This window comes from Microtus oregoni, unplaced genomic scaffold, assembly GCF_018167655.1.
Source record: "Microtus oregoni isolate MIOR12 unplaced genomic scaffold, Mior012 000006F_ref0000085, whole genome shotgun sequence".
NCBI lineage: Eukaryota > Metazoa > Chordata > Mammalia > Rodentia > Cricetidae > Microtus > Microtus oregoni.
The window spans coordinates 49,459,824-49,531,912 of NW_024543065.1; the positions used below are offsets into that span (position 1 = coordinate 49,459,824).

General features: G+C 41.1%; 1 protein-coding gene across 1 annotated transcript; it reads left to right on the plus strand.

Moving 5' to 3' along the window:
* Positions 1–14,317: 14,317 nt before the first annotated feature.
* On the plus strand, positions 14,318–39,748 carry LOC121449921 (pregnancy-specific glycoprotein 22-like). Its single transcript, XM_041654583.1, has 5 exons — positions 14,318–14,378; positions 33,302–33,655; positions 36,506–36,865; positions 38,071–38,430; positions 39,465–39,748. Exons 1-5 carry the CDS (start codon positions 14,318–14,320, stop codon positions 39,746–39,748), a joined length of 1,419 nt encoding a protein of 472 aa, XP_041510517.1.
* The last annotated feature ends 32,341 nt before the right edge of the window (positions 39,749–72,089 follow it).

The following is a 72,089-nucleotide window of genomic DNA, read 5'->3' on the forward strand; positions in this document are numbered from 1 at the left end:
GTACATTTGTCAATTATTTTCATAATTCCTAGCAAATAGAGTCCTGTTCAGAAAGTTCATTTTATACTTGAATCATATAGGATCCTGCCTACTTTTACTTCTAGTACTTTCAGTGTTTCATATTTCACATTGTGGAACATACCCTGGTGCAGAATATTTGATCGCTCTGTGAAGACATCTGTTTTACCTTACATGCCTGAGGCACCTTATGAATGGTTTAATAAAGAGCTGAGTGGCCAATAGCTAGGCAGAAATGTTATGTTTGCCTTCCTAGGACAGAAAGAAACTCAGGTAAAGAATAAGAAAGGTTGGGATTCACCAATTAGATTAGAGGAAGTAGGACATACAGTATGGAGGTGACATAATGAGTCATGTAGCAGAAGGTAGATAAATATGAATGGGTTAATTTAAATTTTACTGGCTAGACTAATATTTTATAATGAATAATTAGTCTCTCTGTAATTATTTGAAAGCAGTCTGCCCAAAGATAATCTGACTGCATTTGGTGCCCAAAACAGTACACATATATCCAAGCATAGGACTTGCGAGCTGTTGATGTGTTGTTCAGTGGGAGAATAGGTAGAGATGACAGTCTCTGAGTGGGCGGAGTAACTTCACAGAGATGGTCACGTAGGCTTGAGTCACTGATGGTGTCCACGTACCCAGGAGTCAACTTTCAAAGACCCAAGTTGAGTAGAGTAAGTTTCCAGCATCATGTGTGTATCAAAGCCAAAGAGGGAGTCTGCAGATGCAGAGAAGGGTTTTGCAGAGTTTTTTTTTTTTTGCAAAATTTTCCTGGAACCAGGGCATTCAGAAAGCCAGGACTAGACTGAGAAAACCTCTGAAATGATACAGTATGCTTGAACATGGCAGAATATAGATTAATATAAATTGGTTCATTTAAGTTTTAAGAGATTGTAGGGAACAGACCTAAGCTAAGAACAACTTTGATGATTTAAAAGACATAAGAAGTCTCTGTGACATTACTTGGTAGCTAAAAGTCCAAAGAAAATTGACTGTAATGATCTACTTGGAGTCAATTTTTATGCAGGGTGATAGTTATTAGTCTAATTTCATTCTTCTACATGTGGACAATGCATTTTCCATTTGTGGAATATGTCTCTTCTCCAATGCATGTTTTTGGCATCTTTGTCAAATATCATATGGATGTTATTTTGTGCACTCATATCTGTCATTTTCCATTGTTTCTCATTACTCTATATGTCTGTTTTTGCCACTATCATATGGTTCTTATGTTTCAAGGAGCCCCTTGTTCGTCCCGGCTGCCCAATTCAGAAACAACCACAAAGAAACTGTATTAACTAAATCACTGCATAGCCTGTTAGCTCTAGCTTCTTATTGACTAACTCTTATATATTAATTTAACCCATGTCTATTAATCTGTGTATCACCACGAGGTTGTGACCTACCAGCAAAGTTTCAGCACATCTATATCTGGCGGCAACTTCATGGTGTCTCTCGCCCCCCTCTCCCCGCCTTCCTTCTCCCAGCATTCAGTCCAGATTTCCCCACCCACCAAAGTTCTGCCCAATCAACAGACCAAGGCCGTTTCCTTATTCATTAACCAATAAAAGCAACACAGACAGAAGGACCTCCCACACCATTCTTATTACTATAGATCTGGAATATTTTGAAATCTGCAAATCTAATCCATCCAGCATTGTTATTTTTGCTCAGGATAGCTCTGGCTACCTAGGATATTTTGCATTCCACATGGATTTTATGACCATTTGCATTTTTGTGAATAATGTTTTGGGTTTTTTTTTTTTTTTTGGGATTTCATTGAGTCTGCAGATTACCTTGTTAGAATGGTCATTTTTACAATAATAATTATACCAATCCTTTAGCAGGAGATGCCTTTCCATTTTTTGTGTCTTTCTCAATCTTTCTTCAGAGATTTAAACTCTTCAATATAGAGGTCTTACACCTCCATGCTTATCTTTATTCTTATATTTTTTGAGGCCTCTGTGGATAGAAGTTTGACTATGATTTTTTTTCTAGATATCAGTGGGGGAAAGAAACCACTCATTTTTGTAATTTGGTTTTATATCCTGACAAGTTACTGAAATTGTTGATTGCTTCTCAAAGTTTACTAGTGGAATTTTACATTTGTTTCTGTATAACATAATACCATCTGCAAATCGTTTAATTTATTTTTCCTATTTGAATTACTTTAATTTCCTTCCTTTGTATTATTTTCCCAGCCAGTACTTTCAGACAAATATTGAAAAGAAGTGAAGATAGTGGAAAGACCTGTGCTATTCCTGATTTTAAGGAGATTTTCCCAAGTGTTCTCAGCTTTCAGATGATGTTGCATGTGGCTTTATCATATGTAGCCCCTATTATATTGATGTTTAATCCCTCCAAGTTTATTGAATCCAGGACGTTTTCCATAAAGACAGATTAGATTTTGTCAAAGTATTTCTGTACATCTATTGGGATGATAATGTGGTTACATTTAAATGTGATTCATAAACCCTGTGGAACTATTCAACTACAAGAAAAATGGAAACATAAAATTTGTATGCAAATGAGTGAAACCAGAAAATTCTGAATGAGGCAGCTGACACCAAGAAATATATCCATATGTATTTTTTTGTTTATTTTTTTTAGTTGTTGAAAAAAATTATGCCTCCTCCCTGTTTCCCATTCCCATCCCCCCACTCCCCTCAACCCCTCTCCACTCCTCTCCCCCTCCGCCCACTCCATTCCCCCTCTCTTTCGAGAATGAAGAGCAGTCCAGATTCCCTGCCCTGCAGGAAGTCCAAGGTCCTCCCACTTATATCCAGGTCCAGGAGGGTGAGCATCCAAACAGGCTAGTCTCCCACAAAGCCAGTTCATGTATTAGGATCGAAAGTTAGTGCCATTGTGCTTGGCTTCTCATCAGCCTTCATTGTCCGCCATGTTCAGAAAGTTTGGTTTCATCCCAGGCTTATTCAGTCCCAGTCCCGCTGGCCTTGGTGAGCTCCCAATAGGTCAGTTCCACTGTCACAGTGGGTGGGTGCACCCCTCGTGGTCCTGACTTCCTTGCTCATCTTCTCCCTCCTACTGCTCCTCATTTGGATCTTAAGAGCTCAGTCTGGTGCTCCTATTTGAGTCGTGTCTCTATCTTGATCCATCGACAGATGAAGGTTCTATGGTGATATAGAAGATATTCATCAGTATGGCTTTAGGATAGGGTCATTTCAGGCTCCCTCTCCTCAGTTGCTCAAGTATCTATCTGGGGACATCTCCCTGGACACCTGAGAGACCCTCTAGAGTCAAGTCTCTTGCCAACCCTAAGGTGGCTCCCTTAATTAGGATATATATTTCTCTGCTCCCGTGTCCACCCTTTATCCCAACCATCCCATTCCCCCAAGCTCCCCCAATCCTCCTCTTCTCACGTTTCTCACCCCAATTCCCCTTAGCCCCATGCCACTTCACCCCCAGGTTCCCAGTTTTTGCCCGGCAATCTTGTCTACTTCCCAATCCAGGCGGATGACTATATGTTTTTCTTTGAGTTCACCTTCTTATTTAGCTTCTTTAGGATCACAAATTATATGCTCAATGTCCTTTATTTATGGTTAAAAACCAATTATGAGTGAGTACATCCCATGTTAATCTTTTTGGGCCTGGGATACCACACTCAGGATAGTGTTTTCTATTTCCATCCATTTGCATGCAAAATTAGAGAAGTCATTGTTTTTTACAACTGAGTAGTACTCTAATATATATATATATATATATATATATATATATATATATATATTCCATACTTTCTTCATCCATTCTTCCATTGAAGGGCATCTAGGTTGTTTCCAGGTTCTGGCTATTACAAATAATGCTGCTATGAACTTAGTTGAACAAATGCTTTTGTCGTATGATACGGCATCTCTTGGGTATATTCCCAAGAGTGGTATTACTGGATCTTGGGGTAGGTTGATCCCGAATTTCCTGACAAATTGCCACACTGATTTCCAAAGTGGTTGCACAAGTTTGCATTCCCACCAGCAATGGATTAGTGTGCCCCTTACTCCACATTCTCTCCAGCAAAGGCTATCATTGGTGTTTTTGATTTTAGCGATTCTGACAGGTGTAAGATGGTATCTCAGGTTGTTTTAATTTGCATTTCCCTGATCACCAAGGAGGTTCAGCATGATCTTAAGTGTCGTTTGGCCATTTGAATTTCTTCTGTTGAGAATTCTCTGTTCAGTTCAGTGCCCCATTTTTTAATTGGGTTAAGTAGCATTTTAAAGTCTAGTTTCCTGAGTTCTTTATATATTTTGGAGATCAGACCTTTGTCTGTTGCGGGGTTGGTGAAGATCTTCTCCCAGTCAGTGGGTTGCCTTTTTGTCTTAGTAACAGTGTCCTTTGATTTACAGAAGCTTCTCAGTTTCAGTAGGTCCCATTTATTCAATGTTGCCCTTAATGTCTGTGCTGCTGGGGATATATATAGGAAGGGGTATCATGGGCCCATATGTTGTAGAGTACTTCCCACTTTCTCTTCAATCAGGTTCAGTGTGTTCAGCCTGATATTGAGGTCTTTAATCCACTTGGACTTGAGTTTTGTGCATGGTGATAGATATGGATCTATTTTCATTCTTCTACAGGTTGACAACCAGTTCTGCAAGCACCATTTGTTGAAGATGCTTTCTTTCTTCCATTGAATACTTTTAGCTCCTTTATCAAAAATCAGGTGTTCATAGGATTGTGGGTTAAAATCCGGGTCTTCTACTCTATTCCATTGATCAACTTCTATGTTTTTATGCAATACCAAGCTGTTTTCAATACTGTAGCTCTGTAATAGAGTTTGAAGTCAGGGATGGTAATGCCTCCAGAAGTTCCTTTATTGTATAAGATTGTTTTGGCTATCCTGGGTTTTTTGTTTTTCCATATAAAATTGATTAATGCCCTCTCAAGCTCTGTGAAGAATTTCGATGAGATTTTAATGGGAATTGCATCGAATCTATAAATTGCTCTTGGTAGAATTGCCATTTTTACTATGTTGATCCTCCCAATCCAAGAGCAAGGGAGATCCTTCCATTTTCTGGTATCCTTCTCAATTTCTTTCTCCAAAGATTAAAGTTCTTGTCAAATAGATCCTTCACTTCCTTGGTTAGAGTACCCCAAGATATTTTATGCTGTTTGTGGCTATCGTGAAAGGTGATGCTTCTCTGATTTCTCTCTCTGCTTCTTTATCCTTTGTGTATAGGAGGGCAACTGATTTTTTGGAATTGATCTTGTATCCTGCCACACTACTAAAGGTGTTTTTCAGCTTTAGGAGTTCTTTGGTCGGGTTTTTGGGGTCGTTTATGTAGACTATCATATCATCTGCAAATAATGAAAGTTTAACTTTTCCTTACCACTTCGAATCCCCTTGATCCCCTTATGTTGTCTTATTGCTATTGCTAGAACTTCAAGCACTATATTGAAGAGGTATGGAGAGAGTGGACATCCTTGTTGCGTTCCTGAGTTCAGTGGGATGGTTTTGAGTTTCTCTCTGTTTAATTTGATGTTAGCTGTCAGCTTGCTATAAATAGCTTTTATTATAGTTAGGGATGACCCTTTTATCCCTAATCTCTCTAAGACCTTTATGATAAAGAGATGTTAAATTTGTCAAATGCTTTTTCAGCATCTAATGAAATGATCATATGTTTTTTTTTCTTTCAGTTTATTTATATGATGGATTACATTGATAGATTTTCGTATGTTGAACCAGCCCTGCATCCCTGGGATGAAGCCTACTTGATCATAATGGATAATTTTTGGATGTGTTCTTGGATTCGGTTTGCCAGTATTTTATTGAGGATTTTCACATCGATGTTCATGAGTGAGATTGGCCTGTAATTCTCTTTCTTGGTTGGGTCTTTGTGTGGTTTTGGTATCAGAGTAACTGTAGCTTCATAAAAGGAATTTGGCAATGACTCTTCTGTTTCTATATTGTGAAATATATTAAGGAGTATAGGTATTAGGACTTCTTGGAAGTTCTGGTAGAATTCTGCATTGAAACCGTCTGGACCTGGGCTTTTTTGTAGGGAGGTTTTTGATCACAGATGGCAATTCTTCGCGACTAACAGGTCTGTTTAGATTGTTCACCTGGTCCTGGTCTAACTTTGGTATATGGTACTTATCTAAAAAAGTGTCCATTTTTTTTCACATTTTCCAATTTTGTGTCATACAGGCTTTTGTAGTAAGATCTAATGATTTTCTGAATTTCCTCTGTGTCTCTGGCTATGTCTCCCTTTTCATTTCTGATCTTGTTAATTTGTGTATTCTCTCTCCGCCGTTTGATTAGTTTGGATAGGGGTTTATCAATCTTGTTGATTTTCTCCAAGAATCAGCTTTTTGTTTCATTAAGTCTTTGGATTGTTTTCTGTGTTTCTATTTTTCTGATTTCCGCCCTTAGTTTGATTATTTCCAGTCTTCTACTTCTCCTAGGTGAGTCTGCTTCTTTTTTTTTCTAGAGTTTTCAGGTGAGCTGTTAGGTCTCCAATATGTGCGTTCTCTGTTTTCTTTAAGTAGGCACTTAGTGCTATGAACTTTCCTCTTAGCACTGCTTTCATAGTGTCCCATAGGTTTGATTATGTTGTCTCTTTGTTTTCCTTATATCAGGAAGACTTTAATTTCTTTCTTAATTTCTTCCTTGATCCAGGTGTGGTTCAGTAGTTGACTGTCCAGTTTCCATGAGTTCGTAGGCTTTCTGGGGGTAGCATTTTTGTTGAATTCTAACTTTAATCCATGGTGATCTGATAAGATACAGGTGGTTACTAATATTTTTTTGTAACTGTGCAAGTTAGCTTTGTTACCGAGTATGTGGTCAATTTTCGACAAGGTTCCATGATCTGCAGAGAAGAAGGTATATTCTTTCCTCTTTGGGTGGAATGATCTATAGATGTCTGTTAAGTCCATTTGATTCATTACCTCCCTTAATCCTCTTATTTCTCTGTTAGATTTCTGTCTGATTGACCTGTCCATTGGTGAGAGAGGAGTGTTGAAATCTCCTACTATTAGTGTGTGTGGTTTGATGACTGTCTTGAGTTTTAGTAATGTTTCTTTTACGTAAGTCGGAGCTTTTATATTAAGGGCATAGATATTCAGGATTGAGACTTTGTCCTGATGAATTGTTCCTGTTATGTGTAAAAAATGTCCATCTCCATCTCTTCTGATTGATTTTAGTTTGAAGTCAACTTTGTTAGAGATTAGTATGGCCACACCTGCTTGTTTCTTAGGTCCATTTGCTTGATAAACCTTTTCCTAGCCCTTTAGTCTGAGTAGATGTCTGTCTTTGTGGTTGAGGTGTGTTTCTTGTAAGCAGCAGAATGATGGATCCTGGTTTCCTATCCAATCTCTTAGCCTGTGCCTCTTTATAGGTGACTTGAGACCATTGATATTAAGTGATATTAATGACCAGTGGTTGTTAACTCCGGTCATTTTTTATTTTTAATTTTTTTTTGGTATTAGTGTTTGTGTGTTTCCCTTCTTAGAGTTGTGCTGGTGAAGGGGCTCTAGATGCTTGAGTTATTGTGGTCATTGTTGGACTTATTGGTTTGTGATTTTCCTTCTATTACTTTCTGTAAGGCTGGATTTGTGGCTATGTATTGTTTAAATTTGTTTTTATCCTGGAAAATTTCATTTTCTCTATTTATAGTGAATGAAAGCTTGGCTGGGTATAGTAGTCTGGGCTTGCATCCATGGTCTCTTAGTTTCTGAAGTACGTGTATCCAGGTCCTTCTGGCTTTCATGGTTTCCATAGAGATGTCAGGTGTAAGTCTGATTGGTTTACTTTTATAAGTAACTTGACATTTTTCCTTTGCAGCTCTTAATATTCTTTCTTTATCCTGTATGTTTGTGTTTTGTTTATTATATGGTTAGGGGATTTTTTTTTTGATCCAGCCTATTCGGTGTTCTGTATGCTTCTTGAACCTTCATAGGTATATCTTTCTTTAGGTTGGGAAAGTTTTCTTCTATAATTTTATTAAATATATTTTCTGAACCTTTGAGCTGTACTTCTCCTTCTTCTAACCCAATTATTCTTAGGTTTGGTCTTTTTATTATGTTCCAGATTTCCTGAATGTTTTGTGATGAGACTTCGTTGGTTTTTGCTGTTTTCTTTGATCAGTGTGTTTATTTTTTCTATGGTATCTTCAGTGTCTTTCTCCTATCGCTTGTAATCTGTTGGTAGTACTTGTCTATGTAGTTCCTGTTCGTTTACCCAGATTTTCCATCTCCAACCTTCCCTCGGTTTGTATTTTCTTCATTACTTCCATTTCATTCTTCAAGTCTTGAACCGCTTCCCTTACCTGTTTGATTGCTTTTTCTTCTTTCTCTTGGTTTTCTTGGGTATCTTTGAGCGATTTATTCATTTCCTCTACCTTTTTGTTTGTAATCTCTAATTGTTTATGGCAATTTTTCACCTCCTGTTTAAGGTCCTCTATTAATTTCATATAATTCACTTTTGAGTTGATTTCTTCTAATTCTTCTGGAGTAGCATGTACAATTCTTCTTATTTCAGGATCCCTGGATTCTGGTGATGTCATGTTGTCTTTCAGGTTGTTAGAGGAATTCTCGCATTGGTGCCTTCCCATCTCTTCCTTCAAATGGAGCCAGGAGAGGCCTGGTGTCTTGGTCTAGTCTTTGCTGTGACTGACTCTCTGGGTGTATCTCTCAGTGTAGAAGCAGGAATTGTTCCCGTGCAGATGGAACTCCTCAGCACCGAAACATGGACACCTGGTATTCCAATGTCCCGCGGACTAAAGGGCAAACCTGGGGGGCAGGACGGGGTCGAGTAGAGCACAGGAGACCCTGTAGCACAAGCCGAAGGTGCCTGGGCTCCCTTACGGGGGTCCTAGAGGCCTGCCCGATAGGCAGGCACTCACTGCTCTGGGTGGGTAGCCTTAGTGTAGGAAACTGTTCCTGAGCCAAGGACCTTGCAAACAGTGCAGGCTTGGGGGCAGGTTCGTGTGTAAGAAAGACAGCTCTGCAGAAGGAGCTGGGGGAGATGGGTTTGTGCTCTCTTTTGGGACAATCCGCCCCTGGATAGCACACACTCACCCGTCCAGATGGAACTCCTCAGCACCTAAACCGGGATGCCTGGTAACCCAGTGAGCCAGGGACAAAAGTTATCCATATGTATTTTAAGGTGTTGTTCCCAGCTCTGAAACTTCAAATGGCTAACCAGGAAAGTTAAAGGAGTTCATGGACATATGTGGAGTGGGGTACCGATGTTATGAAGGGGAAATGGGCAAAGGTGTGGTCTTAATTGGGGATGGGGAATTAGAGCAATATAGAGGGAAAAGAAAGAGAGTTAAATAACATAAGGATGTTGGAAAAGTCATAGGGACTGTTTTATGTTTACCTAAAATTGCATAGTATAAAAGTATACAAATATAATATGTATTTTAATGAAGTTGTACTACTTGGGGTGAGAATGCTCCCCACCAAGAGTTATAGAGTTACAGAACTCACTACCAGGGATGAAAAACCTCCATACAGTTTGGTGGTAGACCAAGAGGTTCCCCACAAAATATAGGCTATTTCTGTTGACCTAGAACTTGAGCAAAAGTCTTTATTGTTGAAGATATCCTGAATATATAGAACACAAGGTTTTGAGGAGTCCAGCTAGATTTGACCCAGAAGACTCCATACTGTGAACCTGGCCTTGTGGAACTTGATGTTTCTATGTAAGCTAAAATCGAAGGGAAACAATCAGTAATCCTACTCAGTTGACCACAGAAATGACCAGCATGGTATGAGATCCCCAAAGATCCTAAAGTTGCATTTATATCTTGGATGTCACCAGTAGCTGTCTAATTAAAGTTGAGGTCTGCTTGACAGAAAGAAAATTATTTCCAGTATTAGACCCTAGACAAATCCATTTGGAGAGTAAGTTTATACTTCTTAGAGAAGAATATACTATGGCCACTTTCTTAAACCAGTGTATTTTCTAGGTAAATTTTAAACCCACATACTTATACCTACAGCTAAGTGTACTTCCCATAGTCATCCAGAAACCTCTATTTGCACAGATGGAGACTAGCAAAGAAATCCAAAACTTGTCCAAATACATAAAAGAACAGACACCACAAGATGTCCAGTCACAATTTATTTATCTGTATTAAAACCCCATCATTTGCAGCTGATGGAACATCTGAGTAGAGGACTTGGATAGATCAAAAGAATCAGAGGAAACAGAATGTTTATTGTGAGTTTGTGTGTTCTATATTTGACAAGGAATTGCATCAAAGAATTCTCAACTATACAGCTGCTCAAACAGGACCTAAACACTTACAATACCATCTTATATGCCAGTGTGGATGAGGAACTCTCGCAGGACTCCACCCAGAATTAATGAACTATAGTATTTAATGAGTGCAGAGGGAAGATAAGTATTCTACAGAGATGATCCTATAATAGGTAATCTATTCCCAAATGGTCAGTCATAAGCATATACACATGAGCAATACTAAGTAGCCCAGCATATTGTATTTATATATTTATAAATTTTAAGAACACTTTTAAAACCTGTAAAAATGAATGAAAATAAGAAAGGGCTAGAGAGAGTCCAAAGAACAAGAAATAGCTGCAATGGTAGTGATCATGAAGGGAGTCCTACAGAGCATCTTTTGAAAACAGTTTCCATTTCTGGGCAGCATCATTAAGCAGTCTTCTCCAAATTTCTGTCACCAGAGAAAGAATTGATCTATAATTTTATAGGGCTAAATGGCATTTTTATATATACAATTAGTTCAGTGTATAGTAAGGGACAAGGAGCATGCCAGAGCTAGTAATAGAAAACTGGGAGTAGTCAGGTCACAGAACAGACAACTCCAACAATCTATCCCATGCTTTAGGAGATGTGGTCTGATAAAGGCAGTGGAAACCTGGCCTAAACCACAGACCTTTGACTGGTTAGGACAAAGTTTCAGAGACTGTGTTTTCACAGTAGACAGTAGGTGGGAAAATTGGAGTATCACTGAACTCCTCTAAGATAGGAACTTGAGAGCCTACAATCCAAAAGGAGAGGACATAGTGGAACAGAGGTTTATTAGAAGGAAGTCCTTGGTGAACTGGAAAGACTAAGGGATGAAGGAACCATATTGTTTTCTTCTTAGAGTTTATTATTATTGGTCATTATTTACTGAAAATTGATGTTCCCAACTATTACAGGCTGTCCCTCTAAGTGAAAATCAATGCAGGATGGGCTATCAAGATGGTTCTATGGGTAAAGACACTTGCTGCCAAGGCTAACATGCTGACTTCAATTCCTAGTTTCAACTTCATGGAATTAGAGAACAAATTCCCTCAATTTTCTTTTCTTTCAATAATTCTTTTGTTACTTAAAAAAATACCAATCCAAATTCCCACTCCCTTCCCTCATCCAAGTCCCCCCCTCCCTCCACAGACCCTCCTCACTATCCCTTCAACCCTAACCATGCACCCCACCCTGTGGAAAGTACAAGGCCCTTCCTACTACATCTAGGTTGAGCAAGGTTTACATCCAAAGAGAATTGGATCCCATGAAGCCAGTATATGCAAGTAAGGACACATCCCAGTGTCACTATCAGTGGCCCCCTCAGTCTGCCACAGCTGTCAACCCCCTTCAGAGGGGCTTGGTTCTTCCCATGCTTATTCAAACTCAGTCCAGTTGGAGTTGGTGAGCTTTCATTAGCTCAAGCAAACTGTCTCAGTGGATGACCCCCTCATGGTCTTGAATTCCTTGCTCATACTCTCACTTCCTCCACTCTTCAATTGGAATGAGACAAAAATTTTGGAGCAAGGGGACAGGCAGTAGAGGTGGGGAAAAGGGGTGTTGAAGAGAATTTGAAGGAATGGGATGGTCAAGATGGAGAAAGGACAGATATAACAGCAAAAAAAGAGATATCTTGATTGAGGGAGCCATTATGGATTTAGTAAGAAATCTGGCTCTAGAAAAATTCCCAAGAACCTACAGGGATGAACCCAGCTGGGACCCTAAGCAATAGAGGAGAGGGTGTTTGAACTGACCTTACCCTGTAGTCAGACTGAGGATTATCTTTTTTATTACTCTTTTTTTTATTGAGAAAAGGAAAAAAAAAGTTTCCCCCTCTTCCCACCCTTCTCCCACTCCCCCCACTCCCCTCCCCCTTCCTCTCCAGTCCAAAGAGCAGTCTGGGTTCCCTGCCCTGTGGAAAGTCCAAGGTCCTCCCCACTCCGTCCATGTCTAGGAAGGTGAACATCCAAACTGGTTAGGCTCCCACAAAGCAAGAACATGAAGTAGGATCAAAACCCCGTGCCATTGTCCTTGGCTTCTCATCAGCCCTCATTGTTCACCATGTTCAGAGAGTCCGGTTTTATCCCATGCTTTTTCAGTCATAATCCAGCTGGCCTTGGTGAGCTCCCAATAGATCAGCCCCACTGTCTCAGTGGGTGGGTGAATCCCTCGTGGTCCTGACTTCCTTGCTCATCTTCTCCCTCCTTCCGCTCCTCATTGGGACCTTGGGAGCTCAGTCCAGTACTCCAGTGTGGGTCTCTGTCTCTATCTCCATCCATCACCAGATGAAGGTTCTATGGTGATATGCAAGATATTCGTCAGTATTGCTCTAGGATAGGGTCGTTTCAGGTTCCCTATCCTCAGCTGCCCACGGAACTAACTGGGGACATCGCCTTGGGCTTCTGGGAGCCACTCTAGGGCCAAGTCTCTTGCCAGCCCTAAGGCGGCTCCCTTAACTAAGAATTGTGCTTCCGTGCTCCCCTATCCAGCCTTCCTTTATTCCAATCATCCTGTTTCCCCAAGTTCCCCCCATTCTCCCCTTCTCACTTTTCTCTCCCCATCTTCCCTTACCCCCAACCCACCCCACCCCCAAGATCCCACTTTTCTCCCTGGCAATTTTGTCTACTTCCCATAGGCAAGAGGATAACTATATGTTTTTCCTTGGGTTCACCTTCTTGTTTAGCTTTTTTAGGTTCACCAATTGTAGACTCCGTGACCCTTATTTATGGCTAGAAACCAATTATGAGTGAGTACATCCCATATTCATCTTTTTGGGTCTGGGTTACCTCACTCAGAATAGTGTTTTCTATTTCCAACCATTTGCATGCAAAATTCGAGAAGTCATTGCTTTTTACCGCAGCGTAGTACTCTAATGTGTATATATTCCACACTTTCTTCATCCATTCTTCCATTGAAGGACATCTAGGTTGTTTCCAGGATCTGGCTATGGTCATGCTCAACCTCCTTAGCAATCATGGAAATGCAAATCAAAACAACTTTGAGATATCATCTTACACCTGTCAGAATGGCTAAAATCAAAAACACCAATGATAGCCTTTGCTGGAGAGAATGTGGAGGAAGGGGTACACTCATCCATTACTGGTGGGAATGCAATCTTGTGCGACCACTTTGGAAATCAGTGTTTCGGTTTCTCAGGAAATTTGGGATCAACCTACCCCTGGACCCAGCCATACCACTCTTGGGAATATACCCAAGAGATGCCCTATCATATGACAAAAGCATTTGTTCAACTATGTTCATAGCAGTATTATTTGTAATAGCCAGATCCTGATGATTATCTTAAATATTACCATAGAACCTTCGTCCAATAACAGACGGGAACAGAGGTTATAACCCACATCAGAGTACTGGACTGAACTCCCTCAAATTTTCTAACCTCCATATATACACAGAATAATTTTATTACCCATACATTGATGTATGCATGAGTAAACACACACATATTCTTTCTGTCTCTCTCTTCACCTCTTCCCACATATATAAAATGCATAAGTAACTGTAGATTAAAAGTCAAACTATTGAATTAGCCCATTTTGTTATCTACTAACATGAGATTCCTGTAATTAGTGCCATAATATCTTCATTTATTCATACACAGACGTTTGAGCCTTTTACAGGTGCTAAAACATTCCAAAACAGTGGGGGCAATTCTGTCCTCCCAAAGCCCTACTTGCAATGGACCAGATGGCAGACAGTCATCTAAAAAATGAATTAAGAGGTTGACTCAAACCAAAAAGGGAACATGGAAGAAAATGAGAAATGAGAGTTGGAGAAATGTCCCAATGTTTAATAGTGCATGCTTTTCTTCCAGAGTACTCGAGTTCAGTTCCTAGCACCTATATGAAGAGAATTCAAAACCTCATCTAATACCAGCTTTGGGTGATTCTCTACAGTTCGTGGGCATCCACTAATCACCAGGGCATCTCCTTCTGAAACTCTACATGGAGAACCCTGGTGCAACGTGGCACAGGCTGTTAACCAACTGTTCTGATGGGCTTATGAGGTATCACAGGACAGTCATGATCCCTAAGGGGAGGGACAGAGACCATGGGTTCTCCTGATGACTCTATGTCCTCAAGTATTAAGTCTAGCAAATTCTCTCCTGCAGGTAAGTAGTAACAGACGGTGTTGATCTAGACAGATGTCCTGTCTCAGTGTCAGGGCCTTATTCATACTTGAAGCTACCTTATCACCATGGTAACATTCATTAACAATGTGTGTTATCACTGGAAAGGAGACAAGAAAACAAAGTGTATACACCTGTCCCACAGGCCATGGGTGATGACAGACAATCTGTCTGTGTACAAGCACGTATCCAATGTCTTTACCCTGGAGGCCTTCTCAGATGTATGTGGAGCATGAGTGGCTGTTTTGCAGAGAAGTCAATCTTAGCCTTGGCAATTGGCACCTTGAGGAGATGTCTGTTCTATGAAGTGAAAGCAAATGGAGAGTTCGATTTTACTGTAGATCTAAACTACTCACCTCTGGATAATATTTGCCAAATCTCAGGACTTCAAAGCCCACCTATTGTACAAAGAATTATGTGTTTTCTGGTATGCTGCCATTATTTCTTCAGAAAGGCAAAGGACAGGCACTGATTTGTTCCTTCCTAAAGATCCCTCATCAAACACAGGGCCCTCTCTATTTAGGGAGTCACTGATTTCAAGCAACGTTGCTCAGGCTGTTAACCAACTGTTCTGATGGGCTTATGAGGTATCACAGGACAGTCTTTAAGAGCTTGCTTCCTGGTCCATATTGGTGGCATGAATGGCTCTGGCTCTTTAAGGAGGTCCTGTTACAGAGCACTTAAATGGGGTTTGTGAGCAAAGTGCTACAAGTTGCTTAGTCGTGACATAGACCCACTGTATCCCTGGAGCTGGGAAGAAGAGCATGGCTCACAGAACTGGTGGTACTTCTGCCATGTTGGACTGGGAGGAGCCCAAAGGCAAAGCTGCAGTGTTAGTCCAAGCTATGCTGCTTAGCACTTTAAAAAGCACTTCTGATCAAAAAAGCATTATAGACAGATTCAGATGAAAAAAGATTTCTAAATGGGTCACAGTGTTGAATAAAAGTACATGGCCTTAGGAAAGAGAGAGAAGAAAGAGTACAGACAGTCATAGATAAAAGGAATAAAAACAATAAAATTAATATTAAAAAGTAATAGAGTAAAAAAGCCATGGATTATGTACATTATTGTGAGTTTTTTTGAAATTTTTGACTGTGAATGAGCTAAGTATAGAGAGACATTTCATAGTTTGTTATGATTCTTTGCTCAGGCTTGATGTGGAAGGAGGGGTTTGGTCTTGCCTCAACTAAATATGCCAGACCTTGATGACTTCCCATGGGAAGCCTTACCCTTTCTGAAGAGTGGATGGGGTTGGTTGGGGAAATAGGGAAACTAGGTGAAGGGAAAGAGGGGGATTGTTTTTAGTATGCGAAATGAATATAAAAGAAAATGGTGTAAATACAATAAGCATGTAGAAAATTCGGAAAAAAAAAACTTAAGAGCTTTTAAAAGGAGTGAAAATAAGAGAGAGATAGAGAGTGAGAGAACAAGAAATAGTTGCCATGAGACTGATCATGGAGGGAAACCAAGAAGCTTCTTTTGAGAGAGCACTCCCCATTTCTGGGTGTCAACATTTAACAGTCGTCTCCAGATTTCTGGCACAAGGGAAGGTTCATATCATCTATAACCTTATAGGGCAGAGGTAAGTTTCATACCACATGTTTAATTCAGTGGAGTGTATGTGAGAAGGATCATGGAGGACTCGGGTGCTGTAATCTAAGAGTAGTCAGGTCACACACAGACAGCTCCTACATTCTCTGTCCTACAATGAGCTGCGGGACATGTGACCTGCCTAAGGCTCTGTGAACCTGGGCTGAAGCTGCAAACCTGTATCCTAACACAAAGTTGCAGAGACAATGACTAGACAGTGGTTGTGAACTTGGAGTATGGCTAGAATCTTCTAAGACAGAAGTTGGAGAGGGAACTAGGTGTTTGCTCTTATAACCAAAAGGGAGATGGAAGAGAGGACAGAATTTCAGCAGCAGGAAACCCTTGGTGAACTGGAAATAGCAAGAGGAGGAAGTTCCAGATTGTTTTCTTCTTAAAGTTTTTTTATCATTGGCATTTTTTTTCTGAAGACTGATATTCTCAACTATGGCAAGGTCACCCTCTAAATGATAATCAGAGAAGGGTAGACTACTAAAATAGCTCATTGGGTAAACACACTTTCTGCCAAGGCTGTCATGCTGGTTTAAATCCACAGACACAATTTGGTAGAAGTAGAGAACCAGCTCTCTCATGTCATCTAAGCTCCATATATGTCCAATAGCATTTTCTCACAATACACTGATGTATGTGTGAGGAAACACACATATTCTTTCTCATGCAGATACCTAAAATTCATAAGAACCTGTAATTAATAGTCAAACTGTGGCATTTGCCTATTTTCTCATCTACCAACATGAGATTCCTTCAAATCCATGCAATTGTATCATCATTCAAACACCAATTCATTCATTTATCCACATGTGTGTGAGCCTTTCCCAGGCACTGGAGCATCCTACAACAACAGGAGCATTCTGTCTTCCCAATGCCCTAGTTGCAATGCATTTAGGTATGTAGAATGTGAATTCAGGGGTTGACTAGAACTTCAAAAGGAAAAAGGAAGAGAATGAGAAAGGGATGGCTGGAGAGATGGTCCAGTGTTTAATGCCACAAACTGCTCTTCCAAAGACCTGACTTCAGTTCCCAGCACCTAAGTGAAGAGATTTGGCAAGATTACCTAACTCTAGCTGCAGGGTACTCTATCCAGTCCCTAGGCTTCCACTAATTAACTTGGCATCTTTTTTCCCCTGAGTATCAGCATGGAAAACCCAGCTGCTCCAGTATTCAGGTCCTTAGGAAATTGTTCTGATGGGCTTATGAGACTTTACAGGGAAGTCAGGCAGCCCTAAGGGAGGGACATATGATATAGGTCCTCCTGATGGCTCCGTGTCCTCAGAGATTAAGTCTAGCAAATTCTTCTCTGTAGGCAAGTAGTAACAGATGTTGCTGATCTGAAGATCTGTTCTGTCCCAGTGTCAGAGTCATGTTTATATGTGAGACAATGTTAGCATCATGGTAACATTTATTAACAAAGAGACAAAGAAGCAATGTATACAGACAAGCTCTCTGTGTACAAACTCATATCCAGTGTCTTTACTCTCAAGGCCTTCTCAAGTATATGTGCAGCAGGAGAAGGTGTTTTTCAGAGGTACTTGGCCCTTGGCAGCTTGAGATGTCTGCTCTGTGAAGTTAAACAAGTGGAGAGTTAATATTGACTCTAGAACTAAACTACCCATCTCTGGACAATTTCTGCCAAGTTTCAGGATTCCATAGCCCAGTTACAGGACAGCAAATCGTATGTTTTCTGACATTCTGCTATCACTATTCTATAAAGGCAAAGGAAAGTGCCTCCAAAAGATCCTTCAACTAACACACAGATCTCTCTGCTCAGGGAATCACTGATTTCAAGCAACTTTCGGATCTGCTTGTCATTATACCTCATTATACCACTCTTTAGAGAAGCAATAATTTGGGGGATTGGGCTTAGATCTTGTGTGTTAAGAACAATGGACACATATGGAGAACATTAGAGTCCTAAATTTCAAATCCAGATCTGAACAACAGCTGTCCTGTCCAGCCATAGTTACAGCAAGTTCTTCCTCACTACATTCTACCAGTCAGATCTGCCTCTGAAAACATTTTTTTGTCAGTTCTTTAGAGATGACTCAGTAGTTAATAAGTCTTCTAGCAGACCAAATTTCTGGTTTCAGTACTGATGATATCTCATAACCAATCTGTAATTCCAATTTCAGGGTATCCAATGCCCTATTCTGGCTGATGTGGACCAGGTATACCTGTGGTTCACAGATATACATGCAGTAAAAATAACCATATACATGAAAAGAAAAAAAGAAGGAAGAAAGAAAAAAGAAAGGAAGGAATCAAAGAAAGAAGGAAGGAAGGAAGGAAGGAAGAACACAGTAACTTGCATTTCAGAAAATTCCTTGATATGGGTCATAACACTGCAAAGCAAAGTATCACAAGCCAAGATAAGTGTTCTCTTTCCAACTCACCTTTAACCCATAATCTTCCCTCTCCTAAATAATTCTGTGACTCATCATTTGAATTTGAGGATCCATACTTCATTTTAATCACCACCGAACACTTTGTTAAGATTGGTCCATGTTCTGATCCATTCATGCCATTTGTGTCTCATGTGTGAGATTTCTTTACACACAAATCCTGAGAACTCTTTGTGGGTTCTTCACAATGAATTTAAGTAGGGAGCCTTATTCTCTCCTATTTGTAGGACATCCTTGAGCATCATTGCCTTGGAGGGCACTGGTCCAGGCCCAGCAGTGGCTATAAGTACACCAGGAGGGACACAGCAGTCTTTGTTGCAAGTCAGGCAGTGGTTTAGTGAGGTCCAGTAGAGAAAATGGACATATTAATCCAGATCCTAAGTCTGTATCATGAAACTCTATAGCTCAGCTCACACATGGCAAAGGCAGTTTCTCCCACATAGCAAAGTAGGCCTATTATCTCTGAGTACTGGGGTCATTCACCAAATGACTCTGAGTCATTTTCTGCTTAGTTGTCTAAGTCCCAGGATTGGAGGTGGTTGTTAGAAAGACCAATACTTATAGAAAGAGGTTCTTACAAGTGTCAGAGCTCTCACAGAGGGCCATCTTCTATCTATTGTCTACATAGCACTGATACTCAAGCCACCATCACAATCAAAATTTCTAACCCCATGGAGGTTGAGGTTGGTAGCCTTAGAGCATGTACACGAATGTCAGAATAAATGACCCAAGTCTCTCGGAAGGCTGAAACTGTGAGAGGGCAATTGGATTGTCACTTATTCTGTGTCACAAATGATAAAGGACCCTTTGAGGGTGTAGTCTGGAAATGAGTGACTGCATCCAAAGTTGACCTATTTAGCCTGAAGGTTCCTCATCACTGTAATTGCCAACATACAGAGAACTAGAGCTGGGACACTCAGCAACTATTGGGTTTTGACACAGGCCCAATGCAGAAATACCTTGGTTGACAAGGGAATAGTGTTTTAGCCAGAGCACATGCACCTAGGCACAGATCTGAGAAATAAATGGCACAGGAGGACTTCTCTTTTCTAGATAGGCTTAGAGTGATGATGACATGGGCATCTCAGACTCAGGCTCAGTGTACATATGAGAGTCCAGTGAGGATTTTGATGTGTTGTGCTAGTGATGAATCAATGACTTGTGTATGCAACATGAGTACTCTTCTACAAATTCAACCCAGCTCTGATTAGGACCTTCTCAATGAAGGTAATAAAACAGATACTAGAGCCTGCTATACTCATGGATTTTCCTATTTCTTTGCAAGTACCACAAGTGGCTTTCTTTAGTTTGCTCCATGTTGTTCAGATAATCTGATCATAGCCCTCTCAGATAATCATTCATATCCAGCATCAAACCTCAACCTTTTCTGCAATATTGTCTCTCACAAGCATAGTGTTCTTGGTTTATCAATGGAGAAGCACAGATATCCTGCCAAGAGCTCTTTATCCTCAACATCATTAATAACACGTGAGAATCCCTTGTTAAGAATTCAGCATTGGTGTCCATTGGACCAAAGTGAAAACACTGCAGGTCATGGGAAGTGGATTCCTGAAATGACAGCATTGAGCTATGAGTGAAGACTTGGTTTTATGGACAGACACAGAAACTAACACAGATTCTGTCATGGTCATAAACAAATGCAGTTATGATTTATATTCCAGTTATAAGATTCCAGTTATGATTCTTTCTCCTTCCCTTGCATCTCTGATTTCTCTTACCTTACCTTAGACTGATATTGTCACACATTACAACTGGTGGGTTCCTCAAGGAGGGGGAAACTTTCCAGGTAGAGAGGATTTATTTAAGGTCAAATATATTTTTCTTTTGTCATTAACTCATGCATTCTCCTCCCCCATTTACTATCATAATCTCAGTGATCCAGAAGGAACACCCAGAACTTTGAGCCATGTTTCTGTTCCTTTACCCCAGGTGCTTCTAGATCCTGTCTTGTCTCAGCTGATTCCTATGGAGCCAGAAGAGTCAGGTGATGAATGTGCCTGGGAGGCCTGTCCTGTGTCAGGATGAAACTTATGGTTTACTGCTCTTTCATTAACTCTTCACAATGTCTGTGGTGGAGATAACAGTGTCCCCGAAATCAGTATCTGGGAAGCTGAAAAAGAGACACTCAATGTAGATGTTTGTAGTTGTACCCTGGCTCTGGTATGACACCAGCACACGTGATGACCATGGCAAGCAAAGAGGAACACACACTTGGAAAATGGGGAACTTTCTATGAAATCTTCCTATTGAGGATGATGACTTAAGACTTTGAGTTTCCTAGTTAGCATTAACTGTCACCCTGAGAGTGCCCAAAATCACCTTAGAGGGAAAAAGAGACACAGGGCACACTATTCAAAAAAACACATGCGTGATCTGCCTGCCCTTGGAAATGCAACATTCCCTAGAGTCTGGTCCCAAAGACCCATCCCACACAGTAAGCTGTACTATTTTATCAACACTCCCTAGAGTCTGGTCCCAAAGACCGATCCCACACAGTAAGCTGTACCATTTCATCAACACTCCCTAGCGTCTGTTCCCAAAGACCTATCCCACACAGTAAGCTGTACCATTTCATCAACTGCACTACTGTTAGGCCCTGTTCCTATTTCTTGCTGACTTCCATTTCTGAGACACAGGGCACATTAATCAAAAGAAGATTTTCAGGCTACACCATTAAGAAGAACAAAGACCTTCTGCTGCACCAAAGGTAAAGCTAACTTTCTGAGGATGAGCATCCAACCTCAACAGAGACTCACTACTAGATCTGAGAAAATAGTTGGAAAAAGATTTTCCAATCAAACCACCTAAGAAGCAAGCTAGTGTAGCTATCCTAATATGTAACAAAATAGACTTCAAATAAAAATTAATCAAAAAATGGAAAAGGACATTTCATATTCATTAAAGAACAAACCCACCAAGGCAGTATCTCAATTCTGAACCTCCTTACCCCAAACGGAAGATAATCCACATTTGTAAAAGTAAAATTACTAAAGCATATATATTACACATTGAACCCCATACACTAATTGTGGTAGACATAAATACCCCACTCTCACCAATGAACATGTTGTCCAGACATAAAATAAATAGAAATAAAGAAACTAACAGATAGTATGACCAAAATTATAATTACATATTTACGGAACATTTTACCCAAACACAAAAGAATATACCCCTTTCTCAGCATCTTAACACAAAAGAATATATTTTTTTCTCAGCATCACATGGATTATTATCCAAAATTGGCCAAACTTTGTCACCAAAGCAAATCTCAATAGACACAAGAAAATTGATATAATCCCCTGTATCTTATCAGACCATCATGGATTAAAACAGCGTTTCAACAATAACAGGAACAATAGAAAGCTTATAAACTAATGGAAGCTGACGAACTCTCCATGGAATTACAACTGAGTCAAGGAAAAAAATAAAGAAAGAAATTAAAGATTTCCTAAAATTCAATAAAAATGAATGCAGAATACATCCAAAGTTATGGAATACAAGGAATGTGGTGCTAGGGTGAAAGTTTATAGCACTAAGTGTCTTCAAGAATAAATTAGAGAGTTTTTATACTAGCAGCAGAACAGCACACCTGAAATGAAGATCAGATGAACAAGTTAAATAGATCTATACCCTACAATGAAATAGAAGCCATCATTAAGTCTTGCAACCACAGAAGCCCACTTATAGTGATTTTAGCATAGAATTATGCCAAGTTTTCAAAAAAGAGTTATTACCAATATTCCCCAAATTATTTCACAAAATAGAAACAGAAGGAACATTTCCAAATTCTTCTTATGAGGCCATGATAACCAAAACACACAGAGACACAATAATTAAAGAGAATTACAGACCAGTTTCCTGTAACTGTCTGTAATATAGATGCAAAAAATACTCTCTCACAAACATAATCCAAGCACACACCAAAAGGTCATTCAAAATTATCTAGTCATTTTTACCCAAGAGAAAGTGGAATGGTTCAACTTATGAAAATCTGTCAAGGTTTTACCCACTATATAAACAAACTAAAAGAAAAATTCCACATGATCATCTCATTTGAGGATGAAAAACCCTTTGAAAATATCTAACACTCCTTCATGATAAATGTCTTGTAAAGAAAAAGGATACAAGGGACATATCTAAGAATAATACAGGCAATATACAGCAAAGCAATAGCCAACATCAAATTAAATGGAGAAAACCACTAAATCAGGGACAAGTCTAGGTTGTTCACTCTTGCAATTTCCATTCAAAAGAGAACTTGAAGTTTTAGCTAGATCAATAAGACAACTAAAGAGGTTCAAGTATATATAAATTGGAAAGGAATAGATCCACCTGGAAAGTCAAAATAGGTAAGATCACCTTACAAAATCGGGAGCTTGCAGGTTGGGAGAGAGGGCGGGTGGAAGGGAAAGAGGAGGGTAAAAGTGGAGGAAGGGAATAAGACATGAAGGAATGGGATAGTCAAGATGGAGGAAGGACAGGGATGAGAGCAAGGAAAGAGATATTTTGATTCAGGGAGCCATTATGGGACTATCAAGAAACCTGCCACTAGAGTACTTCCCAGTAATAGACAAGATGACCCCAGCGAAGACCCTAAGCTATAGAGAGGGTGCCTATACTAATCTTGTCCTGTAGTCAGACTGATGACTATCTTAAATGTCACCATAGAATCTCCATCTAGCAACTGATGTATCAAATAAGACAATCATTCACAGAAATTTACAGCTTGACTTATTTTGGTTGATTGAGACTCTATTTTATTTATTGTTGTTTTTTGTTTCTTTCTTTATTATTTTTATATCCTGATCAGTTTCCCATCCATCCTTTCCTCTCAGTCCCTTTGCCATATTTACCCCCTTACCACTGATCAACCAGTCTTTTTTTATGCCAATACAATATGGTTTTATTACTATAGCTCTATAGTAGAGCTTGAAAGCAGGGATGGTGATAGCTCCAGGAGTCCCTTTATTGTACAGGATTGTTTTAGTTATCTTGGGATTTTTGTTTTCCATAAGAAGTAGAGTGTTGTTATTTGAAGGTCTGTAAAGATTTGTTTTAGAATTTTGATGGGAATTGCAAAGGATCTGTAGATTGCTTTCGTTAAGATGTCCATTTCATTATGTTTATCCCATCAACTCATGAGCATGGGAGATCTTTCTCATGTCTGTTGTCTTCTCCAATTTCTTTCTTCAAAGACGTGTAATTAGTTTCATAAAGGGTTTTCACTTGCTTGGTATCTTAGTTAAGGTTTCTATTGCTGTGAAACAAAACCATCACCACGGCCACTCTGATAGAGAAACATGTTTAACTGTAGCACCTCACTAACATGTTCAGAGGTTCAGTCCACTATCATCATGGAAGAGAATATGAGGGCATGCAGACAGACATGAGGCTTGAGAAGTAGCTGAAAGTCTTACACCTTTCAGGCAACAGTAAATGATTTGTCACAAAAGCAAACCTTAGTAAAAAGCCCACCACCACAGTGACACACTTTTCAAACAAGGCTACATCTACTTCAACAAGGCCACACTTTGTAATAGTGTCACTTCCTTTGGGGGCCATTTTGTTTCAAACAACAATACTGGGTTATTGTTACATTAAGATATTTTCCATTATTAGTGGAAAATACTCTGAAGGGTGTTTTAGCCCTGATTATTTTTCTCAACCCATTTACCATTTATATACAAGAGAGCTACCAATTTCTAGTTACATTTTAATCAGCCACTTCACTGAAGGTATTCATCATTCCTAGAGGTACTCTGGTAAGAATCTTTGGTCTTGGTTATGTATACTATCATACCATCTGCAAATAGTGATACTTTGAGTTCTTCCTTTTCAATTTCTCTAGGGTCATGAGCTATAGGTACATTATTCTTTACAGCTAGTATCAATTTATGAGTAAGGACATACCATATTCATCACTCTGGGTCAGGGTTATCTCACTCAGAATGTTTTTGTCGAGTTCTATCCATTTGCATGCTAATTTTAAGATGTCCTTTTTTCCTGCTATTGTGTAAATATGCCACATTTTCTTCATCCATTCTTCCGCTGAGGGACATCTAGGTTGTTTGCAGGCTCTGGCTATTACAAATAATGCTTTTATGAACATAGTTGAACAAATGTCTTTGTAGTATGTTTTTTTTAAGCTGTAGTAGTCCTTTTATTTTTTTTAACTTTTTTTTATTGAGAAAAGGAGAAAAAAAACAAATTTCCTCCTCCTCCCAGCCTCCCATTTCCCTCCCCCTCCTCCCACCCTTCTCCCCCTCCTCCCACCCTTCTCCCCCTCCTCCCACCCTTTTCCCCCTCCCCCACTCCTCTCCCCCTCCCTCTCCAGCCCAAAGAGCAGTCAGGGTTCCCTGCCCTGTGGTAAGGCCTAGGTCCTCCCCCCTCCGTCCATATCTAGGAAGGTGAACATCCAAACTGGCTAGGCTCCCACAAAGCCAGCACATTACGTAGGTTCAAAACCCTGTGCCATTGTCCTTGGCTTCTCATCAGCCCTCATTGTTCGCCATGCTCAGAGAGTCCAGTTTTATCCCATGCTTTTTCAGTCACAGTCCAGCTGGCCTTGGTGAGCTCCCAATAGATCAGCTCCACTGTCTCAGTGGGTGGGTGCTCCCCTCGTGGTCCCGACTTCTTTGCTCATGTTCTCCCTCCTTCTGCTCCTCATTGGGACCTTGGGAGCTCAGTCCAGTGCTCCAGTGTGGGTCTCTGTCTCTGTCTCCATCCATCACCAGATGAAGGTTCTTCTTACTTAGCTTCTTTGGGATCACGAATTGTAGAATCTGTGACCCTTGTTTATGGCTAGAAACCAATTATGAGTGAGTACATCCCATATTCATCTTTTTGGATCTGGGTTACCTCACTCAGGATAGTGTTTTCTATTCAAAAAACCCAGGATAGCCAAAACAATCCTATACAATAAAGGATTGTCTGGAGGCATTACCATCCCTGACTTCAAACTCTATTACAGAGCTACAGTGATGAAAACAGTGTGGTACTGGCATAAAAACAGAGAAGTCGACCAATGGAATCGTATAGAAGACCCGAATTTTAACCCACAAACCTATGAACACCTCATTTCTGATAAAGGAGCCAAAAGTATACAATGGAAGAAAGAAAGCATCTTTAACAAATGGTGCTGGCATAACTGGATGTCAACCTGTAGAAGAATGAAAATAGACCCATATCTATCACCATGCACAAAACTCAAGTCCAAATGGATTAAAGACCTCATTATCAGTCAGAACACATTGAACCTGATAGAAGAGAAAGTGGGAAGTACCCTACAGGAGATGGGCACAGGAGATTGCTTCCTATGTGTAACCCCAACAGCACAGACTTTAAGGGCAACATTGAATAAATGGGACCTACTAAAACTGAGAAGCTTCTGTAAAGCAAAGGACACTGTCACCAAGACAAAATTAGGCAACCTACTGACTGGGAGAAGATCTTCACCAACCCCGCAACAGACAAAGGTCTGATCTCCAAAATATATAGAGAACTCAGGAAACTAGACTTTAAAATGCTAATTAACCCAATTAAAAAATGGGGCACTGAACTGTAGTATGTTTGAGTATCCTTTGGATATATGCCCAAATATAGTATTGCTGGGTTTGAGGTAGGTCAATGGTGTGGTGTGCATACTTTAAATTTCCAAATTCTGTAAAAAGGAACATATCCATCTACCTGATTTCATTCTTTTTTGTATCTTTTTTATAACTCTTCCACTCTATCCCTCTCCCAACTCCACCATTCCATTCCTTTATGTTCTTGTCCTCCATCCCCCTCATTTATGGCCCCTCCACCCCCAGTTTGGCCAGAAGATCTCATTTATTTTCCCTTCCCACGGTGATCAATGTGTCCCTCTTTGGGTCCATCTTATTACCTAGTTTCTCAAGGTTATCATGTGACTAGGTTAGCATTGGCTTTATATCTAGTATCCACTTATGAGTGAGGACATATCATGTTTTTCTTTCCAGGACTGGGTTACCTCAATGAGGATGATTTTTTTTCTAATTCCATTTATTAACCTTTAAACTTCAGGATGTCATTGCTTTTCACAATTGAGCAATACTGCATTGGGTAAATGTACAATAGTGTAGATAGAAATTTCTGTCTCACCTGGTCCTGAAGCCAATATAAACACACAGAGGATTATATAAACTACAAACTATTTAGCCTCTTAGTTCAGACTTATTATTAACTACCTCTTACAACTTAAAATAACTCACAATCCTTATCTATGTTTAGCCATATGGTATGGTAGATTTTCTCACTAAGGCATTCTTTTGTTGGGGGGTTAGTTGTCGTGTTCAGCCTCGACCAGCAAGGAAGATGCAACATGGGAGCTCTTCTTGCTAGCAGTTTATTCAGGACTTTTTTTTACAGCAATCTTCTCTCTCTCTCTCTCTCTCTCTCTCTCTCTCTCTCTCCCCCCCCCCTCTCTCTCCGGGCAAACTTCTCCCAGCCCTTAAAAAGGCACGGGCCGCCAACCCCAGATTGCCAGGTGGGCATGGCCCATAGGTCCACACATATGCAAGCAGCTGACAATCATTGCGTGATCAGGCCTTAGCCATACTAGGAGTCAGGTGCAGATCCACGCAGCTCTCTACAGTTAGTTTATTTTTTTAAAAAAGAAAGCAAACTATCTTTTTTCATTATACATACCTATCCTAGTTCCCACTCCCTCCCCTCCTCCCATCCCCTCCACTTACTCCTCACAAAACTCACATCTACTTCTCAGAGAGAGTAAGACACATAACTCTGGGGAAGTTCCAAAACCCTCCCTACTATATCTAGGCTAAGCAAGGTATCCATCCAAAGATAATAGGTTCCCAAAAAGTCAGTACAAGCAGGAGGATAAATCCTGGTTCCACTGCCAGTGGCCTCACAGTCTGCCCCAGCCATACAACTGTTACTCACATTCAGAGGGTCTAGTTTGATCCTATGCTGATTCCTTCCTTCCCTGTCTGACTGGAGTTTGTGAACTCCCATTAGCTCAGGTAAACTCATTCGGTGGATTTCCCCATCATGGTCTTAACCTCTTTGCTCTTATTCTCACTTCTCTCACTCTTCAATTGAACTTTGGGAACTCTTCCCAGTGCTGCACTGCAGGTCCCTGCCTCTGTTACCATCAGTTTCTGGATGAAGGTTCTATGGTGACATTTAAGTAATCATCAATATGACTACAAGGCAAGGCCAGTATGGATACCCTTTCCTCTATTGCTTAGGGTTTCCTTTATTGCTGGTGTTAGCCTTGTAGATTACTGGGAATTTCTCTAGTGCCAGTTTTTTTGCCAGCCCCATAATGGTTCCCCAAATCAAAATATCTCATTTCTTGCTCTTGTGCTTTAATTCACTTGAGGATTCTTATTCCTTGGAATTGAGCATCTGCCTCTTCATGAGGCAAATTCCAGTGCTATGATTCTGGAGTAATGATGCTCATATCCTCACCTGTGTCTAGTAATCCTTCAATTATATTATTATTTATACAAACACTTAGCTTTGGTCTTTGATAATTTATAGAAGTCTGCTAAAATACATATTTCCTATTTTCTATGGGAGTTTTTGATTAATCCTTCATGTCTATTCCAGCATCCAGAACAGTATAGTTTTCTTTTTATAGTAGGCACTGAATTTTTTAATTTTCCTGGTGAGACATGTTGTTCACAGTGATTGGGAATGACTGGACCACGCTTGACATGTTGGCCCGCAAGAGGCCTTCCATGGATTTTCCTGACAGCATCAGGTTTCCTTGTCTGTCTTTTGTTGGCCTACAGTCATTGGTCCAATGTTGGCTTTTGCCATACCTCCTACATATTCCAGAAGATTGATAATGCCTATTGTTGCCATTCCCAGATAACACATTATTACTAGGAATTCCTTGTCTACAATTCCTTTTCAGATATCCTATTCAACCACAATTAAAACGTTTGGCATTTTGCAGTCTCTTCATACCTTTGAAAATTTTTTTCTCCTACCAAAATCTTAGTATTATATTCAAATGGATCAATGTTCAATGTATTCATGATTCATTCATCCACTGGTACTGATATAACCTTTAAAGGCCCAAGTATCTTTTTGTATTTGAAGTTGGCATTTTCAAATGCCAGATGTTCAATAAGTATACATCTTGATTCTGGGTCTGTTACTCCTACTTGTACAGCCTTAGTTAATCTTTGAAAAAAGTCACTGAAATATTCCCCCTGGCCCTGTTTAACCCTGATATATGATTCAATTCTCTTTCCTATTTCTTGAATTCTGTTCCAAGCATTTAAAGTCTCTGTGCTACAAAAGGACAAGGTGTGTTCATTATATTGAGCCTGGTACTTAGGATCAGACTACTAGCCCTTGCTAAGAATTTGATCTTGAGAAGCCTCAAATCCTTTTGCTTTTCCCTGTTGTTCTAAAATTTTTGCCTCTTCTTGCCCATAGTATTTCCTTAGCAGCTGGGGCTCATTTTCTAGGACCACTGAGATTAATTGGAGCCAATCATGTGGGATAACATTATTGCTTGAAGCCCACATTTTCACCATTTCCCTGACAAATAGTGAATGCAGGCCATGATACACTATTGCTTGCTTAAGTTTATTTTAAGATGACTCATACCTATATAGGTCTCCATGTATATTCTTTGACTATGTTAGGATATTTTGTGCCAGATGACTTCTCAGAGGATATTACTGAATAGGCAGCTAAAACTCTAAGTCATTCCAGAATCTGGCACATACTGATGAAGTTTAATCTTGTACTTTCCCCCCCTGCTCATCAGTTTAGATAACTTCCTCAGTATTTTCAAATCTCTCTACCACTGCCTTTTATAAAGTCTGAATCTCCTGTCTAGTGTTATGTTGTAATGCCCTCATTGAGATTCCAAGGTATGAAATTTGTCCAGTAATGATAACATTTAATCATTGGACATAATTTTGATCAGTTGCATATTGACTTTCTGGAGAGATACCTTATCTGTCAACCTACCATAACTTTTCAACAGATTCCGATTGTTAAGTTCAACAGCACAAATTATTTCAGATAATGTCTCAGAACCCTTCGACATTGGTTGGATTTTGTCTGTCAAATTATGTTGATGGAGCTGCGGGCTGTGTTCCTGCCGCCCCAGCTCCCAGCCGCCTGGCTAGCTTATGCACCGAAATAATTACCTGGAGACTGTATTCATTTAAACACTGCCTGGCCCATTAGTTATAACCTCTTATTGGCTAGCTCTTACATATTGATCTAACCCATTTCTAATATCCGTATTGCCACTTGAGTGTTGCTTACTGGGATGAGTCTAATGGACATCCATCTCAGAGAGGAGAATCATGGTGACTGCCTGACTCGGCTTCTTTCTCCCAGCATTCTGTTCAGTCTACCCCACCTACCTAATTTTCTGTCCTATTAAAGGCCAAGCAGTTTCTTTATTAATTAACCAATGAAAGCAACAGATAGATACAAGACCCACCTCCATCAAAATTAATGCTAACCTCTTCAATATTATTAACTTTTTCAACTAGCTGTTCATTATTATTCTTTAAAGACTGTATAATTTCCAAAAGTGCCTCATTCTTGCCTCTGTTATCAAACTATTTTCTAAATGACATAATATGAAAAGCAAAAGTAATTTCCAAAATCAAATAAATGGATGTGTAAGTAAAATCACATAAGCCTTTCAGAATTTAATAACAACATTATTAAATTTCTGAATGGTAATATTGTCTGCCATTGTATAACTTTCATATTTATTAATTTACTTACTGCTGTTAGATTTCAATAAATTGTTACAGGTGTAATAATCGTTACTGACCAACAAATGTTGGCATAGAGACAAGATTAGTGGTGGCATGGGACTGTTTAAGCCACTTTGGTTTCGTGCATTTGTGCCTGATTAAATACTGACAAATATGCTTTGCTTGACAGATTTAGAGCAATTAAATAAATTCTGTGCATGGAACAAGTAACCCAGAACTCACAAGCAGGGAGCACAAACCAGAAGCAGCACAAGTTGCTGCACAGCAGGGAAAGTATTGGGTAGGGGGAAGCATGTGCAATCCTGGTAAATTGCCAAGTTGCTACATGGTAGCTCTGCTGTGACTGTGGCAGGGTTTGGCAAAAGCCCCTTTAATAGGTGAAATTAAGCCAGGCAGAGAGAGGTGGAAGATCTTCTGAGTTGTAGACCTTTTGGATCTTTTCTGGGCTATCCCCATAGGTGTAGATTTGGGATTTACATGGGTGCCAGATGATGATGGAAGTTACAATGTAATTCCACACTATCTCAGAATTGCATATAATAAAGAGTATTTATTTAGGGGTAGACTCACAGATCACAGCCCTCTGCACAAACGTGGAATAGGAACTGAATCCAGAAGCTGGGAGAGTAAACAAGCACATGCTTTACATCGGAATGAATCGTATAAGAGACCATGCCCAAGTGAGCTGGTATCTTAAAGGCTACTGGTTGAAGGGATTCCTACAGTACCTCTGGATTTACACTGCTTCAAACTTCAGTACAGGATTTCACAGGAGATATCTGGAACCCGGTCTAGATCCATAATACAGTAGAAGGAACTAGGAGTCCTGAAGAGCACAGTGAACAGGATGACAGACCTTGAATCCCACTTATGCTGAATGTATCAGGGTATTTCATATTTGGCTTCTTGATCATGCCTGCTATAGACCTAGTCATGGAATTCTAGTTCTTCTAGTGCTCTCCAGGGGGTGATAGATTGGCATCTGCTCAATGCTCTGAAAATTGTTTCTCTGCGCATACTGCTTTCCACCTCATTCCCTACTAATCTTGAGCACCCTCCCTAGACTCTTCTCTGACCTCCCTTTCTTTGTCTGAGAACACCTCTGTGCTTGGGGACCATGAAGTTATCCCCTGTTCTGTCATCTCTCAAAGAGGAAGGCAAGATTAGCACCTGGGAATCATCTAGGAAAGGCCAAAGGTGACTCAGGAATATCAAAGCAGACATGTGCACACCCAACACATAATGTTCGAGTGTAGTCTTGAAACCCTCCATAGGAAGAAGAAGCTCACAGTCCCTTCGTGAACACACAAATAACCTCTTTTCTAACACTGACCACATGAAACTAATCATACAACTGCTACTGGGCTTCTCTCCTGGATCACTAATTTGACTGGTGACATCAGTGTTAAAAGATTGATCTTCATCCCTAGTCATCACTCAGCTGATCTCTTTTCAGCTCTCAGAGATATTTCTGGCACATTCCTGCAGAGATTAAGTAAATACTTCATTCCCAGAGCATTGAGAATGCAGGGTGGATTGGGTGCTCAGGTTGGTCTCTGTATGATAAAAGACACATAGATATGATAGAGACCCCCTGTTAGGTGCTGACAGACCCAAGGCAAGGACACAACAGGTGTCAGCCCTAGGATGAGCCATTGTTCTCTGAGGCCATGGGGATGCTTATCAGCATTATTGCACAATTTGTGTCTTGGTGAAGGAACATAAAAGGAAGTTGTGAAGGATGCAGGGCATCACTGAGAGTGGAAGGGCTTGAGCAGTGCCTTGGACTCAAACCCCACCACTCACAGCCCATTGGATTCTGAGAAGTGCTTCTGTCTGAGAAGAATCTCAGCCCAGAAGTAGAAAGAACACCAGAGCCTGTGTTCTATGTCACAGATGATGTTGTTCTTCTTAGAAGGAAGACAGCAAGTAAGAAGTTTGATGGAGGAGTTCTCAGTGCTTTTCTACAAGGGGTGTGCCCTTTGGAAGGGAGTTCTGCTCACAGGTAAGAGTACCCACTCCCTGAGTGTGTGGGGAGTGGCACTCAGAGGCAGGATGGAGTCTCCTAAAGAGGACAGGATTTTGACAGAGAAACGAAGGTTTCTGTTTGCAGTTTTGGTACTGAAGGTAAAGTGAAGGACAGAGATTCAGAAGCCTGAAACTCTCAGGGGAAAGGATGTGGTAATATTAAGAGAAAATCCTAGAGGACTCCATATTCACAGTGATTTTCATTGATTGCATGTTCTAAAGACAACTGTTCCCAACCATGAAAGTATGACTCTTCAAATAGAAATCAAACAGAGGATGGTTAGCAAGATGTCTCAGTGTGTGAAGATATGACAACCTGAAACCCATCCTTAGCGGCCATACTGTAGACGGAGAGAACAGACTTCTTTTTGCTCTACTCTGGCCTCCTCCTTGGTGCTTCATGTATCTACACATGCCCACTCTGGCACATGTGCCTGACACAGATTTGTGGCAAACATTTTCATATGTGCACAAGGAGACAGCAGCCTTCACAAAACACGCATATATTTACATAAATAAATCTAAAGTCATTTATTTCACACTTGAATATATTTATTGTTAAAACTCCAAATCTAGAAACTATAAAGATAAATCCATAGAAAGACACATTTCTCTTTTCATCCTTCTTTTTTTCCTTTAGCCACCTGTGTCTGAGTCTTTTCTAGGAACTGAACCTTCCAAGGCATCTGTGGCTTAGCCTTTTCATATAGATAGCACTTCGGAGGCAGAGTAGGTAATCTTTGATGGTTGAAGGCCAGCCTGTCTACAGAGTAAGTTTTAGGAGTCAAGGTACACATGAAAGAGACAAAAATATCAGAATGTGAAGACTCCAGAGGAGAAGTTCTGAGAGGCAATACTCCCTGCACCAAATACTTTCTTTGAGGAGGGATATGAGGGATATGGGACACAGAGTGAAATCTAGGAAGATACCTGAGAAGAGAATTCCAAAGAGAGTTACTGACACACTCAGACAACTCTGAGTCAATGGCACTCATGTTGCTCATGTCTACCGAGGAGGGTGGGCACAGCCCTACTCATACACCAATACTAAGTGATGCTCACACCAGTCTAATATTAATTTTTCTCAATTTTCTTTTAGTCTCCCTTTTAACCTCCTGGCACCTGTCCACTGCTGTCCATATAACTACTGAGTCAAGTCGAGTGGTTGAAGGAGAAAACATCCTTTTGCTTGTGCATGATCTGCCAGATAATACTAAATCCTTAGTCTGGTTCAAAGCTCTAAGAAATGCGACAGAAGAAATTGCAGCATATGCACTGCCCTACAATTTAAGTAGGCCAGGTCCTCTGTACAGTGGTAGAGAGACAATATATCGCAATGGATCCCTGATGATAGAAAATGTCAACCTCAAGGACGCAGGATTCTATATTCTACAAACCTATAACAGACGTAAAAAAGTCATATCAACAACAACCATGTACCTCCAAGTGAATGGTAAGTGATTCATTGTCACCTCTGTGAACTGGGTGAGGTTCATTTCACTGAACACAGAGAGGAGAGTGGTCTGTGCCTACTATCCCTATGAACTGTGTTGCCATCTCGGGGTTTGAGCATTTAGTTCAGGACACAAATAGTGTAGAATAATGACAATAGATCAGAATGCTTCATTTGATTTCACTTTGCAAACATGTAGATGCAAGGTGGGTAAAACAGCAAAGGTTATCAACCTCTCTAGAATCTAGGGGCTCTTACCAGGAATGTTTCCTTGAGAAAGACCCTGAGGGAATCAATATTGTACTTGGTTGAGGAAAGCATGGGTTCCTCACAGAGATGTGAGCACTAGTATGCTCTGCTTTCAGACCTCTGTCCCAGACTCAACTCCAGGTATTCATGAGAAACACTTTATAAGTGTTGAATTTTGACTCCCTGATGGCAGGGAACAGTGCTCCCTACTCGTCAAAGTCTTGTGATGTGTGGAACCAGGCAGGGCACTCTTGTGAGAGCCTTGACTGGGATACATCCTTTGGCCATCTTCTTCAGAGTCGGCAGGCAACATAGATCAACAGATGTCCAGGCCATTATCTAACTCTCCTGTTGGGTATAAGAAATTTCACATAAAGTTTATGGTCCCCAGTGAGAGGATCTTGTCTGACAAGTGCTTGTCCTCTGGGTCTAGCTCTGGGAATTGTCTCCTGCAAGCAAATGGCTACAGGCTCTGCTGATATGACAGCTTCCCAGACATGAGCTGTAGTTCTCCCAGTGATCACCAGGCATGTAATCAGAACACACCATGGACTGATAGAAAAGTATTCACCTGAATCGGGCACTTACCCTGGTGCCTGGGTTCAGCCCTGTTTTTCAGATGTGGAAATCATCATCACAGCATTCTCAGACCTATTGAATGCTTAATGTTTATGCCACACTGCCAGGAGACCATGTTCTGTTTTTCATTTTATGTGTTTCCTTTGGGAAATACAAAATATTCAAGGGGAATCAACTAGGTAGATGTTCAAGGCATCTCAGAAAGACCCCTGAGCACATAGGCAGATCCATTACACAGCTCAGCAAATAGAGGAAGTGGGAGCATGGTCTTGAAAATTTTGGATCAGATGAAGGAGCTCAGAATCTTTTTCCAGGAATCAGGTCACCTCCTCTCACACACCCAAGATGTGAGACTCCTGACACATTCTGGGTCTTTGATCTCGGTCAGAATCCAATCTGATGGTAACTACAGGGAGAATAGATTTGTTCAATTACCTACACATCACTCACTGATCCATTTGGAGCCTCAAAGGCAGTTTTACACCTTCCTGCTGGGAGCAAATTTCATGTTTCCAGAGCAATGAAATCACAGGGCAGACTGGGTGCCAACCTGGATTGTGCAGATTTTTCCCATTTTGATTCTGACAAACATTGGCCAAGGTACAGCAGATTGTAGTTTCAGGATCAGCTGCTATTATCTCATGTCATTACCCTTGAATTTCACTGTGTTCTAGGGTACAGAAACATAAGCAGACAATGGGAAAGGCACACAGGGCAGTATTTAAACTGGAGTGGCAGAGCACTGTTTTGAACATAGACCCATCCTCGGCCCATGGGATTCTGAGAGGTTCTTCCTGGGAAGAGACTCAGTTCAAAAGGGGGAAGGCTAGCAGAGCTCTGGAGATGTACTGGAGCAGAAGTACCTCAAAGGGATGACAGATCAACCTACTAAGACAATGGAGGTTCCCTCTCTCCTCCTCTTCAAAAGATGCACCACATCTCAATGCCTTCTGATCACAGATAAGGAGACCAGGAGTTGACAGTCTGTGTGAGGAAAGGACTGCCTGACTACTGTCTGGAGTCTCCTGAGAAGCACAAGGATATGATAGGGGTTTCAGTGTTTGTAGGGGAGAAGATACAAAATGGGAGACAGGTTTAGCATAAGGATTTTCTCACTGAATATTAAACAATAATGGTGGGGAAGGCATTATTTTTACATGAAGTTAATATTCAAGAGCACAATATTCTGAGAACTGATGCTGGTAGGTTGATGGCCAGAAAATCATCAAGCTGGTGTGGATCACTAACATGGTTCAATGTAGATAGGCATTTGCTTCGTTCTCTGACAAACTGAGACCAATGAACAGAAGTCCTCTGACCTCCACTTGAGCTCCACTTAAGTACTGTATTCTGTATCCACCCACATACACTAGACTAGCTGTTACACTACTCACACACAATATAAGATCTAAACAAGTGTAAAGATACCAAAGCAAATAGCATTATCCAATACTGTATCCCTAAACTCATAAATTTCTTAAATAAATCCAAGGGATTAAAGGGTTCTAGGAAATCATTCTGTCATTTAGTCTCCACATGTATATGATTATTTTTTCTAGGAATATTTTTTTTAAAAAAAAATGCAAAAAAACTCATGGTTCTTATGATGTCCCAGTTTGAGTAGACTTGAAGTATAGAAAGCTAGAAGGTGAATTCAGGTGTTGTCTGAAACCCCAAGAGGAACACAACAAAGTCAGAGAGTGAAGACACAGGGTTTGTAGGGGAAGAAGTTAGTCAGGCATCACCCCAACACCAATCCACTGTAAATGTGAGCAAGGATCTGTTGGTAGTAAGCTGGGGCAACATTGACAACTGAAGAAAGAGAGCCATATAGTGGAAGTGACGAGTGTAGGGACATTGAAAACATGAAGGTTATGTGCAGACCTCCATCAAGTAGGACAGGAGGACACTCAACCACAAACCTGGTACAATCAGTGGGCGTAGCTGCTCAGGACATGGGACTTCATCTTTTTTAAATACAAAAGTGCCTATATATATTTAAATCTCTTACTTCCTTTCTAGCCTTCCATTGGAATTGTGGACGTCTCGCTACCTCTGGCCAGCCCACTATTGAATCAGTGCCATCCAGCGTTGTTGAAGGAGGAAGTGTTCTTCTAATTGTTCGCAATCCCCCAGAGAATATTATAGCATTTGCTTGGTTCAAAGGAATGGTTGTGTTTAAGAGCCAGGAAGTTGCCCGATACATAATAGAGAAGAAATCAACAGTATGGGGGCCTGCACATAGTGGCAAAGAGACATTGTACAGGGATGGATCCCTGTTGCTTCATGGTGTAACTCAAAAAGACTCTGGGTTTTATACTCTAGCTATTCTGAGAACAGATATGAGAAGTGAAGAAGCACATGTGCATCTCCAAGTGGACCGTAAGTGATTCTCTGTGATTGTTCACTGCTGGGTGGGGCTTACGCAGAGGGCTTTCATGGCTGGCCTAGCCTTCTTTTCTCTGCACTGTGTCATCATGTGGATATTTGAGCATTTAGTGCAGAACACACTGGTAGAGACAAATGGATCAGCTTTCACCTTCACAATCCACCTGCATCAAGGGAGATGTCAATGGGAAGTAACTCATCTTAAAACGTGAGAGACAGCCCAGTTTCTTTGGACTCTAAGACAAGGCAGTCCTTCATCCATTCATCTTTCAAAGGTTGCACTAAAGCAACAGAGGGGATCATTTTTCTAATGCTCTATTATTACATCCTATCAACTCTAATAGGGAACAATGGTTTTATAACATTCATGTCAAACTGGGATATTTATTAGCTCCAATTTGAGAATGTCATAAATAAAATTCAGGAACTGGTGCGGAGACCATGTAAGAGTGCTTCCTCTTGGCTTGCTCTTCATGCTTGCTCAACCTGCTCTCTTATGTCACCCAGGATTCCTAGCCCATGGCATGAGCTGCCTGCATTTGTCTGAATCCTTATATATCAATCCCCAATTTAAAAATGAATTATAGTTGTGCTAACAGCCTATCTGATGGTGGCATTTTCAACTGAGGCCTTGTCTTGTAAAAGGACTGTATCTTGAGTCAACTAGACATAAAACCAGCTAGCCTAGTATCTAAGCTTTTGAAAGACCTAAGTCTGCCTTGAAAACTAGACTGCACCTAGTCTCCAAATAGTCCCAGACCTAGGGGCTACATGACAGAGAAACAAGTACAGCTATTAGATGAAGACAGGGGTTGAGTATTGCCTTAGAGTAAACTGAAGAAAAAAATCTGGAAAGTGAAAGTTACAGGCCTGTTGCGTTCAGGAGAGGCATCATCTCATACCCCAGTTTGCATTATTTGAGCAGTATCTGCCTGAGGGCAGTGAGGAATTAGTCATGTAGACTCCCAGGGGGACAGTTCCATGGGGATGAAATAACACTTTCAGGGGCACTTTTGGAAAGGAGGAGGCCATGTTTCTGCCCTTCATTATGTGGGATAGACACCCACCCACCCCCACAAACACACACAAACTTGCAACTCTAGCTTGAGTGACAAATCTATCTGCGTAAGGTGGAGGTCAGAATCTTTTCACCAATACAAGGATACCCATGTGATGACTTTTTGTCTTTTCCTTTTCAGCCTCACATTCTCTGTGTTGCAACCCTCTCACTCCTTTCCCACTCATGATCCAACCATTGCCTCCATATGCTGTTGAAGGGAATGATGTACTTCTTTACGTTCATAATCTTCCAGAAGATCTGCAAGGCTTTGCCTGGTACAAATCGATATATAGGGGCCATGTCATTAAAATTGTAGAATACAGCTCAGCCATGTATTCTCTCTCTTGGGAGCCTGAATACAAACCAAGAGGGACAATGTACAAAGACGGATCCCTGATGCTCCTGAATGTCACTGAGGAAGATGCAGGAATGTATGCACTAGCAATTTTAAACAAAGATTTCAAAATAGAAGAAGCCTACGTGAAATTTCATATATACAGTAAGTAACTCTCTATGGTCTCTAGTTCCTGGGGGTGGCTTATTCTACTTCATACACTGAAATACCAGGATTGGACTAGGCCTGCTCTCTCTACCACTGCATTGTGTCCCCCAATTGTGGTTTGGGCCCTTACAGCAAGACACACATGGGATAGATATACAGCAATAGATTGAAACCCTCAGCTGCCCATTCCCTGGGGAGTGGAGGACTCATGCTGGGTAAACTCAGCCCCAGAATGTCAGCATCACTTGGAGCACTCATGATGCACATGTCCCCAAAAAGACTCTCTGGGAGTTAGGCAGTCCCAGGCTGGTGACACCATGTGTTGCTCATAGAGAGCACCAGGATGCCATGACTCTAAAACTTGGTCCCTAGTGGCCTCAAAGTGACACTGGGGAGATTTTTATAACTGTTTAAGTTTCTTGTAAGAACTGGCATGAACAAGGCTTTACTGACTGTTCAAGTCATGGGACTGACTGTCTTCTAGAGCATAGAATCATCTGTGTATTGCCATGACAACTGCAAGCTAGGTAGGTCACCTGTGTATCTCCTTCTCCTGAGGCTCAATTGACAGGTATCTGGGTCATTATCCTATTGTTCTGATGGACTTATGAGACTTCACAGGAAGGGCAAGATACCAAGGTAAGAAACAGAGAGGTAGCTACTTCTGATTCCTCCTTCCCCTGCAGGAGTCCAGCCTAGGGAATTCTCTTCTGCAGGTAAATAATAACAGATGCTGCTGTTGTCAGCAGCTCCCCATCCCAAGGCCAGATCATTGCTCATAACTAAGCTTAACTCATGGACACAGCAATGACTACTCACTGTGTGTCCTTTTATGAGGAAATGGAGACACAGGAAACAGTGCCTGAATCATGTCACATAGTCCCTAGGTGTCAGATTCAAAGCACAATGTATGTCTGTACTCACAGCTCTGAATTCTTCCACATAGAAGCTTTATAAAGTATGAACTAAGGAATGCCTGGTTGGTTTCTCTGGACTACTGTCATTTGGGACCCTTTTCTGTTTCTTCACAGAGAATGTGACACAGCCCTTTGTGCAAATCTCTGATACCACAGTCACAGGACAAAGATCTGTGATCTTCTCCTGCATTTCACCTGACACTAATATCTCTATCCGTTGGATCTTCAATAAGAAGAATCTGCAGCTCAAAGAGAGGATGACTTTGTCCCCAACAAAGTGTGGACTCAAAATAGATCCTGTCAAGAGTGAGGATGCTGGAGAATATCAGTGTGAGGTCTTCAACCAAGTCAGTTCGAAGATCAGTCCCCCAGTGAGCCTAGCCGTCATGAACGAGTGACCACACCTCTCATCCTGCTGCAGAGTTGGGGCATTTCTTAATCAAGGGTGTACAAAATAGAGAAAAATAATGTGATGAAAATGATTAGTTGTACTCAAGTACAACTAGCATTACTAGTATGTAATCAGGGGATACATGAATGTACAAGGGAAGGGCAGAATTTAAAGTGAGGATGTCTTAAAAGGAAAATAAAGATATCAATATGTTAACCAAAAATTCACAGCCCTTAAGGTTGTGGTTCAAATATATAGCAATCCATCAGAATTTATGTCACCTAATTTTAGAAACCCTCGAAATTTGGATGTTCTGAATCTTCTGTGAAAATGTCTATTGTTTGCATAGAGAAAAACGTCCTCTCATATGCTCAAATACATTCCCTGTTTACCCAATTCAACTAGGCACAATGTTGCCTGCACATCAATCATCCATGTGAAATGAGAAAGATTGACAGGAAAAGGACTGTGTATGTTTCACTGTGGATATAACTGGTTTCTAAATAGTTCTGATCCACATTTTTTTGATGAAAAGTCTTTCACATAAAGGAGATCATACTGTTTTCATCCTGAGAGTGGCATCAACAGTGGGACCTTTCACATAAGAGTCTTCCTGTAGTATGTATTTCTTTCCTTCTGCCTTCTTCTCTCGCATAGTACATCTCAACCAGTTTCCTCTCCCTCCACACCTCCCTAAGCTCCCACTTCCCCTCTACCCCAGACCCACCCTTCTCTTTCCCTTAAAAAATGAGCACCCTCCCAGGCATATCTATGGAACATGGCATGGCAAGCTTTGTTATGCTTACCATATGAGAGATGAGAAAGGCAACCTAGTAGGAAGAAAAGTGTCTGAAGGGCAGGAAAAAGAGTCAGAGATGTCCATATTTTCATGGGGTTCTTTCCCCTTCTGATTCCTATAATCCCCTATTCTGGGGAGTTCCCCTGCTACTGTCAAATGTTCTACTGATTGCCTCTGGATTTTCTCCCATCACTTGCTGGATGATGCCTCTCTGATAAGTATTAGTCTAGGCACTTATCTATGAGTATAACAAATTATCTTTAGTAATTAATTCATTGAAATGTTTTTCCAGTCATGTTTGGTTCTATCGTGAATTTTTGGGTTGTTTAGCATTTCATTCCTAGCCATCCAGGCAGTGTCAGGTCTTGTCTGCCTCTCATGGCATGGGCTCAAATATGGGGTAGTCATTGATTGTCCACTCGCACGCATTCTGTTCCACCATAACCCCAGTACATCTTACAGGAAGGATAGATTATAGGTCAAATTTTGTGACCAGATTTGTGTTAAAGCCCCACTTCTAGAAGTCTTCAGTGGTTATAGAAGTTTTCTTGTTCAGATTAACTATTCCACACTACAAGAATTCTTTACTATGGTCATTCTAGTAGATTCTAGGGAGTTTCTTTTTTATTTTAAATTTTTATTTTTGTTTAACCATTGAAAAATTTATACATATATACAGTGTATCTTTAAAAAAATTTTTTTTTATTGAGAAAAGGAAAAAAAAGTTTCCGCCTCCTCCCAACCTCCCATTTCCCTCCCCGTATTCCCAACCTTCTCCCCCTACCCCCACTCCTCTTCCCCTCCCTCTCCAGTCAAAACAGCAGTCAGGGTTCCATGCCCTGTGGAAAGTCTAAGGTCCTCCCCCCTCCATCCAAGTCTAGGAAGGTGAACATCCAAACTTGTTAGGCTCCCACAAAGCAAGAACATGAAGTAGGATCAAAACCCCGTGCCATTGTCCTTGGCTTCTCATCAGCCCTCATTGTTCGCCATGTTCAGAGACTCCGGTTTTATCCCATGCTTTTTCAGTCACAGTCCAGCTGGCCTTGGTGAGCTCCCAATAGATCAGCCCCACTGTCTCAGTGGGTGGGTTCACCCCTCGTGGTCCTGACTTCTTTGCTCATGTTCTCCCTCCTTCTGCTCCTCATTGGGACCTTGGGAGCTCAGTCCAGTGCTCCAGTGTGGGTCTCTGTCTCTATCTCCATCCATCACCAGATGAAGGTTCTATGGTGATATGCAAGATATTCGTCAGTATTGCTCTAGGATAGGGTCGTTTCAGGTTCCCTATCCTCATCTGCTCAAGGAACTAAGTGGGGACATCGCCTTGGGCTTCTGGGAGCCACTCTAGGTTCAAGTCTCTTGCCAGCCCTAAGGCGGCTCCCTTAACCAAGAATTGTGCTTCCGTGCTCCCCTATCCAACTTTCCTTTATCCCAATCATCCTGTTTCCCCAAATTCCCCCCATCCTCCCCTTCTCACTTTTCTCTCCCCATCTCCCCTTACCCCCATCTCACCCCAACCCCAAGATCCCAGTTTTCTCCCCGGCAATTTAGTCTACTTCCAATAGCCAAGAGGATAACTATATGTTTTACCTTGGGTTCACCTTCTTATTTAGCTTCTTTAGGTTCACCAATTATAGACTCCGTGACCTTTATTTATGTCTAGAAATCAATTAGGAGTGAGTACATCCCATGTTCATCTTTTTGGGTCTGGGTTACCTCACTCAGAATAGTGTTTTCTATTTCCATCCATTTGCATGCAAAATTCGAGAAGTCATTGTTTTTTACCACAGGGTAGTACTCTAATGTGTATATATCCCACAATTTCTTCATCCATTCTTCCATTGAAGGCATCTAGGTTGTTAACAGGTTCTGGCTATTACAAATAATACTGCTATGAACATAGATGAACAAATGCTTTTGTCATATGATAGGGCATCTCTTGGGTATATTCCCAAGAGTGGTATTGCTGGGTCTAGGGGTAGGTTGATCCCGAATTTCCTGAGAAACCGAAACACTGATCTCCAAAGTGATTGCACAAGATTGTATTCCCACCAGCAATGGATGACGGTACCCCTTCCTCCACACCCTCTCCAGCAAAGGCTATCATTGGTGTTTTTGATTCAAAGTTGTTTTTTTATTTTAATTTTTTTATTGATAAAAAATTTTCGCCTCCTCCTAGCCTCCCATTTCCCTCCCCCTCCTTCCACTCTTCTCCCCCTCACCCCGCTCCTCTCCCCCTCCCTCTCCAGTCTGAAGAGCCGTCAGGGTTCCCTGCCCTGTGGAAAGTCCAAAGTCCTCCCCCCTCCATCCTGGTCAAGGAAGGTGAACATCCAAACTGGCTAGGCTCCCACAAAGCCAGAACATTACATAGGATCAAGACCCAGTGCCATTGTCCTTGGCTTCTCATCAGCCCTCATTGTCTGCCATATTCAGAGACTCCGGTTTTATCCCTTGCTTTTTCAGTCACAGTCCAGCTGGCCTTTGTGAGCTCCCAGTAGATCAGCCCCACTGTCTCCGTGGGTGGGTGTACCCCTTGTGGTCCTGACTTCTTTGCTCATGTTCTCCCTCCTTCTGCTCCTCATTGGGACCTTGGGAGCTCAGTCCAGTGCTCCAGTGTGGGTCTCTGTCTCTATCTCCATCCATTGCCAGATGAAGGTTCTATGGTGATATGTAAGATATTCGTCAGTATGGCTATAGGATAGGGTCATTTCAGGTTCCCTATACTCAGCTGCCCCAGGAACTAACTGGGGACATCGTCCTGGGCAACTGGGAGCCCCTCTAGGTCCAAGTCTCTTGCCAACATGGGATGTACTCACTCATAATTGGGTTCTAGCCATAAATCTTGGTCAGTGAGTCTATAATTTGATATCCTAAAAAGATAAATAAAAAGGTGAACCCAAAGAAAAACATATAGCTATCCTCCTGGTTATGGGAAGTAGACAAGATTGCCAGGCAAAAAATTGGGATCTTGGGGGTGGAGTGGGAGGGGGGAAAGTGGAGATGGGGAGGGAAAGTGAGAAGGGGAGGATGGGGGGAAACTTGAGGAAACAGGATGATTGGGATAAAGGAAGGTTGGATAGGGGAGCAGGGAAGCACATATCTTAATTAAGGGAGCCATCTTAGGGTCGACAAGAGACTCAAAGTTGTTTTGATTTGCATTTCCCTGATTGCTAAGGAGGTTGAGCATGACCTTAAGTGTCTTTTGGCCATTTGAACTTCTTCTGTTGAGAATTCTCTGTTCAGATCAGTGCCCCATTTTTAATTGGGTTAATTAGCATTGTAAAGTCTAGTTTCTTGAGTTCTTTATATATTTTGGAGATCAGACCTTTGTTGCGGGGTTGGTGAAGATATTCTCCCAGTCAGTGGGTTGCCATTTTGTCTTAGTTACTGTGTCCTTTGATTTACAGAAGCTTCTCAGTTTCAGTAGGTCCCATTTATTCAATGTTGCCCTTAATGTCTGTGCTGCTGGGGTTATACCTAGGAAGTGATCACCTGTGCCCATATGTTGTAGGGTACTTCCCACTTTCTCTTCTATCAGGTTCAGTGTGTTTGGATTGATATTGAGGTCTTTGGTCCATTTGGACTTGAGCTTTGTGCATGGTGATAGATATGGGTCTATTTTCATTCTTCTACAGGTTGACATCCAGTTGTGTCAGCACAATTTGTTGAAGATGCTTTCTTTCTTCCATTGTATACTTTTAGCTCCTTTATCGAAAATGAGGTGTTCATAGGTTTGTGGGTTAAAATCCGGGTCTTCTATACGATTCTATTAGTCGACTTCTCTGTTTCTATGCCAATACCACACTGTTTTCATTACTGTAGCTCTGTAATAGAGTTTGAAGTCAGGGATGGTAATGCCTCCAGAAGTTCCTTTATTGTATAAGATTGTTTTGGCTATCCTGGGTTTTTTGTTTTTCCATATAAAGTTGATTAATGTCCTCTCAAGATCTGTGAAGAAATTTGATGGGATCTTTTTTTTTTTTTGGTTTTTCGAGACAGGGTTTCTCTGTGGCTTTGGAGCCTGTCCTGGAACTAGCTCTGTAGACCAGGCTGGTCCCGAACTCACAGAGATCCGCCTACCTCTGCCTCCCGAGTGCTGGGATTAAAGGCGTGCGCCACCATCGCCCGGCTTTGATGGGATCTTGATGGGGATTGCATTGAATCTATAAATTGCCTTTGGTAGAATTGCCATTTTTACTATGTTGATCCTCCCAATCCAAGAGCAAGGGAGATCCTTCCATTTTATGGTATCCTCTTCAATTTCTTTCTTCAATGCCTTAAAGTTCTTGTGAAATAGATCTTTCACTTCCTTGGTCAGAGTTATCCCAAGATATTTTATGCTGTTTGTGGCTATTGTGAAAGGTGATGCTTCTCTGATTTCCCTCTCTGCTTCCATATCCTTTGTGTATAGGAGGGCAACTGATTTTTTGGAGTTGATCTTGTATCCTGCCACATAGATTTCCACATTGCTTTCCAAATGTCCCTACCATTCCAATTATTTCTCTAAGTATTTTCTCTTTCCATCCAAATTTCCCCACCTCTTTCTCCTGTTGTCATCCCTATTTGTCCCCAGTACATACACACAATCCATTCTATCTCTTCCTCCCAGGGAGATGCATGTGTCTACCTGAGCCTTCCTTGTCATTTAGCTTCTCTATGCATGTGACAAAATGGGGCATCTCATTGTTTGTGCCCAATATTAGTTTAAGGGAGTAGAGCTCAGATAAGTGTGTTTGTTCACCAGTTCCAGAAACTACTATAGAATCTTTAGGATCTGCCAGAATAAGTTAATGTCATATGCAGTTATATTTACAGCCAATTCATTGGCCACATTTTAATTATTTGTGTTGTTAATTGTTATGTTTGGGACACTTAGGAGGATACCAAAGGAAAGTGGCCACTAAAGCACCCTTGTATCAATGCTGTTCATAAGGGGAAATTTGTCAGTGTTACCATTGAGTACTTAGTTGACATTGATTCTTTACATGTCTCCCTACTGCACTGGCCTATCTTCTACCATTAGTTTGCTTATTTTCATCATTGAAAATTGCTCACTTTGGTGAAGCTTCTTTATTGAGTAAGTCTTATGAGTTATGAATGGAATCAGTTTTATGTTTCTTCATACTTTCATCCATATAGATTCTGGGTCTCAAGGTATTTGTTTGTTTCACATAAGTCATTCTGCAGTCATTGCATTCTGCAATATCACTATTGAGTAGGCATGGAAATTTTAGTAATGTGAAAAATGGACAATAAGTTTTCAAATTTTGTTTCTAATGTTAATAATGTTAGTCTTTTAAAGACAATATTAATTTAATTAAAGTTTGTTAATGCCATTATCCACTTTGTAGAATGAACAACTTTTTCCTTTTATTTCTCATATACTATATACTGTTTATAGTTTCCCTGTTCTCAATGTTTCCCTGTTGCTCCCCACATCTGCTACCATTTCTTCCTCTCATAAGAGAAGACTAGGCCTCTAAGAGATAATTACAAAACATGAGAAAATGAAATAGAATAATATGAAACAAAAGCTATCAAATTGATGTTGGACCCTGCAACCCAACAGGAGCAAAAGTATCCTAAAAACCGACACGAGTCAGAGAGCCACTTGTTCTCATACTCAAGAATCTCATGGAAATACTAAGATAATTGCTATAATGTACATACTGAGGACCTGTTGCCAACTCATGTAGGTCCTGTGCATGCTGATTCAGTCTCTTTGAGTTCAAATGTGCCTTGCACAGTTGATTCAAGGGCCTGTACCCCATTCCCTCTGGTTCTTACATTCTTTCTGCCTCCTCTTCTAAGGAGTTCCTGGAGATCTGAGGGAATAAATTTTGGAGACTTTCCATTTCATCTGTCTGCATGGTAAGTGTTACAGCTCATGTTACAGCTCTTTAGAGAAAGGTCTCCTGGCCATGAGAAGCCAAGAAGTAGCTGTAGGTATTACAGATCTAAAGGGAAGCGTATCCTGGCAATTGGAAGCCAGATGATAACTACCTTTATCTGAAGGGAAAGTTTGCATGGCCACTGGAAGCCAGGCAATACCTGAAGCTCAGAAGTATAAGGTATCCTTGTAGGAAGCCAGGTGTAGGTGACACCTACAACCCTCTTCCAATGGGGCATGGATTTCCTAGAGTAATACAGCAGTTCTGTTCCTCTCTGGAAGAACCTTTGTAGATCTGCTCTGCTTTACTCTGCTAAGGGAGTTTCCCTGCAGTGTGTTAGCAATTCTGCTCCTGCTCAGGTAAAAACCATTACAACTCTGCTCAGCTCTGTTCTGCTAATGGAGTCTCCCTGTAAAAATGTAGCATGTCTGTGCCTGCTCCAGTAAAATTTGTCACTTCTCCTTTTGCTCCACTTGGGCAAAAAAAGTCATCAACATAATCTCACTCAAGAGATTTATTGGCTCTAGGCGCCAGAAGACCCAGCGTTGGGGTGAGTTTCTGACCCTGCGGCGCCAGCCCGGGAAGGGGAGTTCAGAGGTTCCTTGGCCCCCTATCCTTCTTGAGCTCTCGGCAGGGCCCCCACTCCCTGCATACCTCCTCTTTCTTCCTAGCCCACCCAGCTTCCATCCAGAACCCTCCCCACCTCGGCCCCACCGTCCTCTTTCTGCAAATAACATCACCCAGCCCAGCCAGTCTGGGCACTGGGTCCGAATCATCGGGGCACCCAAGCGGGCGGGAGTCTCTTTGTTTCTATGGCCTGCCTGCACCAAACAGGGTAGGCGCTTTGTTTGCGACCTGCCCACCAGCACGGAGGCCTGATCTCTAGGCGCCAGGAGACCCAGCATTGGGGTGAGTTTCTGACCCTGCGGCGCCAGCCCGGGAAGGGGAGTTCAGAGGTTCCTTGGCCCCCTATCCTTCTTGAGCTCTCGGCAGGGCCCCCACTCCCTGCATACCTCCTCTTTCTTCCTAGCCCACCCAGCTTCCATCCAGAACCCTCCCCAATTTGCCCCACCGCCCTCTTTCTGCACATAACATCACCCAGCCCAGCCTGTCTGGGCACTGGGTCCGAATCCTCGGGGCACCCAAGCAGGCGGGAGTTCCTTTGTTTCTTTGGCCTGCCTGCACCAAGCAGGGTAGGCGCTTTGATTGACACCTGCCCATCAGCACGGAGGCCTGATCTCTCGGCGCCAGGAGACCCAGCCTTGGGGAGACCCAGCATTGGGGAGAGACAACGTTGGGGAGATCCAGCATTGGGTAGGCAAGGAGACCTGATCCGGAAAAGAAGATCCATAAGGGAGCATTTGGAAGAAGAGATGGGTAGACGCCAAGGCAAGAATTCGCGCAACAAGCTGAAAAGCAACATGAAGCCACCAGAAACCAGCGACCTCACAACGGGAGGACATGAACACCTTAATCAAGAAGAAGTAGAAAAGGTTGACTTCATGAAAGTGATTGACGCCCTTAAACAGCATGTAAAAAATGCCCTTATAGAAATGGATGAGAAATATAACAGAAAGTTTGAAGAACTGAATAAATCAGTGAATGATACCCTAGAAAACCAAGGAAAAACAATCAAACAGATAATGGAAACGGTGCAAGACGTGAAAACTGAAATGGAGGCAAAGAAGAAAACACAAACAGAGGGCCGGCTGGACATGGAAAATTTAAGTAAACAAACAGAGTCTACAGAAACAAGCATAACCAACAGAATACAAAAGATAGAAGAAAGAATCTCAGATTCTGAAGATACCATAGAGAAAATAAACACTCTGATCAAAGAAAACAGCAAGTCCAACAAACTCTCATCACAAAATATTCAGGAAATATGGGACACAATAAAAAGACCAAACCTAAGAATAATAGGAGTAGAAGCAGGAGAAGAAGTGCAGCTCAATGGTCCAGAAAATATATTTAATAAAATTATAGAAGAAAAATTTCCCAACCTAAAGAAAGATATACATATGAAGGTTCAAGAAGCATACAGAACACCGAATAGGCTGGATCAAAAAAGAACATCCCCTCGCCATACAATTATCAAAACACAAAGCATACAGAATAAGGAAAGAATATTAAGAGCTGCAAAGGAAAAAGGCCAAATTACTTATAAAGGTAAACCTATCAGACTTACACCTGACTTCTCCATGGAAACCATGAAAGCCAGAAGGTCATGGATAGATGTACTGCAGAAACTAAGAGACCATGGATGCAAGCCCAGATTACTATACCCAGCCAAGCTTTCGTTCACTATAAATGGAGAAAATAAAATTTTCCAGGATAAAAACAAATTTAAACAATATGCAGCCACAAATCCAGCCTTACAGAAAGTAATAGAAGGAAAATCACTAACCAAGGAGTCCAACAATGACCACAATAACTAAGACATCTAGAGACCCTTCACCAACACAAATCAAAGAAGGGAAACACACAAACTCTATGACTAAAAAAATGACCGGAGTTAACATCCACTGGTCATTAATATCACTTAATGTCAATGGACTCAACTCACATATTAAAAGGCACAGGCTAAGAGATTGGATACGAAAACAGGATCCAACATTCTGCTGTTTACAAGAAACACACCTCAACCACAAAGACAGGCACCTACTCAGAGTAAAGGGCTGGGAAAAGGCTTATCAAGCAAATGGACCTAAGAAACAAGCAGGTGTGGCCATACTAATCTCTAACAAAGTTGACTTCAAACTTAAATCAATCAGAAGAGATGGAGAGGGGCATTTTATACTCATAACAGGAACAGTTCAGCAGGATGAAGTCTCAATTCTGAACATCTATGCCCCTAATTTAAAAGCACCCACGTACATAAAAGAAACATTGCTAAAACTCAAGGCAGCCATCAAACCGCACACACTAATAGTAGGAGACTTCAACACTCCTCTCTCACCAATGGACAGGTCAAACAGACAGAAACCTAACAGAGAAATAAGAGAATTAATGGAGGTAATGAATCAAATGGACTTAACAGACATCTATAGAACATTCCACCCAAATAGGAAAGAATATACCTTCTTCTCTGCAGCTCATGGAACCTTCTCAAAAATCGACCACATAGTCGGTAACAAAGCAAACATCCACAGTTACAAAAAAATATTACTAACCACCTGTGTCTTATCAGATCACCATGGATTAAAGTTAGAATTCAACAACAATGCTACCCCCAGAAAGCCTACAAACTCATGGAAACTGAACAGTCAACTACTGAACCATACCTGGATTAAGGAAGAAATTAAGAAAGAAATTAAAGTCTTCCTTGAATTCAATGAAAATAAAGAAACAACATACTCGAACTTATGGGACACTATGAAAGCAGTCCTAAGAGGAAAGTTCATAGCACTAAGTGCCCACTTAAAGAAAACAGAGAAAGCTCACATTGGAGACTTAACAGCCCACCTGAAAGCTCTTGAAAAAAAAGAAGCAGACTCACCTAGGAGGAGTAGAAGACTGGAAATAATCAAACTGAGGGCTGAAATCAACAAAATAGAAACACAGAAAACAATCCAAAGAATCAATGAAACAAAAAGCTGGTTTCTGGAGAAAATCAACAAGATTGACAAACCCCTATCCAAACTAATCAAATGGCAGAGAGAGAATTTGCAAATTAATAAGATCAGAAATGAAAAGGAGGACATAACCACAGACACAGAGGAAATTCAGAGAATCATTAGATCTTACTACAAAAGCCTATATGCCACAAAACTGGAAAATGTAAAGGAAATGGACACTTTTTTAGATAAATACCATATACCAAAGTTAAACCAGGACCAGGTGAACAATCTAAATAGACCTGTTAGTCGCGAAGAATTAGAAGAGGTTATCAAAAACCTCCCTACCAAAAAAAGCCCAGGACCAGATGGTTTCAATGCAGAATTCTACCAGAACTTCCAAGAAGACCTAATACCTATACTCCTTAATGTATTTCACAATATAGAAACAGAAGAGTCATTGCCAAATTCCTTTTATGAAGCTACAGTTACTCTGATACCAAAACCGCACAAAGACTCAACCAAGAAAGAAAATTATAGACTAATCTCACTCATGAACATCGATGCAAAAATCCTCAACAAAATACTGGCAAACCGAATCCAAGAACACATTAGGAAAATTATCCATTATGATCAAGTAGGCTTCATCCCAGGGATGCAGGGCTGGTTCAACATATGAAAATCTATCAATGTAATCCAGCATATAACTAAACTGAAAGAAAAAAACCATATGATTATTTCATTAGATGCTGAAAAAGCATTTGACAAAATTCAACACCCCTTTATGATAAAAGTATTGGAGAGATTAGGGATACAAGGGTCATACCTAAATATAATAAAAGCTATATACAGCAAGCCGACAGCTAACATTAAATTAAATGGAGAGAAACTTAAAGCCATCCCACTAAACTCAGGAACACGACAAGGCTGTCCACTCTCACCATACCTCTTCAATATAGTACTTGAAGTTCTAGCAATAGCAATAAGACAACATAAGGGGATCAAAGGGATTCGAATTGGAAAGGAAGAAGTTAAACTTTCGTTATTTGCAGATGATATGATAGTGTACATAAGCGACCCCAAAAACTCCACCAAAGAACTTTTACAGCTGATAAACACCTTTAGTAATGTGGTAGGATACAAGATCGACTCCAAAAAATCAGTCGCCCTCTTATACACAAAGGATATGGAAGCAGAGAGGGAAATCAGAGAAGCTTCACCTTTTACAATAGCCACAAACAGCATAAAATATCTTGGGGTAACTCTAACCAAGTTAGTGAAAGATCTATTTGACAAGAACTTTAAGGCATTGAAGAAAGAATTTGAGGAGTATACCAGAAAATGGAAGGACCTTCCTTGCTCTTGGATTGGGAGGATCAACATAGTAAAAATGGCAATTCTACCAAAGGCAATTTATAGATTCAATGCAATCCCCATCAGGGTCCCATCAAAATTCTTCACAGATCTTGAGAGGACAATAATCAACTTTATATGGAAAAACAAAAAACCCAGGATAGCCAAAACAATCCTATACAATAAAGGATTGTCTGGAGGCATTACCATCCCTGACTTCAAACTCTATTACAGAGCTACAGTGATGAAAACAGTTTGGTACTGGCATAAAAACAGAGAAGTTGACCAATGGAATCGTATAGAAGACCCGAATTTTAACCCACAAACCTATGAACACCTCATTTTTGATAAAGGAGCCAAAAGTATACAATGGAAGAAAGAAAGCATTTTTAACAAATGGTGCTGGCACAACTGGATGTCAACCTGTAGAAGAATGAAAATAGACCCATATCTATCACCATGCACAAAACTCAAGTCCAAATGGATTAAAGACCTCACTATCAGTCAGAACACAGTGAACCTGATAGAAGAGAAAGTGGGAAGTACCCTATAGGAGATGGGCACAGGAGATGGCTTCCTATGTGTAACCCCAAAGGCACAGACTTTAAGGGCAACATTGAATAAATGGGACCTACTAAAACTGAGAAGCTTCTGTAAAGCAAAGGACACTGTCACCAAGACAAACAGGCAACCTACTGACTGGGAGAAGATCTTCACCAACCCCGCAACAGACAAAGGTCTGATCTCCAAAGTATATAGAGAACTCAGGAAACTAGACTTTAAAATGCTAATTAACCCAATTAAAAAATGGGGCACGGAACTGAACAGAGAATTCTCAGCAGAGGAAGTTCAAATGGCCAAAGACACTTAAGGTCATGCTCAACCTCCTTAGCAATCAGGGAAATGCAAATCAAAACAACTTTGAGATATCATCTTACACCTGTCAGAATGGCTAAAATAAAAAACTCCAATGATAGCCTTTGCTGGAGAGGCTGTGGAGGAAGGGGAACACTCATCCATTGCTGGTGGGAATGCAATCTTGTGCAACCACTTTGGAAATCGGTGTTTCGGTTTCTCAGGAAATTCGGGATCAACTTACCCCTGGACCCAGCAATACCACTCCTGGGAATATACCCAAGAGATGCCCTATCACATGACAAGAGCATTTGTTCAACTATGTTCATAGCAGTATTATTTGTAATAGCCAGAACCTGGAAACAACCTAGATGCCCTTCAATGGAAGAATGGATGAAGAAAGTGTGGAATATCTACACATTAGAGTACTATGCTGCGTTAAAAAACAATGATTTCTCAAATTTTGCATGCAAATGGATGGAAATAGAAAACACTATCCTGAGTGAGGTATCCGAGAGCCAAAAAGATGAACATGGGATGTACTCACTCATAATTGGTTTCTAGCCATAAACAAGGGTCACGGAGTCTACACTTGGTGATCCCAAAGACGCTAAGTAAGAAGGTGAACCAAAGGAAAAGCATATAGTTGTCCTCTTGACTATGGGAAGTAGACCAAATTGCCGGGGAGATAATTGAGATCTTGGGGGTGGGGTGGGATGGCGGTAAGGGGAGATGGGGAGAGAAAAGGGAGAAGGGGAGAATGGGGGGGAGCTTGGGAAAGGGGGAGGATTGGGATGAAGGAAGGTTGGATGGGGGAGCACGGAAGCACGGTTCTTAGTTAAGGGAGCCACCTTAGGGTTGGCAAGAGACTTGAACCTAGAGTGGATCCCAGATACCCAAGCCGAGGTCCCCAGTTAGTTCCTTGGGCTGCTGAGGATGGGGAACCTGAAATGACCCTATCCTAGAGCAATACTGACGAATATCTTGCATATCATCATAGAACCTTCATCTGGTGATGGATGGAGACAGAGACAGAGACCCACACTGGAGCACTGGACTGAGCTCCCAAGGTCCCGATGAGGAGCAGAAGGAGGGAGATCATGAGCAAAGAAGTCGGGACCACGAGGGGAGCACCCACCCACTGAGACAGTGGAGCTGATCTATTGGGAGCTCACCAAGGCCAGCTGGACTGTGACTGAAAAAGCATGGGATAAAACTGGACTCTCTGAGCATGGCGAACAATGAGCAGGGCTGATGAGAACCCAAGGACAATGGCACGGGGTTTTGAACCTACGTAATGTGCTGGCTTTGTGGGAGCCTAGCCAGTTTTGATGTTCACCTTCCTAGAAATGCACGGAGCGGGGAGGACCTAGGACTTACCACAGGGCAGGGAAATCTGACTGCTCTTTGGGCTGGAGAGGGAGGGGGAGAGGAGGGGTGGAAGGGGGAGAAGGGTGGGAGGAGGGGGAGGGAAATGGGAGGCTGGGAGGAGGAGGAAATTTGTTTTTTTTTCTCTTTTCTCAATTAAAAAAAGTTAAAAAAAAGAGATTTATTGGTAGGAAGAATCCAGACCGATTGCCTTTACCAGGGTGGTGAAAGGCAGAGTGAGGTAACCCAGACCCAGAAAGGTGAATATGGTATGTACTCACTCATTAGTGGACTCTAGCCATAAACAAAGGATGTTAAGCTTATAGTTCAGAAGCCTAGAAAAGCCAAGTAACAAGGTAAACCCAAAGAAAAACATATATAAATGCCCCTGAAAATTGGAAGCAAATAAGATTGCCTGGCAAAAGTTGGGAGCATGGGGGGGTAAGGGTGAGGGTAAGGTTAGGGGAAGAGGAGAGGGGGAGAGAGAAGGGAGAAAGGAAAGACTGGAGAGAGCTTGGGGGAGTGGGAGGGTGGAGATGGAGGAAGGGTGGATATAGGAGCAGGGAAGAAGATATCTACATTAAGGGAGCCATTTTAGGGTTGGCAAGAGACTTGGTTCTAGAGGGCATCCCAGGTGTCCACGGGGATGTCTCCAGCTAGGTCCTTGGGCAGTAGAGCAGAGGGTGCCTGAGCTGGCCTTGCCCCACTATCACACTGATGATTATCTCGAATATCACTATACAATCTTTGTCTGGTGACAGATGGAAATAGAGACAGAGACCCTTATCAGAGCAATGGACCGAGCTCCCAACGTCCAGTTTAAGAGCAGAAGGAGGGAGAACACGAGCAAGGAAGTCAGGACCATGAGGCATTGGTCCATCCACTGAGACAGTGTACATGTTCTAATGGGAGCCCACCAAATCCAGCTGGACCGGGACTGAACAAGCATGTGATCAAACCGGACTCTCTTAATGTGGGTGACAATGGGGACTGACTGAGAAGCCATTGATAAAGGCACTGGGACTTGTTTCTATTGCATGTACTGGCTTTTTGGGACCCAAGTCTATTTGGATGCAAAGCTTCCTAGGCCTGTATGTAGGGGGGGAGGGCCTTGGACTTGCCACAGGGCAAGGTTACCTACCCTCTCTTAAGGAGGGAGGGGAGGGAGGAGGGGAAGTGGGGGAGTGGGAGGGGAATGGGAGGAGGGCAGGAAGTGTAAATTTTTAATGGAAATAAATAAATAAATAAAAAAGAAAGAAAAAAAGGCAGCTTCAAACTGAACAGGTATAGGACTTATATAGGGTTTCTTAGGGAAAGATTTTTTTCAAGGTGAAGAGTTTCAGGGTGGGAATTGATTATATTTCAATTCTCAAGCTTAGATAAGTTCAGAAACTTACTAGATTTTGTGTACAGGTATTGGTTGGTTTTTCATTCCCAGGGTCTGGTTGGTTTTTGTGCTCAGGAATTAGTTGATTTTCATGTTGAGTTTGGGTTCAAGGTGAGACTCTGGCTTCAGGGCCAGGGTATGTTTCTTTCACTGGCCATTTTACCCTGCACACATAATATTTGTTGCGAATGTCTACTCTGTTTTGTTCATATCCACTGCCAGAGGAAGCCTCTCTGTTGATGGCTGAATAAGGAAATGCATAGGATTTGTTCCCCATAGACTCATGTTTGAATGCTTGGACCATATGGAGTTGCACTACTAGGAGGTATGCACTTGTTTAGGTAGATGAGGCCTTGTTGAATGAAGTTTGTCACTGTGGAGGTAAACTGTGAGGTCTCATATGTTCAAGCTACTCTGATTGTGGCACACAGTTTCCCTCTATCTGAGGGTCAAGATGTGGAATTCTCATCTTCTTCTCCACCACATGTCTGCCTCAATGTCACTATGCACTTTGCTAGGACAATTATGTACTAAACCTCTAAAACTGTAAGCCAGTCCCAATTAAATGTTTTTCTTTAAAGAGTTGCTATGCTCACAGTGTCTCCTCATAACAATTAAACCTTAATTAAGATAGACATCATGGGATATCCATCCCTACCTCATCTATCTATAACACACCCCCTTGTTTGAGGTACAGGGCACATCTCAGAAAAGGATCGGAAATACTGTAAGAAGCTGAAGGCAAGAATGTCTACTGTGGGAGGGTGTCTTATCTATAATGTGTATAACATACACCCCAAAAGTCAACCTTATGGCTGCATAAACAGACCTAACAACATCAATTGACATGGCAGGATACATGGGAAAATCTCAAGAGATTCCGTTCCTACTTAGAACTCTAGGAAATTCATGAGTGATGACAGCAGGAGAGTCAGTATTCTCCAGGGATGAACACTTGATAAATTACCTAATCCCATGTGGTCAACCATAAATGCATATATACAGGGGTGACACTAAATTGACCCATTGATTTATACATGTATATATATTATATGGGGCTAAAGTCAAAGACCAATGTCCTAATACGTGATAAATAAATGGGTCAATGCATGATGGTCACCTCACCTTTGTATTAGGACATGTGTCTGTGACTTTAGGCCCAATTCCCACAGGTTTAGTTAGGCTACAACTCCAGCAGTTCACTCTAGGACAGAGCAGAGTAGCTGTCTTTGCTGTGACCTGACAACTCACAGTTTAAAATACCTGGCTCTTCCATGTTTCATTTCATTTATTCTACACTGAATACCCTATTGCCACTAAAAAATCGATTATAAGAGATCAGACATTCCCTTTGTTCCGGGGATCGTGGGAGGGGTAGAAGAAAGGAAAGAAGGGGAGAAGGGGAGGATTGTGGAGAACTTGGGGGAATGGGATAGTTGAGATGGAGGAAGGACAGATATGAAAGCAAGGAAAGAGATATCTTGACTGAGGTAGCCATTTTGGGGTTAGAAAGAAACTTGGCTCTAGAAAACTTCCCAGGAATCCACAAGGATGACCCCAGCTAAGACCCTAAGCAATAGAGGAGAGGGTGCCTGGACTGACCTTGCCCTGTAGTCATAGTGACTTAAATATCACTATAGAACCTTCTTCCAACAACAGATGGAAACAGAGGCAGAGACCCATATCAGAGCACTGGACTGAGCTCCCAAGGTCCAGTTTAAGAGTGGAAGGAGTAAGAATATGAGCAAGAAAGTCAAGACCATGAGGGGTTCACCCACTGCAACAATGTGACTGAGCTAATGGGAGCTCACTAACTCCAACTGGACTGGGAATGAACAAGCATGGGATCAAACTAGTCCCTCTGAATGTGGTTGACAGTTGGGGCAGACTGAGGGGCCAATGACAATGGCACTGGGATTTGTCTCTACTACATGTACTGGCTTTTTCGGATCCTATCCTCTTCGGATGTATACCTTGCTCAACCTGGATGTAGTGGGGAAGGCCTTGGACTTTCCACAGGGCAGGGAGTCCTTGCCCTCTCTTAAGATTGGGGCCTAGGGGGGAGGGTTGTGGAAAAGAGTATGAGGGGAGCAGGAGGAGGGGAGGAAGTGGGAATTTGGATTAGTATGTTTTTAAAGTAATAAAAAAATAAAATAAAAATACAAACTTTTAATACTTTTTTTAAACCAATGCCAATTCCCTCCTTTCCCCTCCTTCTACTGTCTCCACCCTTCCCCAACCCTGCCCTCATATGCTTCTCAGAGGGGGTGAGGTCTCCCATGGGGAGTCAGTGATGTTTGTCATATCATGTTGAGGCAGGACTAAGGCTTTCTTCCCTGTATCTAGAATGAGCAAGGTAACCCTTCATATGAAAGGAGCTCCATTTATCCACTTCATACACTAGGTATAAATGCACTGCCAGTGGACCCAAAACTTTCCAAACTATACACTGTCATCCACATTCAGTGGGCCTAGTTAAGTCTTCTTTATGGTCCTTAGCTGTCTGTCCAGAGTCAATGAGCTCCTCCTAGCTTGGGTCAGCTGTTTCTGTGGGTTTTGCCAACAGGTCTTGACTTCTTTGTTCATATGATTGCTCCTCCCTCTCTTTGACTCGACTCCCAAGAGCTCAGCCCAGTGCTTAGCTGTCAGTGACATTCCATAAATGAAATATCCTTAAACATAGAAGTTTCTGTAAGGCAAAAGACATGTTAAATAATATAAAACAAAAGCCCATAGGACAAGAAAATATATTCACCATCTCCATATCTGAGAGAGGGCTGATTTCTAAAATATACAAAGAACTCAAGAAATTAGACATCAAAATACCAAATAATCCAATTAAAAATGGGTCTACAAGAGATAGTTCCAGGACAGGCTCCAAGGCTACCGAGAAACCCTGTCTTGAAAAACCAAAAAAAAAAAATGGGGTACAGATCTAAGCAGAAAATTCTCAACAGAGGAATCTTAAATGGCTGAAAGAAAATTAAAAAATTGCTCAGCATTCTTAGCCATCAGGGAAATGCAAATCAAAGCAACTCTGAGATTCCTTCTTATACATATCAGAATGAGTAAGTTCAAATATACTGATGGCACCTTATGCTAGAGAGGATATAGAGTAAGGGAAACACTCCTCCTTTGCAGGTGGGAGTGCAAACTTGTACAGCTCCTTTAAAAGCCAGTATGGTGGTTTTTCAGAAACTTAGTAATTTTCTGAATCTACTTCACAATCCAGCAATACAACTCTTGGGCATATAGAATGTACACTCACACCACAAGGATATTGATCCTCTACATTCATAGCAGCATTATCTGTAATATCCAGAACCTGGAAACAACCTAGATGCCCCTCAATATAAGAATGGACAAAGAAAATGTGGTACATTTATACAATGGAGTGCTATTCAGTGGTTAAAAAAAAGCAATGACATTTTGAAATTTGCAGGCAAATGGATGGAACTTTTTGAATGAAGTAACCCAGACCCAAAAAGACAAACGCAGTATGTACTTATTCATTAGTGGGTTAGACATAAAGCAAAGTATAACCAGCCTATAGTCTACAATCCCCCAAAATCTAGGTAACCAGGAGGACCCTAAGAAAGACCCACATGGATTCCTCTGATAAGGGAACATAGACAAGATTGCCCGAGTAAATTGGAAGCATGGAGTAGTAGGGTGGAGGCTGGAAGGAGAAGGGGGAGGGGAAATGGGAAGGGGATGGTGAACATGAGGGACTGGATTGTCAAGTGGGGGAAGGACAGAGAGGGAGAACTATAGGTCCCATTTATTAATTGTTAGATCTTAGTGTCTGTGCTACTGGTTTTATATTCAGGATGTAGTTTTCCATGCCAGTGCATTCAAGGCTACTTCCTACTTTCTCTTCTACCAGGTTTAGTGTATATGAATTTATGTTGAGGTCTTGGCTCCACTTGGATTTGAGTTTTGTTCAGGTTGATAAATATGAATCATTTGCATTCTTATATAAGCACCATTTTTGAAGATGTTTCCTTTCTCCCATTGTGTAATTTTGGCTTCTTTGCCAAAAATCAGGTGTTCATAGGTGTGTAGATTTATTTCAGGGTGTTTGATTCCATTCCATCGATCCATGTGTCCGTTTCTATGCCAATACCAAACTGTTTTTTATTACTTTACTCTACAGTAGAGCTTGAAGTCAGGGATGGTAATGTCCCTAGAAGTTCCTTTTATATACAGAATTGTTTTAGCTATTCTGTTTTTTTCCCATATGAAATTGAGTAATGTCACTTTGAGGTCTGATTGGGTTTTTGATGAGAATTGCACTGAATATGTAGATTGTTTTTGACAAGATTTCCATTTTTACTATGTTAATTCTACCTATCTATGTGCATGGGAGATCTTTCCATTTTATGATATTTTCTCCCATTTCTTCAATGACTTAAAATTCTCGTCTTATGGGTCTTTTACTTGTTTTGTTAGACTTTCCCCAAGATATTTTATATTATTTATGGCTATTGTAAAAGGCACTATTTCTCTGATTTATTTCTTAGTCCATTTGTCATTTATATATAGGATGACTACTGATTTTTTTGCATTCATCTTGTGATGGAGGAAGGTCATTGGCTAATAAAGGAACTGCCTTGGCCCATTTTATTGGTTAGAAGATAGGTGGGAGGAGTAAACAGAACAGAACGCTGGGAGGAAGAGGAAGTGAGCTCAGACTCCACAGCTCTCCTCTCGGGAGCAGACACCTGAGAGAGATGCCATGCCCCGCTCCTGGGCAGACACACACCATGAAGCTCCGACCCAGGATGGACTAGGCTAGAATCTTCCCGGTAAGACCGGTTCTCACAGATTATTAGAGATGGGTTGATCGGGATGTGAGAATTAGCCTGTAAGTGCTAGAGCTAAAGGGCCAAGCAGTGTTTAAATGAATACAGTTTGTTTGTTGTTATTTCGGGACATAAGCTAGCCATGTGGGCAGCCGGGGTGCTGGGGACGCAGCCCCGCTGCTCTTATTACTACAATCTTGTATTCAGTCACACTGCTGGAGGTGTTTATCAACTGTAGGCGTATCCTGGTAGAATATTTTTTTTAACTTTGAGCTTTGCATTTCTTTTATACTGTGCTTTTTTTTAAGAATGATTTTTTTTATTGAGAAAACGAGAGAAAAAAAAACAAGTTTCCACCTCCTCCCAGCCTCCAATTTCCCTCCCCCTCCTCCCACCCTTCTCCCCCTCCTCCCACCCTTGTCCCCCTCCCCCCACTCCTCTCCCCCTCCCTCTCCAGTCCAAAGAGCAGTCCGGGTTCCCTGCCCTGTGGTAAGTCCTAGGTCCTCCCCCATCCGTCCATATCTAGGAAGGTGAACATCCAAACTGGCTAGGCTCCCACAAAGCCAGCACATTAAGTAAGAGCAAAACCCCGTGCCATTGTCCTTGGCATCTCATCAGCCCTCATTGTTGGCCATGTTCAGAGACTCCGGTTTTATCCCATGCTTTTTCAGTCTCAGTCCAGCTGGCCATGGTAAGCTCCCAATAGATCAGCTCCACTGTCTCAGAGGGTGGGTGCACCCCTCGTGGTCCTGACTTCCTTGCTCATGTTCCCCCTCCTTCCGCTCCTCATTGGGACCTTGGGAGCTCAGTCCAGTGCTCCTGTGTGGGTCTCTGTCTCTATCTCTATCCATCACCAGATGAAGGTTCTATGATGATATGCAAGATATTCGTCAGTATTGCTCTAGGATAGGGTCATTTCAGGTTCCCTATCCTCAGCTACCCAAGGAACTAACTGGGAACCTCAGCTTGGGCACCTGGGAGCCCCTCTAGGGTGAAGTCTCTTGCCCACACTAAAGTGGCTCCCTTAACTAAGAATTGTGGTTCCGTGCTCCCCTATCCACCCTTCCTTTATCTTAATCCTCCTATTTCACCAAGCCCCCCCTTCCCTTCTACTTTTTCTCTCCCCATCTCCCCTTACCCCCATCCCACCACACCCCCAAGATCCCAATTTACTCCGCGGCAATTTTGTCTACTTCCCTTAGCCAAGAGGATAACTATATGTTTTTCCTTGGGTTCACCTTCTTACTTAGCGTCTTTGGGATCACCAAGTGTAGACTCCGTGACCCTTGTTTATGGCTAGAAACCAATTATGAGTGAGTACATCCCATGATCATCTTTTTGGGTCTGGGATACCTCACTCAGGATAGTGTTTTCTATTTCCATCCATTTGCATGCAAAATTTGAGAAGTCATTGTTTTTTACCGCAGCGTAGTACTCTAGTGTGTATATATTCCATACTTTCTTCATCTATTCTTCCATTGAAGGGCATCTAGGTTGTTTCCAGGTTCTGGCTATTACAAATTATACTGCTATGAACATAGCTGAACAAATGCTTTTGTCATATGATAGGGCATCTCTTGGGTATATTCCCAGGAGTGGTATTGCTGGCTCCAGGGGTAGGTTGATCCCGAGTTTCCTGAGAAACCGAAACACTGACTTCCACAGTGGTTGCACAAGATTGCATTCCCACCAGCAATGGATGAGGGTACCCCTTCCTCCACAGCCTCTCCAGCAAAGGCTATCCTTGGTGTTTTTGACTTTAGCCATTCTGACAGGTGTAAGATGATATCTCAAAGTTGTTTTGATTTGAATTTCCCTGATTGCTAAATGCAGTTGAGCACGACCTTAAGTGTCTTTTGGCCATTTGAACTTCTTCTGTTGAGAATTCTCTGTTCAGTTCCGTGCCCCATTTTTTAATTGGGTTAATTAGCATTTTAAAGTCTAGTTTCTTGAGTTCTTTATATATTTTGGAGATCAGACCTTTGTCTGTTCCGGGGTTGGTGAAGATCTTCTCGCAGTCAGTAGGTTGCCTTTGTGTCTTAGTGACAGTGTCCTTTGATTTACAGAAGCTTCTCAGTTTCAGTAGGTCCCATTTATTCAATGTTGCCCTTAATGTCTGTGCTTCTGGGGTTATACATAGGAAGCGATCTCCTGTGCCCATCTGTTGTAGGGTATTTCCCACTATCTCTTCTATCAGGTTCAGTGTGTTCGGGCTGATATTGAGGTCTTTAATCCATCTGGACTTGAGTTTTGTGCACGGTGATAGATATGGGTCTATTTTCATTCTTCTACAGGTTGACATCCAGTTATGCCAGCAGCATTTGTTGAAGATGTTTTCTTTCTTCCATTGTATACTTTTAACTCCTTTATCGAAAATGAGGTGTTTATAGGTTTGTGGGTTACAATCCAGGTCTTCCATATGATTCCATTGGTCGACTTCTCTGTTTTTATGCCAGTACCACACTGTTTCATTACTGTAGCTCTGTAATAGAGTTTGAAGTCAGAGATGGTAATGCCTCCAGAAGATCCTTTATTGTATAGGATTGTTTTGGTTATCCTGGGTTTTTTGTTTTTCCATATAAAGTTGATTATTGTCCTCTACAGATCTGTGAAGAATTTTGATGGGATCTTGATGGGGATTGCATTGAATCTATAAATTGCCTTTGGTAGAATTGCCATTTTTACTATGTTGATCCTCCCAATCCAAGAGCAAGGGAGGTCCATCCATTTTTTGGTATCCTCTTCAATTTCTTTCTTCAATGCCTTAAAGTTATTGTCAAATAGATATTTCACTTCCTTGGTTAGATTTACTGCAAGATATTTTATGCTGTTTGTGGCTATCGTGAATGGTGAAGCTTCTCTGATTTCCCTCTCTGCTTCCATATCCTTTGTGTATAAGAGGGCGACTGATTTTTTGGAGTTGATCTTGTATCCTGCCACATTACTAAAGTTGTTTATCAGCTGTATAAGTTCTTTGGTGGAGTTTTGGGGGTCGCTTATGTACACTATCATATCATCTGCAAATAACGAAAGTTTAACTTCTTCCTTTCCAATTCGAATCCCCTTGATCCCATTATGATGTCTTATTGCTATTGCTAGAACTTCAAGCACTATATTGAAGAGGTATGTTGAGAGTGGATAGCCTTGTCCTGTTCCTGAGTTAAGCGGGATGGCTTTGAGTTTCTCTCCGTTTAATTTGATGTTAGCTGTCGGCTTGCTCTATATAGCTTTTATTATATATAGGTATGACCCTTGTATCCCTAATATCTCCAAGACTTTTATCATAAATGGATGTTGAATTTTGTCAAATGCTTTTTCAGCATCTAATGAAATGATCATATGATTTTTTTCTTCAGTTTATTTATATGATGGATTACATTGATAGATTTTCATATGTTGAACAAGCCCTGCATCTCAGGAATGAAGCCTACTTGATCATAATGGATAATTTTTTGGATGTGTTCTTGGATTCGGTTTGCCAGTATTTTGTTGAGGATTTTTGCGTCGATATTCATGAGTGAGATTGGCCTGTAATTCTCTTTCCTGTTTGAGTCTTTGTGTGGTTTTGGTATCAGAGTAACTGTAGCTTCATAAAAGGAATTTGGTAATGACCCTTCTGATTCTATATTGTGGAATACATTAAGGAGTATAGGTATTAGGTCTTCTTGGAAGTTCTGGTAGAATTCCGCATTGAAACCATCTGGTCCTGGGCTTTTTTTGGTAGGGAGGTTTTTGATAACAGCTTCTAATTCTTCGCGACTGACAGGACTGTTTAGATTGTTCACCTGGTCCTGGTTTAATTTTGGTAAATGGTATTTATCTAAGAAAGTGTCCATTTCTTTTACATTTTCCAGTTTTGTGGCATATAGGCTTTTGTAGTAAGATCTAATGATACTCTCTGAATTTCCTCTGTGTCTGTGGTTATGTCCTCCTTTTCATTTCTGATCTTATTAATTTGCGTGTTCTCTCTCTGTTGTTTGATTAGTTTGGATAGGGGTTTATCAATCTTGTTGATTTTCTCCAAGAACCAGCTTTTTGCTTCATTGATTCTTTGGATTGTTTTCTGTGTTTCTATTTTGTTGATTTCAGCCCTCAGTTTGATTATTTCCAGTCTTCTACTCCTCCTAGGTGAGTCTCCTTCTTTTTTTTCTAGAGCTTTCATGTGGGCTGTTAAGTCTCCAATATGTACTTTCTCTGTTTTCTTTAAGTGGGCACTTAGTGATATGAACTTTCCTCTTAGGACTGCTTTCATAGTGTCCCATTAGTTCGAGTATGTTGTTTCTTTATTTTCATTGAATTCAAGGAAGACTTTAATTTCTTTCTTAATTTCTTCCTTAATCCAGGTATGGTTCAGTAGTTGACTGTTCAGTTTCCATGAGTTTGTAGGCTTTCTGGGGGTAGCATTGTTGTTGAATTCTAACTTTAATCCATGGTGATCTGATAAGACACAGGTGGTTACTAATATTTTTTTGTAACTGTGCAAGTTAGCTTTGTTACCGAGTATGTGGTCAATTTTTGACAAGGTTCCATGAGCTGCAGAGAAGAAGGTATATTCTTTCCTCTTTGGGTGGAATAATCTATAGATATCTGTTAAGTCCATTTGATTCATTACCTCCATTAATTCTCTAATTTCTTTGTTAGGTTTCTGTCTGATTGACCTGTCCATTGGTGAGAGAGGAGTGTTGAAGTCTCCTACTATTAGTGTGTGTGGTTTTATGGTTGCCTTGAGTTTTAGTAATGTTTCTTTTACATAAGTGGGTGCTTTTATATTAGGGGAGTAGATATTCAGGATTGAGACTTCTTCCTGATGAATTGTTCCTGTTATGAGTATAAAATGTCCCTCTCCATCTCTTCTGATTGAGTTAAGTTTGAAGTCAACTTTGTTAGAAATTAGTATGGCCACACCTTCTTGTTTCTTAGGTCCATTTGCTTGATAAACCTTTTCCCAGCCCTTTACTCTGAGTAGGTGCCTGTCTTTGTGGTTGAGGTGTGTTTCTTGTACACAGCAGAATGTTGGATCCTGTTTTCGCATCCATTCTCTTAGCCTGTGCCTTTTTATAGGTGAGTTGAGCCTGTTGACATTAAGTGATATTAATGAGCAGTGGTTGTCAACTCCGTTCACTTTTTTAGTAGTAGAGTTTGTGTGTTTCCCTTCTTTGAGTTGTGCTGGTGAAGGGTCTCTAGGTGTCTGAGTTATTGTGGTCATTGTTGGACTCCTTGGTTAGTGATTTTCCTTCTATTATTTTCTGTGAGGCTCAATTTGTGGCTACGTATTGTTTAAATTTGTTTTTATCCTGGAAAATTTTGTTTTCTCCAATTATAGTGAACGAAAGCTTGACTGGATATAGTAGTCTGGGCTTGCATCCATGGTCTCTTAGTTTTTGGAGTACATCTATCCAGACCTTCTGGCTTTCATGGTTTCCATAGAGAAGTCAGGTGTAAGTCTGATAGGTTTACCTTTATAAGTAACTTGGCCTTTTTCCTTTGCGGCTCTTAATATTCTTTCTTTATTCTGTATACTTTGTGTTTTGATTATTATATGGCGAGGGGATTTTTTTTTTGATCCAGCCTATTTGGTGTTCTGTATGCTTCTTGAACCTTCATAGGTACATCTTTCTTCAGGTTGGGATTCTTCTATAATTTTATTAAATGTATTTTCTGTACCGTTGAGCTGCACTTCTTCTCCTTCTTCTACTCCAATTATTCTTAGGTTTGGTCTTTTTATTGTGTCCCATATTTCCTGAATATTTTGTGATGAGAGTTTGTTGGACTTGCTGTTTTCTTTGATCAGAGTGTTTATTTTCTCTATGTTATCCTCAGAATCTGAGATTCTTTCTTCTATCTCTTGTATTCTGCTGGTTATGCTTGTTTCTGTAGTCTCTATTCATTTACCTAGATTTTCCATGTCCAGCCGGCCCTCTGTTTGTGTTTTCTTCTTTGCCTCCATTTCAGTTTTCAAGTAATGAACTGTTTCCAATATCTGCTTGCTTGTTTTTCCTTGGTTTCCTAGGGTATCATTCACCGATTTACTCAATTCCTCGAACTTTCTGTTATACTTCTCATCCATTTCTATAAGGGCATTTTTTACATGCTGTTTAAGGGTGTCAATCACTTTCATGAAGTCAGTTCTTTCTACTTCTTCTTGATTAAGGTGTTCATGTCCTCCTGTTGTGAGGTCCCTGGCTTCTGGTGGTTTCGTGTTGTTTTTCAGATTGTTGGGTGAATTCTTGCATTGGCCTCTGCCCATCTCTTTTTCCCAATACTCCCCTTTGGATCTTCTTTTACAGGATCAGGTCTTCTTGCCCACTGATGTACCCTCCCAGTGATGTCACTCCCCAGTGATGCTTCTCCTGGTGTCCAAATCGGATCTCCTTGCTGCTTGGTTAGCTCACAAACAAAGGGCCCACCCTGCTTGCTGCAGGCAGGCTATGGGGACAAAGGAGCTGCCGCCCTCCCCTTTGCTCTCCCGATTCGGGTTCAGTCCCAGCGCCCGAGCAGGCTGAGCAGGGACGCGCTATGCCGCCAAAGAAGGGAGGGAGGGAGGGAGATAGGGGGTGGGGGGATCTGGATATAAGCTGGATGGGATAGGAAGAGAGAGGAGGTATAGGGCAGTATAGCCCCTGTAGGATGGCCAGGAAGTGTAGGCGGGCTGAGGTATGTTCCTGGCTGCCGCAGCACTCACTTACCACAATGATGTTTCCCTCGGTGCCCAGATGGAAACTCCGTGCTGCTTGTTTAGCTCGTGAACAAAGGGCCCACCCTGCTTGCTGCAGGCAGGCAATGGGGACAAAGGAGCTACCACCCTCCCCTTGCCCTCCCTATTTGGGTTCGTTCCCAGCACCTGAGCAGGCTGAGCAGGGAGGCGCTATGCCACCAAAGAAGGGAGGGCCCTGGTAGAATTTTTGATGTCACGTATGTATACTATTATATCATCTGCAAATAGCTAAAGATTGACTTCTTTCCCTATTTTTATCCCCTTGATCTCCTTTTGCTGTCTCATTGTTCTAGCTTGATCCTCAAGTATCATATTGAATAGATATAGAGAAAATAGACAGCTTTTTCTTGCTCCTGATTTGAGCTAAATAGTGATGCATGATTAATAAAAACCCAGAGACAGATATTGGGGTTCAACCTGAAGACCAGAAAATCAGAGTAGCTAGTCACTGGCTCATACTTTGATCTTAGTCAAAAAATGGTGATCCTGCCTCCAGGAAACCTCAGAATGAAATTGTGACTGATAATTGTCTCCTCCTGCCTTACAAACCTCTCCAGTTCCAGGATTGAGGCTATGCACCATACTGACTGGTTTCTATGGCAAACTAGTGTAGCTAGCTGGGATTAAAGGTGTGTGTCATTGCTGCCTGATTTATAAGGCTAGCCAGTATAGCTGTTTTACTTTTCTGATCCTTAGGCAAGGTATTGTATTTATTTAAATACAAATGAAATGTAACTACATTTCCCCATTTTGTCTAAAATAAAATAGAATGCTATAACTAATTTAAGAAAAACTATATATAATATGTACAATAACTATATACAATATGTGTAATAAATACATCAACAATGTCTAGTCCATTTGCATTTGACAAATTCAGACAAAATACAACGTATCTAGCCTATCTTGTTGGGTCCAAAGTCTTGAATCTAAATTACTTTCTATTGTAACTTGCTTTCTGTGTTAGGCAAACAATGAAAAAAATCAGTATAACTATCTAGCCTTTACCTCCCTCAGAAATCCAAGAAGAAAATAATATTAACTGTGTAAGTAGGAAGTTCAAGCAAGTGACTTTCAAAAATGTTAGTAATGTCAGAAACAGTTGGCTTCCTGAACAGCCATCCAGAGTTCTTCTGTTGGGACATTCATTTTGGCCTACAGGCTTTGTATATCCAAAAGACTTATCTGTGAAGCAGGATATTTTGAAGGGCTGTCCCTCCTTATCTTGACAATATTCAACAGTAACTTTCTTTCTTTTTGTCTTGATTGTCTAATTAGGATAGCATACTGTCAGCACTCAAGGCTAGGACATTTTCTTACCTAGTGGCTTACTTTTGCTACAAAGAAAGTAAACACCATGTAGAGTTTCTTTGATGCTCATTATCTTCTTTTAAATAAACTGGTGCTGCCAGGAGTAGACATGTTTCATTGTCATAAAAAGATGAACTTAGGTTATTAAAACATCTTTGTTTTAAATTGGTGTGTTCTTTTTTCTTCTTCTTCTTACAAATTTTCACCTCTTCCCCTCCTCCCATTTCCCTCCTTCTCCTCCCATTCCTCCTCCCCTCCCTCTCCAGTCCAAAAAGCAGTCAGGGTTCCCTGCACTGTGGTAAGACCAAGGACCTACCCCCTCCATCCAGGTCTAGGAAGGTGAGGATCCAAACAGACTAGGTTCCCACAAAGCCAGTACATGAAATAGAATCGAAACCCAGTGCCATCGTCCTTGGCTTCTCAGTCAGCCCTCATTGTCAGCCATGTTCAGAGAGTCCAGTTTGATCACATGCTTCATCAGTCCCAGTCCAGCTGGCCTTGGTGAGTTCCCATTAGATCAGCTCCACCATCTCAATGGGTGGGCGCACTCCTTGCAGTCCTGACTTCCTTGCTCATGTTCTCTGTCCTTCTGCTCCTCATTTAGACCTTGGAAGCTCAGTCCAGTGCTCCAATGTGGGTCTCTGTCTCTATCTCCATCCATCGCCAGATGAAGGTTCTATGGTGATATGCACAATATTCATCAGAATGGCTATAGTATAGGGCCAGTTCAGGCGCCCTCTCCTCAGTTGCTCGAGGAACAAGCTGGGGATATCTCCTTGGACACCTGGGACCCCCTCTAGACTCCAGTCTCTTGCCGACCCTCAAATGGCTCCCTTAATTAAGATATATACTTCCCTGCTCTTATATACACTCCTTCTACATCCCAACTGCCCCATTCCCCAAGCTCTCCCCAACCTCCCCTTTTCACCTCTCTCTCCCCATCTCTCCTTACCACCATCCCACTCCCACCCCCAAGCTCTCAGATTTTTGCCTGGAAATCTTGTATACTTCCAATATCCAGGAGGATAACTACATAATAGCTTCTTTAGGATCACCAACTATAGGCTCAAAGTCCTTTGTTTATGGCTAGAATCCACTAATGAGTGAGTACATACCATATTCATTTTTTTGGGTCTGGGTTACCTCACTCAGAATAGTGTTCTCTATTTCCATCCATTTTCATGCAAAATTCAAGATGTCATTGTTTTTTTACAGCCGAATAGTGCTCTAATGCATATATCTTCCACACTTTCTTTATCAATTTTTCCATTGAGGGGCATCTAGGTTGTTTCCAGGTTCTGGCTATTACAAATAATGCTGCTATGAACATAGTTGAGCAGATGCTTTTGTAATATGATAGGGCATCTCTTGGGTATATTCCCAAGAGTGCTATTGCTGGATCTTGGGGTAGGTTGATCCTGAATTCCCTGAGAAACTGCCACATTGATTTCCAGAGTGGTTGTACAAGTCTGCATTCCCACCAGCAATGGAGGAGTGTTCCTCTTACTCGCCCTCCTATATACAAAGGATAGAGAAGCAGAGAGGGAGTTCAGAGAAACTCCACCTTTTATGATAGCCACCAATAGCATAAAGTATCTTGGGGTAACTCTAACCAAGGAAGTGAAAGATCTATTTGACAAGAACTTTAAGCCTTTGAAGAAAGAAATTGAAGAGGACACCAGAAAATGGAAAGACCTCCCATGCTCTTGAATGGGTAGTATCAACAAAGTAAAAATGGCAATTCTACCAAAGGCAAAGTATAAATTCAATGCAATCCCCATTAAAATCCCTACACAATTCTTCACAGACCTTGAGAGAACAATAATCAACTTTATTTGGAAAATCAAAAAACCCATGATAGCCAAAAATTCTTATACAATAAAGGAACCTCTGGAGGCATTACCACTCCTCACTTCAAACTCTATTACAGAGCTACAGTAATGAAAACAACTTGGTAATGGCATAAAAACAGACTGGGTCTAAAAAAGCATGGGATAAAACCAGACTCTCTGAAAATGGAGGACAATGAGGGCTGCTGAGAAGCCAAGAACAATGGCACTGGGTTTTGATCCTACTGCATGAGCTGGCTTTGTGGGAGCCTAGGCAGTTTGGATGCTCACCTAACTAGACCTGGAAGGATGGGGAAGGACCTTGGACTTACCACAGGGCAGGGAACCCTGACTGCTCTTTGGGCTGAAGAGGGAGGAGGAATGGAGTGGGGGAGGGAGGGAAATGGGAGGTGGAGGCAGGGAGGAGGCAGAAATTTTTAATAATAATAATAATAACAATAATAATAAAATGCCAAAAAAATAATTTAAAAAATCTGTTTCCTCTTCACCTCCACCGCAAAAAACAACAACAACAACAACAACAACAACAAAAACCAGAGCTGTTGACCAATGGAATAGAATAGAAGACCCAGATATTAACCCACAAACCTATGAACACCTGATTTTTGATAAAGGTGCTAAAAGTATTCAATAGAAGAAAGAAAGCATCTTCAACAAATGGTGCTGGCATAACTGGATGTCAACCTATAGAAGAATGAAAATAGATCCATATCTATCACCATGCACAAAACTCAAGTACAAATGGATTGAAGATCTCAATATCAATCTGAGCACACTGAACATGATAGAAGAGAAAGTAGAAAATATCTACAACATATGAGCACAGGGGACCACTTCTTATGTATAACCTCTGTAGCACAAACAATAAGGGCAACATTGAATAAATGGGACCTACTGAAACTGAGAAGCTTCTGTAAAGCAAAGGACACTGTCATTAGACAAAAAGGCAACCTACTGATTGGGAGAAGATCTTCACCAACTCCACAACATACAAAGGTCTGACCTCCAAAATATATAAAGAACTCAAGAAACTAGACTTTACAATGCTAATTAACCCAATTAAAAATGGAGTACTGATCTGAATAGAGAATTCTCAAGAAAAGAAGTTCAAATGGCCAAAAGACACTTAAGGTCATGCTCAACCTCCTTAGCAATCAGGGAAATGCAAATTAAAACAACTTTCAGATACCATCTTATAACTGTCAGAATGTATAGATGTCTGTTAAGTCCATGTTATTCATTACCTCCATTAATTCTCTAATTTCTCCATTAGGTTTCTGTCTGATTGACCTGCCCATGGGTGAGAGAGGAGTGTTGAAGTCTCCTACTATTAGTGTGTGCGGTTTGATGGCTGCCTTGAGTTTTAGTAATGTTTCTTTTACATAAGTGGGTGCTTTTATATTAGGGGCATAGATATTTAGGATTGAGACTTCATCCTGTTGAATTGTTTCTGATATGAGTGTAAAATGTCCATCTTCATCTCTTCTGATTGATTTTAATTTGAAGTCAAGGTTGTTAGAAATTAGTATGGCCACACCTGCTTGTTTCTTAGGTCCATTTGCTTGAAAAACCTTTTCCCAACCCTTTACTCTGAGTAGGTGCCTGTCTTTGTGGTTGAGGTGTGTTTCTTGTAAACATCAGAATGTTGGACCCTGTTTTCGTATCCAATCTCTTAGCCTGTGCCTTTTTATAGGTGAATTGAGACCATTGATATTAATGACCAGTGTAGTTAACTCCAGTTATTTTTTTCTTGGTACTAGAGTTTGTTTGTTTCCCTTCTTTGAGTTGTGCTGGTGAAGGGTCACTAGATGTCTGAGTTATTGTGGTCATTGTTGGCCTCCTTGGTTTGTGATTTTCCTTCTATTACTTTCTGTAAGGCTGGATTTGTGAATATGTATCATTTAAATTTTTTTTTATCCTGGAATATTTTTTTTTCTCCATTGATAGTGAACAAAAGCTTGGCTGGGTATAGTAGTCTGGGCTTTCATCCATGGTCTCTTAGTTTCTGCAGCACATCTATCCATATCATATCCATATCATGGTTTCCATAGAGAAATCAGGTATAAGTCTGATAGGTTTACCTTTATAAGTAACTTGACCTTTTTCCTTTGCAGCTCTTAATATTCTTTCTTTATTCTGTATGTTTTGTGTTTTGATTATTAAATGGCGAGGAGATGTTTTCTTTTTTGATCCAGTCTATTCAGTGTTCTGTATGCTTCTTGAAATTTCATAGGAATATCTTCCTTTAGGTGGGGGAAGTTTTCTTCTATAATTTTATTGAATATATTTTCTGGGCCTTTGAGCTATAATTCTTCTCCTTCATCTACACCTATTATTCTTAAGTTTGTTCTTTTTATTGTGTCCCAGATATCCTGAATGTTTTGTGATGAGAATTTGTTGGATTTGCTGTTTTCTCTGATCAGTGCGTTTAACTTCTCTATGGTATCTTCAGAATCTGAG

What these genes read in the sequence shown, in the direction of transcription:
- LOC121449921 (XM_041654583.1), top strand. Translation starts at nt 14,318, where the DNA reads ATGGGTTCTCCTGATGACTCTATGTCCTCAAGTATTAAGTCTAGCAAA. An exon ending in CATGTACCTCCAAGTGAATG is followed by an intron (nt 33,656 to 36,505) that starts GTAAGTGATTCA and finishes CTTCCTTTCTAG; the next exon opens with CCTTCCATTGGAATTGTGGA. An exon ending in CGTGAAATTTCATATATACA is followed by an intron (nt 38,431 to 39,464) that starts GTAAGTAACTCT and finishes GTTTCTTCACAG; the next exon opens with AGAATGTGACACAGCCCTTT.